The sequence below is a fragment of the Girardinichthys multiradiatus genome, chromosome 1 (genome assembly GCF_021462225.1).
Source record: "Girardinichthys multiradiatus isolate DD_20200921_A chromosome 1, DD_fGirMul_XY1, whole genome shotgun sequence".
NCBI classification, from domain to species: Eukaryota; Metazoa; Chordata; class Actinopteri; order Cyprinodontiformes; family Goodeidae; genus Girardinichthys; species Girardinichthys multiradiatus.
The window spans coordinates 47250003-47321264 of record NC_061794.1 but is presented as its reverse complement, the minus strand read 5'-3'; the positions used below and the strand labels follow the sequence as shown (position 1 = coordinate 47321264).

At 40.8% G+C, this 71262-nt stretch overlaps 4 protein-coding genes and 1 long non-coding RNA gene across 7 annotated transcripts in view; all 5 read left to right on the top strand.

Annotated features, from left to right (window-relative positions):
* Window positions 1–693, top strand: part of LOC124881234 — a 2383-nt gene extending 1690 nt beyond the window's left edge. The window contains exons 3-4 of the long non-coding RNA XR_007041599.1: window positions 130–170; window positions 272–693. This is a non-coding gene — a long non-coding RNA (uncharacterized LOC124881234). The remainder of the gene's footprint in view (window positions 1–129; window positions 171–271) is intronic.
* Window positions 694–4592: 3899 nt separating this feature from the next.
* On the top strand, window positions 4593–13847 carry LOC124873283. Of its 2 annotated transcripts, none has more exons than XM_047373825.1 (8): window positions 4593–4797; window positions 6976–7311; window positions 7900–8046; window positions 8334–8444; window positions 8959–8978; window positions 9070–9231; window positions 11787–12013; window positions 13365–13847. In XM_047373825.1, the coding sequence occupies exons 1-7, from the start codon at window positions 4758–4760 to the stop codon at window positions 11952–11954; spliced, it is 984 nt and encodes a 327-aa protein (XP_047229781.1). In that variant the 5' UTR covers window positions 4593–4757; the 3' UTR covers window positions 11955–12013; window positions 13365–13847. The 2 variants fall into 2 exon arrangements, with proteins under 2 accessions (XP_047229781.1, XP_047229770.1); XM_047373814.1 differs by having other exon boundaries at window positions 8331–8444.
* A 6348-nt stretch (window positions 13848–20195) lies between these two features.
* On the top strand, window positions 20196–29191 carry LOC124873290 (polymeric immunoglobulin receptor-like). Its single transcript, XM_047373839.1, has 7 exons — window positions 20196–20330; window positions 25747–26085; window positions 26542–26862; window positions 26959–27048; window positions 27431–27526; window positions 28584–28624; window positions 28711–29191. The coding sequence occupies exons 1-7, from the start codon at window positions 20294–20296 to the stop codon at window positions 28786–28788; spliced, it is 1002 nt and encodes a 333-aa protein (XP_047229795.1). The 5' UTR covers window positions 20196–20293; the 3' UTR covers window positions 28789–29191.
* A 6020-nt stretch (window positions 29192–35211) lies between these two features.
* Window positions 35212–48191, top strand: LOC124859877 (zinc finger protein OZF-like). Of its 2 annotated transcripts, XM_047352861.1 has the most exons (3): window positions 35212–35716; window positions 41960–42023; window positions 46481–48191. In XM_047352861.1, the coding sequence occupies exons 2-3, from the start codon at window positions 41999–42001 to the stop codon at window positions 47860–47862; spliced, it is 1407 nt and encodes a 468-aa protein (XP_047208817.1). In that variant the 5' UTR covers window positions 35212–35716; window positions 41960–41998; the 3' UTR covers window positions 47863–48191. The 2 variants fall into 2 exon arrangements, with proteins under 2 accessions (XP_047208817.1, XP_047208740.1); XM_047352784.1 differs by lacking the exon at window positions 41960–42023 and having other exon boundaries at window positions 35215–35716.
* Window positions 48192–59888: 11697 nt separating this feature from the next.
* On the top strand, window positions 59889–67802 carry LOC124877213 (zinc finger protein 260-like). The gene is made up of 2 exons (XM_047380280.1): window positions 59889–60144; window positions 64935–67802. The coding sequence occupies exons 1-2, from the start codon at window positions 60102–60104 to the stop codon at window positions 66845–66847; spliced, it is 1956 nt and encodes a 651-aa protein (XP_047236236.1). The 5' UTR covers window positions 59889–60101; the 3' UTR covers window positions 66848–67802.
* The last annotated feature ends 3460 nt before the right edge of the window (window positions 67803–71262 follow it).

Genomic DNA, 71262 nt, shown 5'->3' with positions numbered 1-71262 from the left:
CTTCCTCCAGGTTCCTCCTCTCCGTGCTTCATTTGGACCTGTTTTACTGTCTTAAGTGAATGACCCTTCCAGGCCATCTTGTGTAGAGATAAGTCTTGATTTTTCTCTAAAAGCTGCTGTTTGTTTCAGGTTTGAGGAGCAGAGGACGCTCAGATGGACCAAACATGGAGGTAACCTTTCTCTCGTTGTTTACTGCAGGGATGATTGTTGTAAAAAAGTTAAACAATTAATAATTGAAACAGAAAATGTTTGTTTGTGTTATTATTTACAGCATGTCATCTTGGTAACTTCTCCCTAAAGGAGTTTGGGTCCTGCTACGAGGAACCAGAACCGCATCTACTCTACAGTCACACAGCCAACATGGGATCCTGAATTCAGGCCTGGTTTTAGTTTCTGGACCTCAGGATTAAAGTTTGTTCACTGAAGCTAAAAACTGAGAAATCTGGACGTCTCTCTGCAGTTCCTTTGTTTTTGCTGCATGTGATTTTATACTAGATACATTTTACTGCTGTTTTATTCATGTAATTATTGATTAAAAGGTTAAGATGGAAAAACTCTAAATTTAGATACTGAAAAAAGTTTGTTCAGATCTATTTTTCCTCCAATCACTTTTTTTCTATCTGCAGAGGAAGTTAGTCTATGGTTAATAATTCTTAGCAAATTGAGCTTTTTCTTCCTGTTTTTCTGTCAGTCCTTCACATCTTTAACGTTTTTCAACGTTTATAACAAATGAAACTTTGGTTTTGGACTTCTGACTGTAAGTTATTCTGTTCAGTTTAATTAAATGTTTCATGTTAAATGTCAGACTTATTAATACCACACATAATCATCAACAAATGACTAATATGCTTCACAACTACACCAACAATCATAAAATGGCAAATAGAATAAAACTGTGATACGAATAAATAAAACATAGAAGAGTTAAGATTTCTTAGAACTGTTTATACTCAGGCCAGGGAAAAGAGATGCATTTTTAACAAATATTTGAATAATAAAGTTTCTATGCTCTGAGTGGTGCAGACATGCAGATGTGAGGTCTTTCACAGTTTGAGACGCCATCACCTCTACGTTTCAACCTTGATCTCAGAACATCGAGGTGAAATTGGCTGGTTTATTCTGTGCAAATATAATCTCAAAGAACTTTACAAGAGAAACTGATCATATCCAGAAATATAATATCACATAAATCAATACAATATTATCATCTAGACAGACTCAAATTAAATTCTATATATTGTACTTTGGTCCTAGTAATAATACAGTGCAGTGCAGTGCAGATTATCATGCAGAGTATGGAGACAATTTAACCACACAAATGATCTCATGTTTCCCTGCAACTAGACGCTATAATATCTCAACCTTTATTTATAAATGCTCTTAAAAAACCAGCGGTGATTGTAAACGCTAAACAATGCTGTTCAGCTGATTTCTGATCAGCTCCAGCAGCTGGAAAACTGGAGTTAAACACAGGAAACACAACCTGCTGATGCCAAAACACTGACAGTGTTAAAGAAGTGAGTTGGAAAAAAGTTAATTGATTCAGAGAAAAAAATTCAGCTGTAAGCGGCTCATTCACCTGCTTAGCCTCCGTGAAAGGTGGTTTCAGCAAAAATGCAGGAAAATGGAAAATAAGGTTTGCTGAGTGGGCTCCTCAAGGGCTTCATCTAGGAGAGAAACAGCTATGCGCTCTTAGCCAGTATCAAATACTCAAAAACAGACTACATATAGTTAGTTGCAGCAATGGCTCCTTCAGTTGCTCTGTCTGGGAGAGAGACAGGGTTAAACACAGACAGAGAGAGTGGAGTATATTGTCTATAAGAAGAGAATATGAAGGTATTGCCAGCGATAGATCTCCCCCTTTGTCATTATTCTCATGTTTTTATGTTTTCAGGTGATGCTTCAATGGTTTATGGTTTGATGTATTTAGACCCTGAGTTTTTCTGTAAAATATTTTGAATTACCCTGTTTATGAACGGAGGGCTGCACGGTGGAGCAGCTGGTAGCACTATTGCATTGCAGCAAGAAGGTCACGGGTTCGAATCTCAGCCTGCATGAAATTTGCGTGTTGTCCCTGTGCATGCTTGGGTTCTCTCCAGATACCCATGCTTCTTCCCACAGTTCAGAAACATGACTTTTAGGTTAACTGGTCTCTGTAAATTGCCCTTAGCTGTGAGTGTGTACGTGGCTGTTTGTCCTATGATAGACTGGTGACCAGGATGGACCCCGCCTCTCCCCCAATCACTGCTCAAGAAAGGCACCAGCACCCTCGTAACCCTACAAGGACAAGTGATTAAAGACACTTGTTTTACCACCTGTTTTAGTCAGAAACCTGAATGACTAGAATAAATATTTGTTTTTTCTTTCCTCAGTAAAACAAGTTTTGTGTTCTTGCAGGAAAATGGAACAAAAACGACACTAAGGCCAAAATCTAACCAAAGACCTGCTTAGTTTTCTCTGCTGCTTTTTGTTACGTTCTGAGCCGTGGAGACCTGAAATACTTTGGAGGTGAACATCTGTAAGATAGCTTCTGCGTGCAGTCTTGATTATGTGCATTAAAAACAACAGTTGTTCTTACAGGTCTGTTCAACAGAAACATGCAGAGCATTGGAGCAGCTCGGAGGAGGATTTGCAGAACTTATTGTGTAAAAGAGCTCAGAAACACAGCAGGGCTGATTTGGTTTGCCATTGCTTGGCAACGTGGAAAGTGCCAGAGGTTTTCCCACAGACACTAATTCTGTGTTGAGGCGTGAGTCATTGTTCTGGTGCTTTATGGAATATGTAGCATCATTGATATGAGGGTCATACTGCTGGGCCATTAAAAGTAAGTATATGACATTTTCTCACGGGTCAGATAAATTAGTATTGCATGCTAGATGTGGCCCACAGGCCTTGAGCTATAGATGTCGGATAAAAAGGGTTCAGATCTCAGTCTAGCATGTTCTTCCTGTGCATGTATGTTATTTCAGGGTACTCCAACTCTAGTGGATTGAAACAATGATCATCACCTCTGTAAAGAAACAGGCAGCTCATTCAACTGGTCCTTATGCAGAAGAGAACGTGGACTAAATGTTGTCCAGATCTATGATAACAGAGCTGAGAGGGGCAGGCGCAGCATCGAATTTGAAGAAGGAACATCTCCATTATCGTCTGCAGGTATTCATGTGGGAACAGTCAACTGTTATCTGGAGAGATGTCACTGTCCCAGAGACTGAATTAAACACTCAGTTAAACCATCCAATTTCATTGGTTGCTTACACCGAGTTTTCTTCCTTCCATGGTTGATACGATGGAACAAATGGTGACACAAAATTACTGCCTTCACACCAGCAACCTCAGACACTTTATGCTTCAGTTCAGGAAGTTTAACACCTTCAGTTTCCTCTGAAACCACTGACCAGGCAGTGCTGATCTAGAGAAGAACTAAAACATCTAACAGGACATCCTAACTGTGAAATTATTACCATGATCCACCAGTAGATGTCAGTGTAAACCAACTTGTTAAACCTCTACAGATGTTCCTCTGATTGGTGGTCTGACTCTGCCGTCCTGTTCTCAGAAGCTCTGCTGGTTTCCTGCAGGAGAAGATCTCTGACAGGCAAGAAACCAAGAAACACTCCCAGTGACTCCTATGGGCGCCCAGCAGCAGAAGTAATGATGGAAATGCTTAGTATTTGTGTTTTAACATGGTTTGGAACGTATGCATTTTGAGGTAATTTTGAAAATGATTCTTAGTTTGGCAAAAAAATACAACTTACTAAGTCTGTGTTGGAGAAATGGTGTCCAACAGAATAGAAGAGGTTTTTACATGAATATTCTGTCAGTCTGACCCCTCCACTGAGGCCAGTTTACGTACCTGGGAGAACCAACTGGGACCCAAAGCCCTGAACAACACAACCCTTAGGACCAACGAGGTACACAAACCCCTCCACCACATTAAGGCAGTAGTTTTGTGACTATTAGTTTTTAAACAAGTACAGAAAATAAAGGGGAGATGCTAATGAAAGCACAATGTTGTGTAAACAATAGGAAAAATGTTCTTGACATAAAAGCTGACCTTTTGTTACTTTATTCCTATAATTTTTTAGAAAAGTGATTTGCATATATCTGGCTTCATTGGTGTGAAAAAAAACCTCTTTCAAGGACAAAGTAGGTTTTCTGGTTTATGATCATTTTATTTAGAGGCCCAAATGTGCAAACATGGATCTTTGGACCAAAGAGGTTTCAGTTTCCAGCTTTAGGACACCATGATGCTGTAGCTAGCTCCTCTGATTCTCAGAGAACCAGAGGAGAAACAATTGAATTGTCTAAAGGCCTCTTAAGTCAGGTTGATTTCTTAAACCGTTTGCTCTGGAAAATGTTAACTTTCCACATTTAAGTAAAAATACAAATCAGGTCAATGATGCTGAAACTGACAGGAGCTCGAAGGAACCAACAGATCTACCAACCCTGCTTCACTGTGCCGGTTACAGCCTCTAAATACTTTCATTCCAACATTTTTACCATTTTGGGTTTAATTTTTTAACTATTTCTGCCAGGTTCCGATCCACTTTAGAAAATGTATGCATTTGAGTTTGATGAGATGAGACAATTTTCCTCAGAAAACCTGTAAAGTATCTTGAGCCTCAGTGTTGACGTGGCTGCAGCTGACAGACAGAGGAAGAGTGATGCTCTGCATCATGTCTGGAGGAGGAAGTCATTCGATTCATGAGCAAAAAGTGTGAAAAGTTGCAGCAGCAAATCCTCACAACTTCATCATGAACATCCATCCCAGTTTGGTCTGCTTCTTCTTCTTCTGTGAGTAAATGTTCATATTTCTGTTGCTCTCAGGCTGCCAGGCATGATGATCAGAGTCACTTTAATGCAGGACTTCACCTTTTTAAAGATGTGGCTTTGAACAGAAACCGCTTCTTCGTTCTGAATGTGTCTCAGCTCTGAACGACTGCAGATGTTGTTTTTACATAATAAAACTGCCCTCATCTCATATTTAATACATCTCCTTCACATGTAAATGTGAAAGTTTTGTTAGAAATAAAATAAAACAGGAATGTGCAACAAAGTCCAAACCTTTGCAACTTGCTGAAGAAAACCTGCCGAGTAAGAAAAGTCAAGGAAATGCAGAGACTGTTATTCAGAGGGTGAAATATATGGTGACAGAGGCGTCACGAATGCGAACTTCATGCTTTAGATTATTTTAGTTTTACTTAAACAAAAGCCATCAGAAAAGAACAAATTATCAAATCCAGCAAGTAAATATCCAACAACGGAAGATCTTCATATTGCATGGCATCCAAGGTCGTCATCAGCTATCAAATCATGGTTAACATCAAGAGGAAGATGTTCCCACTATGCAGCAGGTCTAAACAGTTAAGAAAGCCATGGGGCACAATGGTTTAGTTCATTTTAATGCACCAAGTTGCTGCATGATTCTTAACATAAATTTAAATTTAGTTTAAAAGGTATTCCAGTTACTTTCTGTATTAGTTGCTCATAGTTCACTTGGTGTTAAATTTCAGGTGCATCATGTGTTTCTGATCTGCATCTTTAAACCCAAAGAGATTCCACCTGTTTTGGTTGCTAAACGCTGCTGCTGTAGCTGCCAGATGTTGCTCGTTTCGTACCGGTGCTGTTTTGGTCGTTGTGTTCCTGACTTGTTCAAGCAGGAAATGTTGATGACTACTGTGGGATGTTTCTTTCCAACCACACATTAGTTCATACCTGCCAGGATGCCACTGCTGCTGTTGCTCTCCTCTTTCTGCAGACTTTTCAAAACAAGACCTTTTAAAGCTCAGCCATTGAAAGGGGAAGCGATGGGAAACATTACAAAATAAAAGCATACTCACAAAGCAGAAAGAACAAGAAATTTTAAAAAAAATTGCACTTTTTGAAAAAATGTAAATTGAACAAAAAAATTGCAAAGAGCTACAGTTCAGCATGATAATGAACAGAAATCTCTCTAACTGCTTGTTTATAGCAAACTACATTTGGATCTTGTATTCTTACTTTCCTTCATTCAGTCTCAGGTTTTTGAATCTGCAAGTTGTTCTGATTGTTTCTGATTTCTGCCCTTGTCTGCAGAATCATTTTTGTTTCCATACATGATTTATTTACTTTTTTCCAGGGCTAAAACAATTATTGTGATTAATCAATTATTGAAATAATCGTCGACTAATTAAGTAATTGAACCCTGTTAAGTGGAGTATACAAACTCTGAAGCATGTCTTCTGCTAAAAGAACAACCCACTCAGAGCAGTAATTAGGCCACAACTGAATTTAGTTTTTTACGTTTTTGCCATTTACAATAAATGTTTGTTTTTTAAAGTTTAAAACGCTTGTTTATTAAAGTATGATAATTTACTAAGAGCATCTCTTATTAGATTAATCAATTACTGAAATAATTGATGGCTGCAGCCCTAGTTTTCTCCTGCTCTATTAGGACCTCCTATGATCTGGACCCACATCTCTCTATCCTGCAGTACAGGTGGTCTCAGAGAGGTTTAATATCCGGTTCAGTCATTTTCACATCAGGACAACTTAACGTATTCTTTTCTAAATAATGTGTCATTGATGGGCGTCTGGTTCTGAGCTTTCTGCTGATCAGAGAACTGTCTCTATTGTTTCACTTCTTTCTCTGTGGTTTACAGCAACCAGGTAAGGCTCTTCTTCATCTCCTGCAGCGTTTCTTAAGATGTGCTTCATAATTTGCACTCCTTCCTTTGCTAATGGTTCTGATTGAGGTTTGAATCCAGACTGTTCAGATAAAAATATCTAAACCTGATAGTTTAAGTTCATGCTGACATGGCTTTTACAGCTTCACTTTCTCTCATTGTGCTTCTTATTTCTGAGTCTGGGGTCTCATGCTTGTGAATGCATGTACTCTGTATATTGTTTTCTGTCTATCAGTGTGTAGAAATGTAATCACTCTGTGGTTTCTCACAGTAAGAACTTAAAGCAACTTGTCGCTCTTATCTGCAGCTCTGCAGGTCAGTTCTGCCAATTCTCTGAAACACATATATGGAGCTGCTGGAGAAGACATCAGAGTTACATGTGGCATTTTTCTGTTTGACAACTGGAAGATCTTCTGCATGGAAAACTGTTCAGGAGGAAACCTTCTGATTAGTACAAGTGAAAACAAAGCCAAGATTGGAAGGTACAGCATTGAATTTGTTAGAGATACTCCTTTGGGGTTTTTTCTTTTCTATGTGAGCATCTCAGAGCTGATCCAGTCCGACTCAGGGGGGTACAGATGTGGTTTGGGCGCCTCCTTGTCCTCAGCTTTATACCAGGACTTCAGACTTGTAGTTAAAGATGGTGAGTATCTGTTTAACTAAAGCTAATTGTTTAATCTCTCTGAAGGTCTGAGGAACAGTTTTAGTTTTTCCTGTTCAGTTTCTGCTGGATTAACTGTTCCAGCCACAGACTGGTTGAACTGAGCAGCTCCCACTGTGTGAAAGAAACTGGTGATAAATTTAACAGCTCTGCTGGATGGAAACAATGATCATCACTTCTATAAAGAACCTGGTAGCTCACTTGCAGTAGCCTGCTCCTTTGGTTCCTCTGGAAGAACATCCTCCTGCAGAGGAGGATGTGGAGAAGAAGAAGTTCTTGTTCAGAAAGATGGAGACAGAGCTCAGAGAGGCAGATACAGCGTTCAGTGCAGATGGAATTCTGTATGTGACCATCAGACAGCGGCCAAGTCTGACTCAGGATGGTACCGATGTGAGGTGGACATTCAAGTAGTTCATTCAGAGACTTTCATATCACTGTCAGAACTGGTGGGAAGATAAAACCTTCTGAACATCATTGGTTTATGGTATAGAAATTCATTCAGATGAATTTAGCAAACATATCTTCCTCAGCAGCTTTACATCCAAACGTTTCTCTTCTGTCTGCCTGCAGTCCACCCCTCACTCTCCACTCCACCAACCAGAGGCTGTTTGAGCTCCAGTTCAGGAAGCTTCACAGCTTCAGCTTCCTCTGAAACCACAGATCTGCCTGTTCTGACTAAGACGAACACAACAACATCTAAAGGTGCACCAAACCACAGTGAGTGATGAGTAAAATCTTCAGTTCAATCAAAACTGCACTACTCAGAACTCAGAACGGTGTTCAGCTCATCTGAAGATCTAAGATGCACATTTTCTTCAGACACTCAGTCTAATTTTGGAATTGAATCTCCATCAGTTTCTGTAACCACACAGAAACACGCAGTACTGTCCATGTGCTTCAGATGCTTTCAGCAGAAAGACGCAGAGACATGTTGCAGCACCATATAGGAACAGTACCAGCACCATACCTCACCATGAAATATAAACATCTGCGTCTTCCAGCAGGGTCTGCAAATGTTCTGCGGTATGTGGCTCTAACTTTGGTTATCATCATCATCTTGTTATCTGTGGCTCTGCTGGTTTGCTGCCGAAAAAGACCTGAGAAACATCACACAGGTAAGGCAACACATACACACACACACACACACACACACACACAGCATTTAAAATATTTAACATTTATCATGCTGGTGGTCCCATATGACAGAGATCCAAATGTTTCTGGCCCAATTTCCGAGTGTCAGAGATCTGGTGAGCTGAGGACTCCAGCAGCTCTGAAAAAACTGGGAAACATCTTTAATAACAGACCAACACGTTCTGGCTTGATGCCGTCATTGGGGTCCCACATGGTACAAATGTTGGTCATGCACTGGCCCAAAACAAGCTACAGAAACCCACATAAAAAACAAAGACAATGTTATAATTGTAGATTCCTGACAGAGAAATATTTACTTCCACACACTTATTCAAAAGCCTAAAATATTCTATGATCATTGGAAAACAGACATAAGGAAGATTCTAGAACTTAGAGAAGAAAGGAGATGCTAAACATGAATCTGTAGAGAGAAGATCAAGGAAAGAAGCAAAGTTTAACTTCTGAAATGTTTCTTATCTCCTCCTGTGTAAACAGAGAACACTCCTGCCACTGAGGTGAGCATGAAAACATTTTGGATGCATTTTAAATGTTAATGAAACTGAAATGAAAATAGTAATTAAAAAACATCTTCTTCTACCGCTGAAGAACTCCAGAATGAATAAAGACGGCACAGAAGAATATCAAGAGTGGAAATCTGCTAATGTGGAAATCTACTCATCTTACAGAGAAACCACAAACACCAAACCAACAGAAGCTGAAACTAACCAGAGCTGCAGCTCTGTAACTGCAACCACTTCTCAGCACCAAGTAAGCAGGATGGTTAGCAACACAAAGCTCCTTACAGATGATCCACTTGGCCCTTGTCTTTCAGTGTTTAACCCTGTCTCTCCTAGACATAACTACTAGCTGAAGTTCTACTGTGTCTATGTGCTCTCTTTCATCCTCTAAGCTTGAAAACTGGCTCAGGGTTCATCTGCTTCGCTGTCTTTCTCTCCTAGATGAATCCACTAAAGGAGCTACAGCCATTAATGTTTTACTTTTCTTTCCCATAGAAAGTACTCCTGGATCAGTGCTTCTATTTGTGTCTCTGCTCTGTTCTCTCTAACCTCCAGTCGGTCGTGGCAGATGGCCGCTCACACTGAGCCTGGTTCTGGTTCTGCTGGAGGTTTCTTCCTGTTAAAAGGGAGTTTTTCCTCTCCACTGTCGCTACATGCATGCTCAGTATGAAGGATTGCTACAAAGTCAACGCCAGTGACTGTCCACTGTCTCTACATGCTCATCCAGGAGGAGTGAATGCTGCAAGTCACTGACTGGATGCAATCTGCTGGTTTCCTTAGATAGAAAAACCTTTTATCCAATAAATAATAAACTGAATCTGACTGTTTAATGGTTAGGAATAACTGGAATGTATGAACCTGACTTGAAATCTGGATGATTCGACTGAATTGACTTTGTAAAGAGCCTTGAGACAACATGTGTTGTGAATTGCCGCTATATAATTAAAACTGAATTGAAATGAATTGAATTGAATTAAAATGAATTGAATTGAATTGGTTGTAATTTAACCTCAGTCTAACTGCAGATGTGTTTCTGACCTCAGAGGTTTGGTAGAAAACATAAGAGAACAAGCATCTTCATGGAGAACAAGGACCACAGCAGGCAGGCCAGAGAGAAAGTTGTGGAGAAGTTTAAAGCAGGGTTATGTTCTATAACAATCTCCTAAGCTTCGAGTATCTCCCAGAGATTGTCATAGAGCAGTTGGTCCTGACCAACCAAGACATGGACGTCCACCTAAACTGACAGATGGGGCAAGGAGAGCATTAATAAGAGAAGCAGCCAAGAGGCCCATGGCAGCTCTGAAGGAGCTGCAGGGATCCACAGCTCAGGTGGAAGAATTTAACAGAACATTTAGCGGCGAACTCCCCGAATTTGGCTTTAAGTGTTGGAAAAAAAGAATAAGAAGCCACATTTGAACTTTGCCCCCTGCCCAAGGCACAGTAAACATGTGGAAGAAGGTGCTGTGATGAGACGAGTCCCAAACTGAACATTTTGGCCCACAGGCAAACATCTATGTGAGAAGTACCAATTATCACTAGATATCACCTTAAGCACACCAGTATCCTCAGGAAACATGGTGATGGCAGCATCATGCTGTGGGATGCATTTATTCAGCACATACTGAGAATTTGGTCAGAGTTGATGGTAGATGAATGGAGCTAAATCCAGGACAATCCTGGAGGAAAACCTGTTAGAGGCTGCAGACCTGAGGCCGGAGGGTCACCTTCTAGCAGGAAAACCACTCTAAACATACAGCCTGAGATACAATGGATGGTGTAGATCAAAGCAGATGTGTGTGTTAGAATGGCCTAGTCAAAGTCCTGACCTAAATCTAATCAAGTATCCGTGGTAGGAATTGAAAACTGATGTTCACAGACAATCTGACCGAGGTGGACTGTTTTACAAATGAGAGGTTGGTAGAGACATACCCCAAAGACCTGCTGCTGGACCTGCAGTGAAAGGCGGTTCTGCAAAGTGTTACCTCAGATGAACTGAACCCCTCATGTATTACTTTGACTAAAAAATAAATTAACAAAAAATAAAATATATTTTAGTCCAACCCTGAGTCCCCAGCCTCTGCTTCCACCAGGTAATGCATGATGGCAGGATTGAGGAGATCCTCGAAGTACTCCTTCCACCGCCCGATAATGTCCCCAGTCGAGGTCAGCAGCCTCCCACCCCCACTGTAAACACTGTAAAATTATCCAATCAGATCTGGAAACCAGTGGGACAAAAATCCGTCCCAGCAAACAGACTTCAGGTTTATGAAGCACTTTTGTTAATTATTTCCCTGGGTTTGACATTCAGATAACACTGACAAGAAATTCAGGCAGTTCATCAACCTTTAAGATTTCACTGTTGGCAAAATAAATATCACAGTTAGCTATTTCTTTCCACCAATCAAAAATATCATCTGCTTTTATATCATTTAAATATAAACTGATCTTAAAGTCTCTGTTCAGCTGTTATTTGGAGCCAGATTGTATTATTAGATTATATAATTCCAGATTATATTAACATTAGCATCTAAATATTAAACATATTAATGTTATCAGTAAGGTAATAAAACACCTGGACAGAAGATTATGCAGCTCTGTCAAACCAACGGTTTCACAGAAAACTGATTAAAATGATGATGCTGAAGCAAAGATTTACTCTTCATCTCCTCTGTTTGGATCAGATGGAGGGAGGAAGATGGAAGAAAGAGGAAGATGGAGAGGAGGATGGAAGAAGAATTGTCACAGCTTAGTTGGAAACACTGGCTGTCTTTTCCTGCATTTTAAACTTTTACTTTTTTTCTTCAGGCTGAAGATGACTCAACTAAAGTCATCTATGCAAAAGTGAAGTTCTCCAACAGAAAGGTGGTGTCTCCTCCCAGAGCTTCCTGCAGTACCATAAATGATGTTATCTACGCTGAGCCTCGGGTGGATAAAACCAGCCATAATGAGCTGGTTTACTCCAACACAACTTAGCTTCAACTCTGCTGCGGCCATTTTTATCCTCGCAGATCAACAGGAAGCTAGAGGCTGAGGTAATGATCTAAAACCTTTTTACACAACAGAGGTTTCACAGAAACCTTCTACAAACATCAGCACCAATGTTCTTTCCCTGAGGTTCATTTTTATTTTTCAAAAACACAAAGATCTTAAAAACAGGCCCGGGGACCTCATAATAAAAGTTCAACAACTAAACAACAAATAGCATCTAAAAAATCAATAAAACAAACACAGAGGTCCTGCTTCACTAGAGTTGAGAGCCACTGATACGGGAAGTGTTTTAAGCAGAGACTTAAACTGATCAGCGGTTCGAACAGCTCGGATTTTTAAAGGCAAGTTCTTCCACAGCTTAGGGGCCACCATAGTCTGGTTCTGGGGGTCTGTATGAGGAAGGCACCAGTTGGTCTAACAGTCCTAGCCAGATTATAAGAGTGAAGCAGATCAGATAAGTAGTGTTGTGGTGCAAGTGCAAGGTTTTCAGTACAGGGCTGATGTGAGGGCACCTTCTGCTTCTAGGTTGGAGGCAAGCTGCTGCAGCCTGCAGATGCATTAGCAACGCCTAATCAACACCAACAATGAGCTGCAGTAATCCAAGCAAGTTGTAATAAATGCATGGATTACTGTCCCAAACTGCTCAGGAGGGACATGGGTCTTGACTGAGCTGACAGAGTTGAAAGAAGCACATCTTTAAAATAATGCTGATCTGTTTGTCAAATTTAAAAGTGTCTTCAAAATGAACCCAGAGGTTTTTGGCAGATAGATGACAATATGAATCTAAAGGAGCAATGACACCTTTTGAACATCTGTAAGGCAGCTTTGTAAGGTTTGAGTGGCTGTGTGACTGTTAGCTGGACTAGACAGATACATTTGGAGCCTTGCTGCAGCATTCTGAACCAGATGGAGGCGGTCAAGGTCAAACACGCAGAAAAGCTGTTACAATATTCTAGACGAGATGAAATAAAGGCATGGAAAATTATTTGTATTTCAGCTTTTTAACACTAGAGTTCGAAGCTTAGAAATATTTCATAGCTGAAAAAATGGTTTCTGATTAATCCATGAGAATGGCACTCCAAAAACCTGGCAGAATCAGAAATAATACCCAGGTTTCTGAGCTTTGGTTCGAACGAAGAGGCCAATAACAGGCAATAATAGGGTTTCAGTCTTATCAGAGTTCACCTGCAAGCAGTTATCACAGAGCCACAGTTTGATACTAAACCTGTTTATCAAGGACAACTAAACTAAACTAAATCCAAACCTGCTTGCAAAAGGTTGGTTCTGTTCATGAATCAAGTCAATGAATTGATGCATTATGGCATGTAACACTCTGTATGACACAGACAATACATTGATACTATGGTTCTGTTTCTATGAATGTATCTTTTAAAGCGGTGCAAACCTATGCGGGCCGACCTTAGGGATGAATGGAGCAGACCTAAAATGAGTCCAACTCCAGTCCTGCTCCCAGCTGCAGGCCAAGAGTAATCACACACCTGGATCCCAGTCCACTAATCACTCCACCCTGCTTAAACGCTCCTTGGTTTCTATCTGAACTCTTTAGTTTCTAATCACATCTTTGATTTTTTATTTGTATATACTTTAGTTTCTCCCGAGCCTCAGTGTTACTGATTTGGAGTCTGTGTTACAAGGCAAGTTATGTTTTAGTCATGTTTTAAATCACTAGAAATTAAACTTACTAAAGTTACTAAATCACTTTATCACCTTATTTGCAGATTTCAACATGAACATTTTTTAAATGTGTAATAAAAGCTAATTCAGAGCATCAATCTTAGAGCAGGGTGGAAATACCACAGCTAACATCTTATTTACACCATTGTCTTTCTTTCTGATATTTAAAATAAAGTTTTCTCATTAAAACCAGCTTGTGGCTCCTTTCTATTTATGTGTTTTGTTCTATACTTTTACTATCAATGAAACTATCATAACTTCAAGACCCCAGGAAGATGCGGTTCAGGATCTTTGAACTGTGAAAAAGAGATCTGCATGGTTTTGAAGGAAGAGGGAAGGAATCTTGCCCACAAATGTTACTGTAACAACTTCCTTATGAAACTTGCAGACCTCAGTGACATGTTTCTGAAACTCAATGAACTGAATTTGCAGATGCAGGGCATACTCACACACCTCCCACATCTGGTAGATAAAGTCCCATCAGTCATTAGAAAACTTGAGATGTGGCAGCAGCAAGTAAAAGATTCACTCATTTCAGAACTTGAAATCATTGATTCAAGACAACAAGCTGCAGAACATAATAATCTCATGCATGAACACACACCTCTGCCCTTCAGAAACCTTTGTTTTGTGTGTGTGCTTTGGTGTGTGCCGGCTCACTCCCAGTGGCTGGATCTGCTCTGGCATAGACGGCCACAGGCGGGGCCTGGGCCCCCTGGCTCTGTCGGGCCTCTCCTTGGGGAGTGATATGTCCCGGATTCTCGGGTCTCTGGCTCCATGGCCGGATCTGCTCTGGCATAGACGGCCGCAGGCAGGGCCTGTGTGCTCGTCACTGCAGCTCCCTGGGGCTTCTGCACTGTGGCTGGTGGGTGGTTCCACTGGGACTCTCCCCTGCTGTTCTCTGGGGGGTGGGTGGTGGTGGGTGGTGGTGGGTGGGGGGGTTACGGTATTAGCGGCGATGGTGTCTGTCCCGGGTCCAGGAGGGTGGGTCTGTGGCTCCTCACACTTAATTTTGCATATTTTTATGAACAAACCTTGTGTGCACAAGGGCGCTCACACTCAGACCCACAGGTGTTTAGATTCAGGTGTTAACAGACACACGGATGTTCTATATTGAGCCGCAGTTACCACTAAATACATCTTGCATTCATAAGTACCGTGGACGTTTTGGTAACTATGCTGTTGTTATTTATGTTTCAGTGTAGAAGCAGCCTTCTAGTATCTTGTATTCTCTTCATCCTTCTTTCTCTATTCTTTTCTCCTCTCCCTTTTTTCCTTTTTGCCCCACCTCTCTGTCTTTCTTCCTTCTTATATTTTTGTTTCCGTCTCAGTGTCAGTAACAATTAAAATAATCCTAGAGCAGGTTCTAATAAAGTTTGTTTTATACATATCAAGCAGAGAGTTATAGTGTTCGCCGGAATGCTCCACTTGTAAAAGTAAATCTGTTGGGCTTCTTCTTCAACATTTCTGAGTACTACTCTGTCGGACAGGACACGGTAAAAGAAAAAAAACAGAAACTCAAAGACATTTTCACAGTCTCACAACTGCTACCCAGACTTGAGTGTGTGTGTGTGTGTGTGTGTGTGTGTGTGTGTGTGTGTGTGTGTGTGTGTGTGTGTGTGTGTGTGTGTGTGTGTGTGTGTGTGTGTCAGGGGAGGGCAGGAAAACTTTCTGATAAACTAAAAGGGGGCCCAGCAGATAAAGTCTGCATTGGCCCAACATTGTGTTGAGGTGGCCAGACAGGATCCATTTATTCTAATGAGGAGTCCAGGTCTGATTACTGGCTGAGACAATGTGGGATCCCTGGCGTCTTGGTAAGAACATTTATTTCATGGTCCCAATATTCCACTCAGTTCAGTTCAGTTCAGTTCACTTCAATTCAATTCAATTCAATTCAAAAATACTTTATTAATCCCAAAGGGAAATTAAATGTTGTTATAGCTCATAATATGAAGGTTTCCTCAAAGAGCCGTTGTAGATGCTGATGGCTGTGGGCAGGAAGGATCTCCTGTAGAGCTCCGTCTTACAGCAGATCTGAAGAAGCCTCTGACTGAAGACACTCTGTTGTTGTAGGACAGTCTGATGAAGAGGATGCTCAGGGTTCTCCATAATGTTCTTCATTTTATGAAGAATCCGTCTTTCCACAATGATCTCCAGAGGTTCCAGAGGAGTCCCCATAACAGAGCCAGCCTTTTTTATCAGCTTGTTGAGCTTTTTTAAGTCCCTGGTTCTGATGCTGCTTCCCCAGCAGATGATGGTAGAAGAGATCACACTTTCTACAACAGACTTATAGAAGATCTGCAGCATCTTGCTGTAAACACTGAAGGACCTAAACTTCTTTAAGAAGTACAGTCAATACTACTCACCCCCTTCCTTCAGTATTCAGTATTCAAATAGAGGAACATTCACTCTACAGGTGCATATCTCCTAGCTGCATCGTCAACAACCCCACATTCCCTGCAGCAGATGCATTCAGTGCCAGTTCCTCGAGTTAAATGTTGCCTCGTTTTTAGATGTTTTTTTACTGTGACTTGCTGTAAAGTTAATCACCCACACATGAAGAATGATCTGAATCATCTTCTTTACCACCCCTACTACTACTACTACTACTAGTACTACCACTACTACTACTGCCACCACTAGCACTATTACCACAACTACTATTACTACTACTAGCCCTATAAACACCACCTCTACTACCACAACTACTACTACTACTACTACTACTACTATCACTATGACCACTATTACTATTACTATTAACACTGCAAGCACTACCATTGCTACCACAACTACTACTACTACTACTACTACTACTACTACTACTACTACTATTACTATTACTAGCACTACTACCACAACTTTGAGATCCTGATCTGAGAGTGTGTGTGCATGAATGTCTTCTTTGTATTTTTGTGTTGGGCCACAGATGGAAGGGACCAAATCCCTGGGTGCCCCGCCTTACAACCTTTGACCCCGTGAGATAGACACCCAGGTTCCTATCAGCCTGAACAGGATTAAGTGAGAAAAGATGGTCTAAAATAAAGTTTGTCACATTTATAAAATAGGTGCAGTTGGTGGCACTGTTGCCTTGCAGCAAGAAGGTCCTGGGGTCGACTCCCGGCCGGGGGTCTTTCTGGATGGAGTTTGCAAGTTCTCCCCGTGCATGTATAGGTTCTCTCTGGGTACTCCGGGTTCCTCCCACAGCCCAAAAGCATGAGTGTTAGGTTAATTGGTCTCTCTAAATTGCTCTTAGCTGTGTGAATGAGTGTGTGCATGGTTGATTGTCCTGTATGTGTCTGTGTTGCCCTGCGATGGATCGGTGACCCATCCAGGGTGGACCCCGCTTCCTGCCCATAGACTGCTGGAGATAGGCACCATCTCCCCCGTGACCCACTATGGAAGAAGGGTAATGAAAATGACTGACAATGAATATATGGCCATCTACAAAATAACTGATTTAGATATTTTTCATTTAATGTTAACAGGATCCGTTTCTAAATATTAATGTTAACGTTTCAACTGAATGTCAGTATGTCCTCACAGCTCCGATCTTTCTTCTTTAAATTGAAATAGGACATTTTTTCACTTTGCAGCTTCTTAGAGGAAGTGAGAACTACAGTATTTATCTCCTTCTGCAAACATGGTGCACATTATTAGCACCAAGAACCTAGAATAAAAACACAATTTCTTTACTTAAAAAGCAGATCTATTACCAGAAAGATGTTGTCTGGTTGCTGAAAAAAAGTGATAAAAAGTGTAACTGTTGTTGTTAGCATATGTGAAAGGAAAGTTGATGTAAATTGTTCTGAGGAATGAGTCATTTTAAAACAGCATGCTAGACTTGTCAAGAAGAAGTGTAGATAAGGAAATGTTCTTGGCGTGTGTAAAAATGTCGTGCTACATTTGTTCTTGAAAAGTCTTGCATGCTGTTTTGAAATTACTCTTTCCTTTCCAATTTATACCGAATTTCCTTTCACATATGGTAACAACAACAGTTACTAACACAACAGGCGCACACTGACTCTTATTCTCAGTAATTGGGATAATTATGTCTGTAACCTGCTTTAAAAGTCTTTTTAATTCTTCTTTCACCTCAAAATGTTATTCTTCATCAGTGGAAACTTTTACATGGACATATAGTACACTCCCTTGGACTGTTGAGATGTTCTCTTTGTCCTTTCACAGGCTCACTGAACTTTTAATGATTCATTTTTAAAACATTCAAGTTATTCTTTATGAAACTGTAAAGCAAAGATTCAGACCTTGATTTTTTCCCTCTTCTCCCTTTTTTCCATCATACTTTAGAGCAACTAGGCTGAAATAATCCCTCAGAAGAATGAGGATGGATAAAATGAAACATGTAATAAGATGAAGGTTTCCTGTTGTTGTCTCAGCTCTGAGTGCTTGAATAGGACGCCAACAGAGAAGCTGAAAATGTCTGAAATCACAGTTCAAATATCCACAGAACCAACCTGATCACTTTAAAAACTCATTTAATTAATTCATTTTATTTTCCACTTACTAGTTGGTTTACTTTGGACCTCACAGTTACTTCTTTATTAATGTAGCTAACAGTGTTTTAGTGTAAAATGAACCTTTCGTTTGGCCTTTTACGTTTCTGGGCAGGTTTTCGTCTACTCTGTGCCTCAGACGGGTGATACCAGCTGTATTCAACTTAGCTTCAACCTTCAGCTGCCATGTTTAATCCCACAGGACAAAAGGAAGCTGCAGTTTGAGAAAATAATCTAGAACATTTACAACAAGGTGGTTCTATCTGAACAATTATAACATGAGGTTCTGCAGTTAAGGCTTGTTTTAGTTCAAATTTACCGTGATTCTTGCTTGCTGTATTGAGTTTATTTAGACCTTTATTGTTTTCAGACACCTGTTGCCATAGGGGAACCTCAGTCACATGATTTAGGCAACAAAACTGTTCCTGCACCGTGGGTCAACTTCTTCAATGTGTCATCAGGGAATGTTCAAAGGTTTGTTCAGCAGACACCAGCAGCTCCTTATTCTTCTTTGAGGTGTTGTAGGATTTTGTGGCCAGAAGGATGCAGAGTTGATCATAAACTGTGCAGTGACCAGAGAGCAAAGAAATGAAGCTTCCTCCAGGAGAAACAAATTGTTTCTAGATGAACATCTAGACTTCTGGAACAGATGAGATCTGTTCACAGCTTTCACACAATGTAACAGGAAACAACACTCTCCAATTATTTTAACTCCATCTTCCTCCCTCCCTGATGGATGGAGTAAGGGGGAGTCAGGTTTAGCCTAAACCGGCTCAGTTATGGTTGAGGTGCAAACACACCCTCCATTTCTGCTACCTGTATGACCCCTTCTCTTTTCCAATGGTTATAATCAGTCTGACAGAGGGAGGTATCCCAATCCTTGTGGTTTTTAGTATAACAATGACCATCAGTGGGCTCTAGATGGACAAACTTTATCAGTGTATTATTTTACTTAGTACAGCTACACATAGCCCATTCTAAAATGTTCAAACTCTAACACTCAGTAGTTTAATTTAACCTCCCCAACAACCCCGCACCATTCAAACCCTTTGTGAAGAGCCTTGAGACGACATGTGTTGTGAATTGATGCTATACAAATAAAACTGAATTGAATTGAAGTGGTCATAATCTTTAGCACCATGTTGGAAGAAAACCAAACACCACACGTTTGCCCAGAATACCACTTACTGCCGGTAAAGCATGGTGGTGGAGGGCTTGTTTTGCAGGCTCAGTCCCATTCTGAAATGGTTTCTTGTTGCCTTTGTCAGATCCTGGTCATGTGCTTGTTGGTGCAGGTAATTCTGGGAGTTGTGGTTCAGCTGATGCCTGTCTGCTCCCTTTTGATTGTACTTGAGTCCTGCTCTTACCTTCACCATCCAACACTGGACCCACAGAACCTGGGCACCAACTGAGTCACCAACTGGACCAAGAACGTCTCTTTTTCAAGTGTTCTACAGTTTAATGTGAGGCCATCTGTCCCACAGTTGAAGTTTCATCCAAACTGGGTCATTCACAGACTGTTTATCTGCTCGTCCAAGACATCCCTGTTGACCCAAACTGCAGTTAGTGACCGAATGAATGAGATTTTGAGTTTATACAGCTGAAGTGAGCTTATTCTGCAGAGCTGGTGGTGGTGTGCAGCTCAGGGGAGATCTGTTGCTCCGCAGAATTGAAAGAAGTCAGCTAAGAAGATGGGAGTCTCTGCTGGGGAGGCTCTCCTTCCAAAAGAACAGTTTAAGACATGTCCTACCAGGAGAAGGTTGTGGAGCAGAACTGTGACCAAGATTATTCAGTTCTTTTGGAAGAGCTGGAAGAAAATATCTTAAGCTGTCCTGTTATACTAAACCCACAAAGCTGCAGGAGATGGATGGAGACCTTTTAATTTGAATTGTTGCATCAGCCTAACCTTTCACAGCAACATATTTCAGTAAAGTCATGAAGAAATGAGACTGCAGATAATCAGAGAGAGGAGTTATGTGTCAGGTTTTAAGCAGGAATGTATTTATTCATCAAGTCTGGAGAGAAAAAGGAGAGAAGAAGGAACTCCTTCAGTTGGAGAAGTGAAGCAGCTATAGAAGAGGAAGAGAACCAGCAGGAAACCATTTGAGCTTCAACATGATCTGTCACATTTTATTCTGCTTCTTTTTCCTCTGTGAGTACATTTTCTTTTTTATTTCTGTAAATATCAATCCTTGAAATGGTCACGATCCTCTAATATTTGGGTTCTGGTTTTCATTTGTGTTCACCAGATTCACCAGGTTCATGTTGTTGCATTCATTTCTGTACATTTTGAGTTATTTCTGGTAGATCAGGTTTCACGTTCATAACCTGTTTTCATGCCACCGCTCCTCAAACTATTCATCTTTATTCGGTGCCAATCAGTCTCCCTGTGTGCGGGACTAAATATACTCATCAGTTCAGTTTGCTCCTCACTGGTTCTTACTGTTCATGCATTTGCTCATGTCCAGCCTCATTCTCCTCATGCCTGCCTGTAAGTTATTTCCTTTTATTTATGACATTTATTGACTCCCCGTGTTGCTCCTGCTTGCCTGTCAGTGTGTCTGCAATTTGGGTCCAGCTCCAAGACCCTTCCTGACAGAAACATAATGATTAGTCAATTTGATGGAGAACTTCAAAGACCTGTTATCAGTGATAAAATGATCCTGTTTTAGACCAGTATGGTCCATTAGACCATCAACAAACAATGGACGGTTGCTCCTGGCTGCAGGGGTTAATGCCTCACAGCAGAAATGTCCTGGGTTCAGGTAGTGTCCTTGTTTCCATGTCCTCCCAGTAAAATCACTGGTTTTCTTTGGGAACTCTGGGCTCTTTCCTTGGTTAGTTTGAGATCCTGATCTGAGAGTGTGTGTGCATGAATGTCTTCTCTGTATATTTTTGTTGGGCCACAGATGGAACGGACCAAATCCTTGGGTGCCCCGCCTCACAACCTTTGACCCCGTGAGATAGACACCCAGGTTCCCTTCAGCCTGACCAGGATTAAGTGTGGAAAAATGGTCTAAAATAAAGTTTGTCACATCTATAAAATAACTGATTTAATTCAATTTAAATTCAAAAATACTTTATTAATCCCAAAGGTAAATTAAAAGATGTTGTAGCTCATATTCTGCAGGATTCTTTAAAAGAGCCGTTGTAGATGCTGATGGCTGTGGGCAGGAAGGATCTCCTGTAGCTCCGTCTTACAGTAGATCTGAAGATCCTCTGACTGAAGACACTCTGTTGTTGTAGGACAGTCTCATGAAGAGGATGCTCAGGGTTCTCCACAATGTTCTTCATTTTATGAAGAATTTTATCAACATGTTTTATTTATTGTATTATTTTATTTAAAAAGACCGTCTGTCTTCTTTAGACATTTTTCATTTAATGTTAACGGTTTCAATTTCCAAATATTAATGTTCAAGTTTCAGCTGAATGTCAGTATGTCCTCTCAGCTCTGATCTTTGTTCTATGAATTGAAGCAGGACATTTCTTCACTTTGCAGCTTCTTACAGGAAGTGAGAACTATTTATCTCCTTCTGCAAACATGGTGCACATTATTTGAACCAAGAACCTAGAATAAATACGCAATTTATTTGCTTCCTCTAACTAAAAACCAGAAACTCTATTACATGATAGATGTTGTCTGGTAGATGTTTGATATAAAAAGATCAAGCAGCAGGTGAAACATGCAGCGGGAATCATCCTATTTTGGTGTAGTTGGTAATAATGTGTAGAAGATAGCATTTCTGAATCATACAAACTGTGTGTGTGTTTCCACCTGAAATATGGGCAGCTGAACGGTTTGACCCCTCTTCCTCATGTACAACGTGTCTCCTGTCAAACTCTGTTAAGTCTAATGTCTCTGAGGTGAACCCTGTGTTTGCTGACCTTCGCTCACTAAAGGTCAGATGTACATCCGCTTGTCATTCCATGCATGATGTTGCAACTTCCGCCCTCTAGTGGATGTACCAGCTCTGCATAAATCGCTGCTCTGCACCATTTTACAACCACAGATTTTCACCCAGCTGCATGTGGAAGTGCGATGTCCGTTCCGGATGAACTCTGACCTACTGTCGTTTCTAACACGTTAGCATGAGGTGGAACGAAATGTTACTCTGGTCCATAAGAGAGCCTCATGACAGAATCATTAAAAAAAATGTAAATACAATATAAATAACTCACTAATATTAAAAGAAGATAAATTAAGATAAAATAAGTTTCAAATAACAGCATACAGGTCCTTCTCAAAATATTAGCATATTGTGATAAAGTTCATTATTTTTCATAATGTCATGATGAAAATTTAACATTCATATATTTTAGATTCATTGCACACTAACTGAAATATTTCAGGTCTTTTATTGTCTTAATACGGATGATTTTGGCATTCAGCTCATGAAAACCCAAAATTCCTATCTCACAAAATTAGCATATTTCATCCGACCAATAAAAGAAAAGTGTTTTTAATACAAAAAACGTCAACCTTCAAATAATCATGTACAGTTATGCACTCAATACTTGGTCGGGAATCCTTTTGCAGAAATGACTGCTTCAATGCGGCGTGGCATGGAGGCAATCAGCCTGTGGTACTGCTGAGGTCTTATGGAGGCCCAGGATGCTTCGATAGCGGCCTTTAGCTCATCCAGAGTGTTGGGTCTTGTGTCTCTCAACGTTCTCTTCACAATATCCCACAGATTCTCTATGGGGTTCAGGTCAGGAGAGTTGGCAGGCCAATTGAGCACAGTGATACCATGGTCAGTAAACCATTTACCAGTGGTTTTGGCACTGTGAGCAGGTGCCAGGTCGTGCTGAAAAATGAAATCTTCATCTCCATAAAGCTTTTCAGCAGATGGAAGCATGAAGTGCTCCAAAATCTCCTGATAGCTAGCTGCATTGATCCTGCCCTTGATAAAACACAGTGGACCAACACCAGCAGCTGACACGGCACCCCAGACCATCACTGACTGTGGGTACTTGACACTGGACTTCTGGCATTTTGGCATTTCCTTCTCCCCAGTCTTCCTCCAGACTCTGGCACCTTGATTTCTGAATGACATGCAGAATTTGCTTTCATCTGAAAAAAGTACTTTGGACCACTGAGCAACAGTCCAGTGCTGCTTCTCTGTAGCCCAGGTCAGGCGCTTCTGCCGCTGTTTCTGGTTCAAAAGTGGCTTGACCTGGGGAATGCGGCACCTGTAGCCCATTTCCTGCACACGCCTGTGCACGGTGGCTCTGGATGTTTCTACTCCAGACTCAGTCCACTGCTTCCCCAGGTCCCCCAAGGTCTGGAATCGGCCCTTCTCCACAATCTTCCTCAGGGTCCGGTCACCTCTTCTCGTTGTGCAGCGTTTTCTGCCACACTTTTTCCTTCCCACAGACTTCCCACTGAGGTGCCTTGATACAGCACTCTGGGAACAGCCTATTCGTTCAGAAATGTCTTTCTGTGTCTTACCCTCTTGCTTGAGGGTGTCAATAGTGGCCTTCTGGACAGCAGTCAGGTCGGCAGTCTTACCCATGATTGGGGTTTTGAGTGATGAACCAGGCTGGGAGTTTTAAAGGCCTCAGGAATCTTTTGCAGATGTTTAGAGTTAACTCGTTGATTCAGATGATTAGGTTCATAGCTCGTTTAGAGACCCTTTTAATGATATGCTAATTTTGTGAGATAGGAATTTTGGGTTTTCATGAGCTGTATGCCAAAATCATCCGTATTAAGACAATAAAAGACCTGAAATATTTCAGTTAGTGTGCAATGAATCTAAAATATATGAATGTTAAATTTTCATCATGACATTATGGAAAATAATAAACTTCATCACAATATGCTAATATTTTGAGAAGGACCTGTATATCCTGGATCTTAGGTGTTAAACAAATGGAAAATAGAATGGTAAATGTGCAAAACCTGTGCATAAGCCCAGCAGCAATCTGTACAAGTTCGCAGTGTACAAAATGTCATAAAGGAAAGGGATGAATGGGGGATGAAGGGAATAACTGAGGGGGCAGCAGGGGTCCTTCAGAGTTCAACAGTCTCACAGTTTCTGGGTAGAAGGTGTTCCCCAGTTTGGTAGTCCTGCTTTTAATACACTGCAATCTCCTGCCTATAAGGAGGGGAACAAACACTGTGTGAGTGGGGTCCTTTATGATGCAGGAGGCCCATTTCCTGCATCTCATTGTATAAATGTCCACAGTGGTGGGTAGACCCTCTTCTCAGCCGTGTAGCAGCTACCATGCCACACGGTTATGCAGGCAAAGAGGACGTTCTCCACAGTGCATCAATAGAATGATGTCAGGACTGAGTTCCCACGTCCAACCCTGCGTCGACCTCCTGAAGAAGTAGATGTGCTGGTGTGCCTTCCTAATCAGACAGGAAGTGTTACTGCTCCATTGGAGGTTAATAGTGATATATGCACCCAGGTATTTATGGAAACCACTTCCACCACTGTCCCTCCAATGTGCAGGGAGAGAGGTATCTCCCCCTTCTGAAGTCCATGCTCATATCCTCTTTTTCACATTTATGCAGAGGTTATTTTGACAGCTTGTGGGTAGAACCTTTCATTCAGCCTTTCTGTCCTTGCTCTGAGTGTCCTGTAGCTCCACCATCGAGACCCATCTTCACTCTTCCCACTCTTTGCTCCCCTCTGGGACAGGTTGAGGTAGAGGAGTGGGTATCAAGGGTTTGTGGTGTAGGGTGGTTCCAATCACCCGCTGTGTCGCTCTCATTACCAGTTGCAGGTTCTTTGTTTCTTCAGCTGTAGAGCAGCTGAACTTCACTGTATAGCAGTATGTCAGGATGCTATTGATGGTGGAGTGGTAGACGTTGGTAAAGTAAAGTCTTTGCTGTGCGTTTCCCACCTGGTAAGAGATGTTTGTGGACCAGGTGAAATAAGCAGAGATGTGGATTCCAAGAAACCTGGAGCTCTCCACCCTCTCAACCTCCTCTCCACTGATGAAGGGGGCAGTGTATTCAGAGCACTTTGATCTCCTGAAGTCTATGAAGATCTCTGTGGTCCTGGATGTTTTCAGGTCCAGTTTGTTGCCTCAGGTGTCAGACCTTTTCTCTATAGACTGTTTCATTATTATTCAAAATCAGTCCTACAAATTTAACAATGATGTTGCTGGTGGATGGATGGGGCAAAGGTCATGCGAAGAGGGAGTACAGGTGGGGCTGAGTACATACCCCTGCGATGTTCCTGCATTCAGGATGAGAGTGAAGGAGATGTGGTCTCTCATTCTGGGTCAGTTGCTAAGGAAGTTTAGGATCCAGGTGCACAGTGAGCTGCCAAGGCCCAGTTTACTCGGCGTCGTAATCAGTCTGACGGATACTGCAGCACAGAAGGCTGAGCTGAAGTCAACAAACAGCATCCTCACATAGGTGTCAGTTATCCAGGTGTGTGGAGATATGTTATTATGGCATTCTCTGTTGGCCTGTTTGCTCTATATGAAAACTGGTATGGATAGAAGTCAACAATACCAATAAACTCTGCTCCTGTATTTAAATCGGATGCAGAAAATGTTGTGGTTAGATTGTAGTTTGTTGCCGGAAGGTTAATAACTGTTGATCTTTTCTGCAGCTTTCCAGGTCAGGAACAGCAGTTCTGTTGATGAAATGAATCATTTCCATCGAGTAGCTGGAGGAAACCTGAGCATTATATGCTACGGTCTATCATCAGGAACATGGAGGATTTTCTGCAGAGAAAACTGTGAAGGAGAAAACGTTCTTGTTAACACAAAAAGTCAAAAAGCCATAAATGGAAGAAGCAGCGCTGAATATTTTGAAAGAGCTCAGGAGAAGTCTTTTAATTTGTCTGTGGCCGTCTCCAATCTGACCCAGTTTGACTCAGGATTGTACAGATGTGGTCTGGGTGACAATACTGCTACATTCACAAAATTCAAAGTCGTTGTTGCAGAAGGTGAGTTTCTATTAAAGCTGTTTTATTGTCCCTAATGGACTGAAGCACATTTCAGTTTGATCACACAGCTGTTGATGTTTGTCTTATAATAAAGTTGGTTAAAGTAAAAAAAATGAAAATCGAATATTTTATCACTGCTTCTAGGGATAAATTATTCATTGATTATTGATTCTTATCAATTATACACAGATGAACTTGATTATTCTGAGATTATTTTATTTATTCTTACTTTTTAGCAGAAAATGAAATCCAAATTTTTCATACACTGATTCGGTTCAGTCACATAAAGGTGAGATGATGAAGGAAGATTTCTCCTCTAGTTGCTGCTGGATTAACTGTTCCGGCCACGGGCTGATTAACTGGGCAGGTCCCAGTATAACTGTAATGAAACTGGCATTAATGTGATCAGACTGCATCATGTTGAGGACGGAGAGTAACTGATGATTATTTTAACAGCTCAGTTGGATGGAAACAGTGACCATCACTTCTATAAAGAACCTGGCAGCTGGCTCACAGTCGCCTGTTCCTTCAGCTTCTCTGGAACAAAGAAGTATTTCTGCAGAGGCGACTGTGGAGAAGATGTTCTGCTTTACACAGACGGCGTCAGAGCTCAGAGTGGCAGATACAGCATTGGACATGACAAATCCGCAAAATCAAACGTTTTTTATGTGACCATAAAAAATCTGACCCGGTCTGACTCAGGACAATATAGATGTCTTTCATATTTAAACTCTGGAACAATCTCACACGTGGATTTTCACATCAACGTCTCAGATGGTGAGTTTTAATGAAAACGCACACACACACTTAGAAGTGTGTGTGTGTGTGTGTGTGTGTGTGTGTGTGTGTAAAATATGTATTTTTTTCTCACAGTCACGTCTGGAACCACATATCAGTCACGTCTCTATCAGAATAATGGAGCAACATCAGGAGGAACATCAGTAAAAACTTTTCCACCGTGGGGTAAATATCAAGGCTGTCATGAGATTGTTAGCTCGCTTGAAGTCTTTAAAAAGTGTCATCTGAAAAACGCTGGGCATAAAAACCATTTAAAAAAAGGGTGTAAAATGATTCAGTGCTCATCTAAATACCACAATCAGTTGGATGTGCAAACAGGAAAAGTCTTTGACACATGATCCCATACTGATGATAGTGTTTGAACACTGAATTGTTTTGTGCTATTTTTAAATTAGTTTTTCTGTCCAGTGTTTTACAGATTCTCTTCAAGAAGCCTACCACTACCTGTTGGAGTTTTTATAGAAATTAATTTCCTATGACGTGTCTATTATTAATACCCTGATATACCAGTAGGTGTCGGTAAAAACCAGTTTGTTAATCTCTGCAGATCTTCCTCTGATTGTGATTGTTGTGGCTCTGGCAGTCACAGTCATCCTGTTATCAGCAGCTCTTCTAGTTTCCTGCAGGAGGAGATCTCTGCAAGGTGAGAAAACCACCAACACACTGATGCTTTTTTCTCTTTATTAAACAAGTAAAGGTATAATAGTTGTCTATGAATCTGATGTTGAGTTGTGAAACAGGAAAAGGGAGAAAGCCAGACTTCCCTCCAAAGGTCCCTACAGTTCTGGGTCTTTCCCAGGTCCTCCTGCCTGTGGGACAAACCTGGATTGCCTGTTACTTTTTGCCCTATAATTAGACGACAATGGATGGATGAACAATTAAATCATTAAAATGAAAAATTATTCAAATGAAAAACAGATAAATAGCAGCTTAAATCTCTTTATGAATTAAAATAAGCCCAATTTCATCAAAAGATGCAAAACAAATCATTCAGAACATGAGCTTTGATGCACCACCATCAGCCAAACAAACAAAAAACTCCACCACTTTGGGGAAGAAGAAGATTCTTCTTTCATCTAAGGCCCAAAGTGCATCAATGAAGAAATAACAGAAAACCTCAGTGGTCGACCGCCTGACAGTCCAGTCCCAAACCCATGTGAGGATACTTCACACAGCTGCACTCATTTAGAGTGTGCATTCAGTTCACCATCAGAGAGCTCTAGTGCACATTTATAGGAAGAAACTACAGAGACCAGAGTCTCAGCATTTTATACATTTCATTTATTTTGCTCTTCTTTAAATGCAATAAACATTTAGCTGAATCAAACAGTGGACCAGTTAAAGTGATGAGTTTGAGTCGGATTGGTTGGAAATTAACTGAAAGCGGGATTCAAAAATCTGTCCCGTCCATGGTTCTGGTCCACATCTCATGTCCACCAGGAGAAGGATGGAACCAAGACGTAACTGTACATCAAGCGTTTCACTACCGAGGGAACATTACAGCGCCCAAGCAAGAACAGCAGCAGAAGAAGAGATGAACAGGAAGTAAAAGTCCACCATAGTTTTAACTTGGCTCATGTACAATAAGCACCTGTAAAAACTAACATACCTGCAGATTCACTTTTTGTTTTGGAAATATTGACTAGTTGATCTAATCTGATTTTATTAATTCATCACATAAAGAACACTTTATTCCACAGGTTTGGGGATTGCAGACAGCTTCAGCGACAAACAAATGGAGGTAACTTATTGTAATAACACAAGAAAATAATGTTTCATCTGGCTTATGAAGGCTGAGTTTAATGTGTGTTTCATTATTGTTTTTAGAGTGTGGTCTTTGAGCAGAGCACCTCTGGAGACCTGATTTACCAGAACATAAAACCTGACAGCAAGAACCAGAAGTAGAACATCTTAAACAATTGTAAAATGGTTTAATAGTTTTGCTCCTCTCAAGGCTGCAGTTCTCCCTGTTGCTGGTGAACCTTTTTCTACCACACTTCTTCCTTCCACTCAACTTTCTATGATTTATGCTTGGATACAGCTCTCTGTCAACAACCAGCTTCTTCAGCAATGACCTTCTGGGGCTTACTCTCCTTCTGGAGGGTGTCCATCATTGTCTTCTGGACATCTGTCCACTCTTCGCCATGGTTGTGTCACCTATGACCCAGACTGAGACCGTTTAGAGGCTCAGGAAACCTTTGCAGGTGTTTGAGTTAATTAGCTGATTAGGGTGCAACACCAGGAGTTTTGAATTTCTCATTTTAAGAATCTGTAAGCCATACAAAAAATAAAAGAAATAAATATTTCACTTTGTGTCATTAATCTTTATAACATAACTTTCACTTTCTGAAATCTGGGGCAAAAAAGTTTGGCTTTTTCATAATATTCACATTTTTTAATATGTACCTGTATGTGCTCACATAGCCCGCACAAGACCTTGGATTCCCACCTGAATTCTGGTTCTGCTCCTCAAAGATGATAAGTACCTGAAGGAAAAACTAATTCCTCAGATAGGAAACATTTAAACTAATTTGAATAATAAACTTAATTTGACTGCGTTGTTTCATAATTAGGATCAGCTGGAATGTACCTGACTTGGAATCTGTATGATTGGACTGAACTGACTTTGTAAAGAGCCTTGAGGTGGGATGTGTTGTTAATTGATGCTATATAAACCAACTGAAATGAACTTCAGTCCTTCTGTTTTTATGTTTAACGGGAATTATTAAAATAGATTTTTGACTTTCTTTGCTACTAGGTTTACAAGAGAAAAGTGTTTAAATATTAGGGACAGATCAATTTGAGTTCAGGTTTTCACATTCTTTGAAATTTTTTTGTTTAAAATGTAGATTCAAATATAAATCTCCAGCAGGTTAGATGCTGCCAATGAGAGCATTAATTTAACTATAAAAGTTTATTTTAGGGAAAACTACCTAAATCTGAAAATGTACCTGCTGTGTTTTAGGTCTGCGGCCTCCACTTTAACACATGAAGTAGATGCACTGTGTACATGCTTATACTGTTAGTGTGCACGCAGAAAATAATGAGTTAAAGCCATTCACACATTTCATAGTGAGTCCATATTATGTTCTTTGACAACACAATATAAACGGCATCTCAAATAGTGTTGGTGTGACAACAAACCATTTCTGTGTTAAAACAGAACGCACGAGGATGAAGAGTGAACATTTATACATACCTGAGTAATAAACGGTGATTAGAACAAAGTGAAGTCTGACCATCAAGCTCCTGTACAACATCCTGAAAGAGGAGCTGGAGACCATCAGAGAGTTAAACTATATGCAGCTCAGATCCACCACTGCACATGATAACAGCTGCTGGATCTTCTCTTTTAGCCAACACACATACAGACGTTACCTGTTGTAGAGTATAAGGCATTTTCTACATGTATCCTCTGGGCTTTTTATAAAGTCAATATTATTCAGTTGCATTTCAAAATCAGGACACAGCAGACAGTTTTAGCAGCTTCTGTAGATATACACCAGTAAGCCAATATCTATCTAAGGATTTGGATATAATTTTCCAGCCCCACCAAAATCAGTGTAAGAATAATTCCAAGTGTATTCAACTCAAAAGCACAAACAGAAAATGCCTGACAAGCAATCACTCCCTCTTCTGTTCAGTATGTCTTGCAATTGCAAAGCCTCCAGCTTCTGACAACGCATTTGTCAATAGAGGCATGCATGCATGGAAACATGTCGATCAGCAAATACAAGAGCATGAGAAAAGTAATGGTGATAGAGAAAATGCAGAAGCCTTTTTCCTCAGAGACAGCAAATCAGACCTTCATATTCTGTTATGTGACAAGCAAATGTCAGCTCAGCGAGACCAGGTCAGAAAGAGGAGGCAGGCCCTGGAACAGGTTATTGATAGTGTTACAGCTATTAGCTACAGAGGGCGCCACCATGAAGCTGCATATAACTTTGTCAACTATGGCAACTTTATGGAGCTTTTACTGTTGCTAACCAAGTATGGAATATGCTTAGAAGAGGATGTCACAAATTGCATTGAAAAAAGTAAAAAAGCTGATGGGAAGTAAAGGAAGAGGGTAATTTGTAACTGCGTTTTCTAAAACTATAGTAAGGAACAATGATGAAGTCAATTAAAAATTAATTCAGCACAAAATTGCAGCTGAAGTGAGAAATGCAGGGATGTTCTCAGAACAAATGGACACCACACAAGATTTAACATCCACAGATCAGTGTGCGTTGGCTCTGCAATACGTTACTGATGCTGTCCACAAGAGACTCAGTGCTGTCATTGACTGTGAGTCATCAACTAGCCAGTACTTTATAGACCTTGTGAAACAGACACTTGAGAATATGGACACTGTAGCCAGTGAATCTTTTCTCACAGCTAAATGACATTGCAATATTTATTAGAGATTCCAACAAGCGCATGAAGCTATGGGAAGAAACCAATGAAGACAAGAGACACCGACAGCTTGGTAAGTTCTGTGAAACCCGCTGGTGGGGTGAAGACGGGGCCTTGAGAAAAGCCTTACAAAGCCTGACCATGCATTGTACACAGATCCAGTCATCACATTATTAAAGGATTCAGAAGGATGTGACCATAAAACCTCTCATCCCAAGCAAGGCCCACGCTTACAAGGATGTTCCTCTGAAGTATGAAACCATACTTACAGCTGACGTTTTTCTGAGGACATCTTCTCTATCTACAAACCTGCAGACAGGTGGTATGGACCTTACAACTGCACAGAGCTTGATAAAGGAACAGAGGGTTGTTTGAAAAAGTTTCAGACTTTGAAGGTGTCAAAAGGTCGGCAGATACTATTGTTGAGTGGGCTAATTGCTTGCTGGAGAAACGGCAGGACAGTGATGCAGAAGCTCAGACTGTCCTCCCAATGAAGAGAAATAAAAGAGTGAAGAGGAAACCAGAAGATGAAACCATTGCTGATGCTGAAACATTATAAAATCCACGTTCACAGCTTGATTCTGGATACTGTAATTGAAAGTGTTCATCGTTGTTATGCAGCAAATTCAGTGCTGTGTCCAGATGTGTCCTGCATGAATCCACAACGTTTCCCAGAAATCAGGGAGAAAGGCCTTCCTGCCATGAGAGAGCTCAGGAAATGCCTGCTGGAATTTGATGGACTTGCCAGTGCTGCTAGAATCCAGGCTGATCTGATCAGCTTTGCACAGCAGTGGGACAGATTAAACCAGTCACCACTGGATGACTACAACACCAGGACCGCTGCCACCAGCGATGAAACGGGCGAAGACATGGAGGACACTGATGAAAGTGTGGTGTTGTTGAGCAGAAACTAATATGTTGTTACATACTCCATTCACAAGACAGTCTGCTCACCGATGCATATATCATCTGTTGGGGCTACAAGTTCCTCCTCACACTATCCATCACTCAGGTTGCCTTTGAGAGGATTTTCTCTACCCTAAAGATGGTGAAGAACCACCTAAGAACCTCCCTTAGCCAAGAAAATATTGAAGCATTTTGTTTGATGGCAACAGAGAAAGAGATTCTGGTGGGAATGGACAAGGAGGATATTAGTGATAGAATAGCTGAAAGCAGTGAACGACTGCGCCACCTGCTGGTGTACTAGTAGCAGTGCTGACAATTCATTACTGGTTCTAAGTTTTTTTTTACACAACTTGAGAAAATATTGTTTTGTTTAATGTTAATGTTAAATGTTGTTTCATGTGAAAATGTGTTTGTCATAGAGAACTAACAGACACATCTGCAGTGCACCACCTGCACCTCCCATTTGTTGTATGATACTACGATTAACTGTTATTTATTGAGGTTTATACATGGCATGATGTAGGTGAACATTTTAGTTTATGTGATTTGAATACATAATATTGCACCACAGCAGAAACGTTCATTTTGTAGGTATTCAGTTGAAAAAGCGTGCAGACTTTGTGCATACAGAGTGTGCTCAATTTAACTCAGTCTTGGTGGTTTGCCTTAATTCACTGATGGTGGCCTGGGATGATATCAAATTCCCGGCCTGGATTAATGTCCCGTCTGTCCCTGGACACAAGCTCAGAGACCCTCATCTCTCTGAGCTTTATGAGTTGAATAGTGGTCTTCAGCAGGTGCTTTACTGCCATCTTGTGGAAGCTGTTTTCATCATTTCCTTTTTTGTATTTCTATTTTCAAACTATTTTAAAATGTACATGCCTACCTGGTCAATTTCTACACCTGTTTCTGTATTTTGTTCTCTGTCAGATTATTTTTACACTTTATTCTGTATTGACATGTTTTAACTGTCTAGTTTTATTATGAATAAGCCTGCTTTCTGCAGTTTTTTCTTTCTGTTTAGTTTAGTTTAGTTTAGTTTAAGTTAGTTTAGTTTAGTTTAGGTTAAGTTAGTTAGTTTAGCTAAATATAATCCTCTATGATATAGAAATGATGAATAAACAGGAACATGTTACTTAGATGTCTGTTTGATTTTATTAGCATAATAATAGAGCCAGTGTTGACATTAACTACCTAAAGTAGGTTTGTGATTTGAAATGAAAGGCAGATCTTAAGTAGATGGAAGTGTGGTGAGTTATATTGATATTAGTGATGGTTTATTATTAGTGTAATGTTTCAACCCTGTCAGAGTTGATTAACCAATGACCATCACTGATTGATGATGTCGAGTTTGACAAACACTAATAAACAAACTACTAACTAGTTAGATTTACTTGAGTAACATTTTGAAAAAAACATACTTCTAGGATTAGTTTTACTGCACCATACTTTTTACTTCTAATTCAGTAATATTGTTATGAACTATCACTACTCTTACTTGAGTACAATTTCTGGCTACCCTACATGTTTAACTGCAAATGCACCAGAAACAAACACACAGTTTATGTTAAAGTGAAACTTCTAAGTTGTAAACAGGGTTTATGTTTCTATCTATTTATGATAGAATTTGGAAATGCGTGTTTCTTCTGCTTGACTTTATTGTGTTGTAATTATGTTATTGGTCTGTACTTATATCTTTCTTTTATCCTTTAAATTACCAGAATTCACAGATAACTTAAAATTGTTGTCTGATTACATAATTTTTGCAAATTTAATCAGATGTTATGATAAAAACTCTAGTCAGAGGTTGAATAGCCTTTTTTCCAAATTCTTTTTACTCTTACTTGAGTACAAATTTTGACTGCCCACCTCTGAAAACAAATAACCACACACACACACACACACCTGAGGGAAATTTAGAGCTATCAGCTAAACCAACCTGGGTGTTTTAGACTACATGATGGCGCTGGAGCACCAAAAGAGAACCATGTTTTCTTCGTTTACCTTCATAATAAGAGTATCTGTTTTAATTCAGCTTTTTAGCATCACTGACACCTCCTTGTAAGAACAATGGCAGCTTGAAGACTTGAAAGTCAGAGAGGAGCATTCATTTTATAATCACGCTTTAGGCTCTCTTAAATATTCTTATTTCAATATATTTTACTGCTTAAAGATGCAGATAACAACATACATATGTTTATCGCTGTACTAATATTGATGGAAAATCCCCTGCAGATGAAAAACACACAAATGGATTTCAGATCATAATTTATCATCGTCATCTTCATTTGTTTTCAATGTTTTCTCACACAGTTTGAACTTAATATAATAAAGAGCTTCGCAGAAATAAATCAACCAATAAATGATGACTTTCTGTTCTCAGTAGGGGGATTTCATAATATAGCCCTTTACTCCTGTTAACCACCAGACTTACAATAATCAGTGTTTTTGGGGCTCAGATGTTCTCTACTTCTGGTTTTATGGCGAGAACACAAACTTGGAGGTCCAGCCGCGCCCACAAACTTCAACATGAAACTCTGGATTCTTGCTGGCAGTTTGTAGATTGATATTAGTTTGAGAAACATTAATGCACAGCAGGATGTTATGTCACAATGGTAATTCTGACAACGAGGAACACAGTAATGAGAAAGTAGCTCGATCAGTTTTGATGCGTTAAGACCAAGTTGGGCTGGATCTGTGTCTGACCTGCATGATGAGTCCAGGGCAGCATCTAGGCTGATGCAGGAAACCCAAAAACTGGAATAAGAGCACCAGAACATTAATACAACGTTTAAGGACGCCGTACGTTGCAATAAAAAGAACAAGCAGCGCAAAACGGAAAATGTACTGGCATGAAAGCTGCAGCAAAATAATGTGTATTAAGATTAATTTTCAGCTAAGTGAGTTCAATGGAAACACAAATAATAATGAAATGTGGAAAAAAAGAGTAAAAGGTTCTGTATCGGTGAAATTTTAGGTGAAATTGGATCATTTGACCCAAAGTGCAGCTTGTTATTGAGAAAATGTCTAAATAAAAGCATGTGGCTGAGCTCAAATATCAGCAGAACCTGTTCAATGCTGAGATCAGAGGACATTAGTGAGTTAAAATACATTTGAAACATTTAAGATGCGTTTCTAAAAAAGTATTGAACAAGATCAGCTGATCATACATTTTGCTACTTTTATTTTAGTACTATGATTGGTGCCCTGTGTAGGCGGGATTTCCGGGTCTTTCGGCCTGCAGGTCTCATGAATCCCTAGTGCGCAGACTCCATCTCATCAGCACAGTCAGAACCTCGTCCGTCTGTTTTGTTCGGTTCTGGAAGCGTTAATAAAGCTGAAAGAGAGGAACATCGGTGGCTGGTGGACTCTGGAAGAAGTCCGGCGGTTCGCAGCTGAGTTGAGAGTTTGGAGAAAGAAAAGCTACCAGAAATGTGGAGACAGCAGGTCCAGCAGCCTCAGGATGCAGCAGAGCGGAGACACAGAAACATGGATCCTGTTCTCAGTCCTGATTCCCCAGCGCACACGTTAGGTTGGTGTGTTTTCATTCTTCCCACCAGCTGTGGAGCTTCATTATAGTTTGACCTTTCAGACCATTGGTTGTGTTAGTAGCTCAAGTCAGCCCGGCTTCTGCAGGTGTTGGTGCTGGTCATTTCGCACCTTCGCCCTCTCGTAGCCGTTTTAACTCCCAACTGTTGGGGGTACGAAATGGACCATTTTCCGCGGGACATGTCGACCCTACCATGCGTCATTTCGAACCCGTCAGTAGGACGTTTCGTACCCGCTTTCACATCCGACGATTCACAGCAATCTGTCTATATTCTACTGCAAGGAAATGTGGTTATCTGAGTCTAGGAAACAATATCTTACATCAGGTGGCACTTCAGGTTACACACACACACACACACACACACACATATATCATCACATCTATATATAAACATACAAAAATCAGAGCTATACGATTCAGTGTAATCTACATGTAACTGTGTGTGTGTAAGAATTATAAACTGAAAAATGATAATTAACACACTTAATAATACTTACCTGCAGCCTTGTGAAGCAACCAGCTCCTCATAGAAGATTATGGAGCAAACCTGACAGCTTATAGAACAGATCTGAAATGATACTAAACGATACAATATATGAATTATCACATTTCAAAAGTATTTTATTTTCACTGATCTTACCAACAAATAAAAACGTTAACATACTAAAATGTGTAAACCTACACAAACCTCTGAATGAGCAATGTTCTTGTTAACAGAACGTTTCCCCAGACCAGCCAGTTCTAGCTTGAGTTCCTCGTCCCTCTCAGGTGTAGTAGAACATGCTTTATAAAGCAAATACAAGTTTATTAAAAAGCTTAACAGATTTCGGCCATAACGTCTTTTCCCCTTTGCTTTCAGTCCAGAAAAAAGATGTGGAGATATAGAAATTTCATTAAATGTCAACAACAAACAAATGATACATTGCCTTAATTAAAACCTTTATCAGATTTGAGATTGAGATAAATGAGCCCGTCCACAGGTGACGACAGTTTAAAAGAAAGAAAGGTCTTCCTCTAGCACTGTAGTGCAGCTGTCCCATTTCTTGATGCAAGGCCTGTCCAGATTGGTGGAGAAACATTCCTGTTGTCTCATCTGCTGGACAGCGTCTGTCTGCTGTCCCTCAACGTGTTAAATTTAAAGAATTCACTCCTATCAAATAACATTTATAGTCTCTTCTGTTCTTATGGGAGATTAGGTATAAAATGAATGTGTTCATGAAAGTGAATCCTATAGACTGAAATGAAAGCATTTCTGGAGAAGGTTAAAATAACAGAAGTTTTTTGTCTTCTGCTGGTGTCTGTGAGAAAAGCCTGTTTCTGTAAAACTGAATACAACACAAACTCTGACATAGTTCAAGTTTTTCTGAATGCCTGATTCAATTCAGTTCAAAAAATATTATTATTATTGTCATTAACATATTCACCAGGAAAGGAAATTAAATGTATCTGATACTAAATATTTAATAGCTTCAGCCCTACAGAGACAGAGCAGATGTCAAACAAATTTTTTCAAATTGAGTCAAACTAAGTTCAGTCAGTAATCAATAAGATCATCTTTATAGAAAGATTTTAACCGATTGGTCGGTCCTTTTTTATTTATCAGCCATGTTTCCATTACAGATGAGGGTGGTGGTTGTTAAGGTCTCCCACTCTGAAACCATTGTAATAAGGTCATATTTACTGAAGAGAAATTGTTCTGTACTCCTTATATTGGATTTAATCTCAGCCTTTGATATAGTTCACCAGATCTTGCTTGACAGGTTGAGGTATTGGGCCGGAGTATCAGGGTCTGCCTTACAGGGGTTTTCTTCATATCTTTCTGATTTTTCATTCTGTGTGACTCCTTCAAATTTTTAGGTCTTCACTTAGTCTTCTTTATTTTGGTGTACCTCAGGGTTCTGTTTTAGGGCCCTTAATATTTCCCCCCTCCAGCACATTCTGAGCACTTTAAAGATGTTTCATATCATTTCTATGCAGATGATATTCTGATTTACCAAAGAAACAACTGAAATTTATGAATGTGCTCCAGAAAAGCATACAACTCAAGTCAAGTCAAGTTTATTTATATAGCGTTTTTCAGCAACAAGGCACTCAAGGCGCTGTACATAAGGAAAAACATTACAATGATTCAGAAAATCAAACAACAGAGGTAATTTAATCAAATAAAGAGAATAGAATGATAAGAAAACAAAAGGAAAATTGGACTGAAAACTTAACTAATAATGTTTAGATAATACATTCAAAGGCCACTCTAAACAAATAAGTTTTTAGTCTTGATTTAAAGCAACTTAGGGTTTTGGCGCTTTTCCAGTTTTCTGTGAGTTTATTCCAGATTAGTGGAGCATAAGAACTAAAAGCTGATTCTCCGTGTTTGGTTCTGGTTCTGCAGAGTAGATTTGAGCCAGAAGACCTGAGAGGTCTGGGTGGTTGATACACTGACAACAAGTCTGTAATGTATTTTGGTGCTAAGCCATTCAGTGATTTATAGACTAACAGAAGTATTTTAAAGTCTATTCTCTGAGCTACAGGGAACCAGTGTAGGGACTTTAGAACCGGGCCGATGTGCTCCACTTTCTTAGTTCTAGTGAGGACGTGGGCAGCAGTGTTCTGGATCAACTGCATCTGTCTGATCCACTTTTTAGGCAGACCTGTGAAGACACCGTTGCAGTAATCAATTCTACTAAAGATGAACGCATGAATTAGTTTTTCAAGGTCCTGCTGAGACATTAGTCCTTTAATCCTGGAGATGTTCTTTAGGTGATAGAAGGCCGACCTTGTTACTGTCTTTATGTTCCTCTGAAGGTTCAGGTCTGAGTCCATCACTACACCCAGGTTTCCAGCCTGACTGGTGGTTTCTAGCTGTATTAAATGAAGCTGTGTGCTAACTTTTAAACGCTCTTCCTTTGGTCCAAAGATTATTACTTCAGTTTTGTTTTGATTCAGCTGAAGAAAATTTTGGCCCATCCATGCATTGATTTATTTTCAATTCAATTCAGTTTTATTTATATAGCGCCAATTCACAACACATGTTGTCTCAAGGCTCTTCACAACAGTCAGGTTCATACATTCCAATTAATCCTAACAATTGAACAATGCAGTCGGAGTTAGTTATTTATTCAAATTGGATAAAATGTTTTTCTATCTAAGGAAACCCAGCAGATTGCATCCAGTCAGTGACTTGCAGCATGTAGAGACAGTGGAGAGGAAAAACTCCCTTTTAACAGGAAGAAACCTCCAGCAGAACCAGAACCAGGCTCAGTGTGAGCGGCCATCTGCCACGACCGACTGGAGGTTAGAGAGAACAGAGCAGAGACACAAAGAGAACACAGAAGCACTGATCCAGGAGTACTTTCTATGGGAAGGAAAAGTAAATGTTAATGGATGTAGCTCCTTTAGTTGTTTCATCTAGAAAGAAAGAACAGATAAACTCTGAGCCAGTTTTCAAGGTTAGAGTCTGAAAGAGAGAACATAGAGTTAGTCACAATAGAAGCTCACTCAGTAGCCATGTCTAGGAGAGAGAAAGGGTTAAACACTAAAAGACAGGGCCATGTGGATCATCTGTAGAAGGTGAGCATTAAGTTGTTGCCAGCAGCAGCTCGGACGATTCCCCTCTCCAGAAAGGTGTCACAGGTAGACACAGAGTCAGGCCAGGTGTAGCTTCTAGGAAGAGAAAAGAGAGAACAAGGTTAAAAACTGAAATAACAGCAAACAATGCAAAATTGGAGAGTAGTGTGAGAATGTAGCGAAGAGGGTGAAAGTGGTCGTTATGTCCTCCAGCAGCTTTTACCCAGCGTTTGAATGGGTTCATGGTCACCTGGTGACATCGTATCGTATAGCTGTGTGTCGTCTGCATAGTTATAATAACTTACGTAGTTGTTTATTATAATCTGAGTTAGGGGAGCATGTAGATATTGAATAGGAGGGGCCTTAAGATGGACCCTTGGGGAACGCCACATGTGATTTTTGTGGTCTCTGATGTAAAGTTACCTACTGACACAAAAAAGTCCCTGTCCTTCAAGTAGGATTTAAACCAGTTGAGTGCTGTACCAGAAAGGCCGACCCGGTTTTCCAGGCGCTCTAATAAAATGGAGTGATCAACAGTGTTGAATGCTGCACTAAGGTCCAATAATACCAGCACTGTGGTTCTTCCACAGTCTGCATTTATACGGATGTCATTGAACACCTTGACAAGAGCAGTCTCTGTACTGTGGTGAACAGGAAGCCTGACTGGAAGACATCGAAGCGGTTGGTCGTTGTTAGGAAGTTGTTTAACTGTTGAAATACAGATTTTTCAATAATCTTACTGATGAAGAGGAGGTTTGATATAGGCCTGTAGTTCTGTAGTAGCAGCTTGTCCAAGTTGCTCTTTTTCAATAGAGGTTTGATAATTGCTGTTTTTAGGGCCTGGAGGAAAACACCTGACAAAAGGGACGTGTTTATTATTTGTGTTAAATCAGATGTTATTACAGGCAAAGCTTTCTGAAGGAAAGCTGTAGGTAAAACATCGAGACAGCAGGAAGAAGAGCTTAGTTGCTGCACGATTTCTTCTAAGTTTTTATAGTTTATTTGGTGAAATTGGGAAATTTTGTCAAAATCAGTTCTAGTTGGAGACAACATTGGTCCTGGAGTTGATGTGGATGTTCTGACTGCCCCTCTGATCTATTGGATTTTTTCAGTGAAGAAGTTAACAAATTCATTACAGGTCCTGGTAGAGTGGAGTTCAGATGCTACAGTTACAGGAGGGTTTGTTAACCGGTCGACCGTGGCAAATAATGGACCAGTATTGTTAATGTTTTTACTGATGATCTCAGAAAAGAAAAATTATCTTGCATTTTTCAGTTGTAGGTTATATCTGTATAATCTCTCTTTATAGATAATATAGTGAACCTGGAGTCCAGTCTTTCTCCACCTGCCTTCAGCTTTTCAACACTCCTTTTTTCCACTTCTGACTGGTGGAGCACTTCTCCATGGAGAAGTGCGTGGAGAAGTCATAATCAACACTTTTTACAGATAAAAGTTCATTAAAATCATTGATAAAGTTTGTTTTGGACTTAGGAGGCCTGTAAATATTCAAGAACATGGTTCGGACCGGGCTCTTTACCCGGAGACCCAAATATTCAAAAGAGTCAAATTTGCCCAGAAATACTTTTTTACACTCTAATAAATCTTTAAACAAAGTCACCCCTCCACCTTTTCTTTGCTGTCTGCTCTCACAAATAAAATAGTAGTTTGGAGGCGTCGCCTCTATCAGAATGGGAGCTTCATTAAATTCATGTAACCATGTTTCTGTTAAAAACATAACATCAAGATCGTGGTCAGTAATGAAGTCAATGATTAAAAATGATTTTCCTGACAGAGATCTAATGTTCAATAAAGTCAGTTTATATGACTTAGTTGTTTATATTAACTCTGTGTCTGGTTGTACCTGACAGTTTATGGCTTTTTTTGATTGTTTATTACTGTCTCTTATCCTTTTAGCTTTCTTCTTTCTGTCACGTATAAACACAGAGATTTTACAACTATCTCCTATTAGGGGCCCAAGTTTTTCCTGGACATGATCATTTCTGATAGAGTTACCACTGGGGCCCAGACTGTATCACAGAGAAGTGATTTGAAGGTCCTGATTAGGAGGAGATAGATTAGGAGCAGCGCCGTAGAAAGAGAGAGTTACGACACTCCCATTGACCTCTATAGAAAGAAGGGAAGTCACGTGGTTCATGGAGCTGCTAATAGGTCCAAACACCAGCAGCTCCAGCATTGGACGTAGTTCATTCTCGGTGCTTCGTAAGGATTTTTTACGGTAAGTTGATGAAAATACAACATTATATTGATATTGTGAGGCTTTAATTTACTGTTCTGAATCGCAGTTTAGCAATAATATTTTATATCGCCAGGTTTAGTTAATTAAGCATGTTAACTCACTTGTTGTATTTTAACTGCAGCTAGTTCATTGTAAGCATGGCGGGTTTTAGACGAGTTTATCTCATTGTGTCTGATTCAGCATTTTAAAATGTCCATTACAGGTTACATTCTTAACGTTGATAATTTTCTAATTTTTATTGTATTTCCAGCTACTGAACTAGCACATCTTGAAAAATACTGTGATATTGGGATGGTTAATTTAGTTAAAGTTATAGATTGTTTGTCAACGACGGCAACATAAATAGGGACATTATCATTAAACGTGATTGTGAAGATGAGTCATTTTTTATTATTCTTTTCCAGGTAAACCACACGAGAATGGCTTAAAGGAACTGCTGAACCATGTTGCAAACAAAGCACCAGAAAGGTAACAAAATTTCTGTCCTTAAAAATAATAAGAGCTGAATCAAGATGTCTGAACAAAATGATTTTAACATTTTAAGACCTTCACAAAGTTGGTATTTACAGTCATGGATGAAGTTGAAGTAGATATTAGAATCTATCTCAAGACAGAAAAATAAATTAAGAATTATTACTGGAACATATCAGCATCAATACACAGTAGAACAGTAACAAAAAATACCTTTAAACAATCAAAGGTCCGTGGTAACAGTCAAGGTGTTTGCTTAGGGCTTGTTTGTTGGGGTGCAAGATGAGGTTTGACATTGTTTTTTCTTTGTGTTTTTCGCCTGGCTTTTACTTCCAAGATGTCCAGCATTGGCCAGAATTTTTTTTCTTTCATTAAAGAAATGTTTTGCTGCTATTCTTAGTCTCAGCCTGATGAATCTGGTGGTTATTTAATAATGTGTTTTTGCTCCATCTAATGCCTCTCTTACTCTTCATACCAATAGCTTTCATTTGATCTTTTGTGAAAATGCTGCCAAAGTTCTTTTCCATTGTTAATTTTTTCTTTCGTAGGACTGCATTAATTTTCTTCTGTCTGTGAAGTTCTCCTTCTATTGTTCTTATGTGAATTATTTGGTTTTCTAATTCCTCCCTTAGCTTTTTCACCTCGGTTTCCTGATTGTATTCCCTGTTGATGCATACGTCTTGCCCTGTTGACCCTGGCGCATCAGTTCCTGGCATGTCCCTGTCCTCTTCATATTCTTTTTCCCCTTCACTTTCCCTCATCTCACTTGCCTCATTTCTGTTTCTTCCTTCCTTCATCTCTGAAATTATAATGGCACTGTTAGCATAAAGATTAGGTAAAAAATTTGAAACGTAAAAGTTTACTTTAGAACTATATGTGTAATCACTAGTCAGTGGATCAACATGCAGTGGAAGTTCTGCTGGACTTCTCATTGCAGGATCCTTCCTCGTCTTTGGTTCTGGTTGATGAAGAAAAAGGGTTGGAACGGCATCAGCCCTCAGTCTCACTTGGCCTGACTGTACCCTCACAAACTGTCCTTTTTCAAAGTGTGCCTGTAAAGTGATTTATTTATTTATTTTCTTGCACATTTCATTAGGCCCTTGTGCATTTTCCAGTGCAGTGTGCAGATTGAACGTACAGCACATAATTTCCTGTTGTTGTGACCTCTGGTGATGGTGAGGTTGCTTCTACTGACTTGAACCAACCATTTTTTCCTTCTTTCAGGATCTTTTGGGAAGCCGTACATATGGATTCCTTTCTCTGATCGATTGGTGCATCCAAATGCAGCACACCCAACCATGGTAACCTGCTGAACCTACAGAGGAACACATTTACTTTTTTTTTGCCTTCTAGCTATGATATTGATTGTTTCTGTATTGTTTTCTGGGAGGTCAGCAGATGTGGTGACTGACTTCAAAAGGAGCTGCTGCCAATGATGCCAAGAAGGATGAACCCTCATTCGGACTTGGGCACATTTCTACCTTGTCCAGATTTGATCAGATACAGTTTATTGGTGCAGATGTAATCAATAAACTGTATAAATGGTAGTGCAAGTACTTATTTATTAAAGCTAGTTTTGCATTTTACATATCTTACAATAAATTGTTTGGTCATTTATTTTTGCACAATTCAGTTGTTTTGTCATCTAATATGATTTTAACTACATTTTGAATTAAATGAACATTTTAGTCAATGAATTACAATTTTACAACAGTTGTCAGACTACGGTCACAATCAACTCTGTTATAGATACAAGTACTCAGTTCACATGACAGCCAAAAATAGTATAATTATGTCTTCTTCAAAAATTAAGAATTCATCCCAGGTCTTCAGTCATATTTTCATACAGCTACATATTTTCCTCATTCATTTAAAAATTATAAAATTTTAATTCTGCTCATTTTCCATCTGTAATATTTGGATTTTTTTTTTTTTTTTAAATACATAAGCAATAGATCTTTCCACGTAGTATAGGATGTAGATCCGAAGGTAAGTTTGATCGGAGCTCTTAACCGCTGGCACAGAATACAGTTATAGCATCCCATGCTAGCACATGCTAGCATGGGATGCTATAACTGTATTCGGCTAGCATGTGCTAGCATGCGGAGGAGATCAGAAAGAGCATTTATATTAGGTATTGTTACTTCTGTTTGGATTTTCAAATTATGATTTAGTAGCCAGTAATCAGTTCATTATTATTTAATTACCAAAAGTCACAGGAAAGAGTGAAAAAATCCGCTTTTTGCGTTATGTCGCGCCTGAAGCCGTTCAACCTGACTGACACCGCTGAGATGTTTGGAACTATTGAGAGCTACATGAACCACGTGACCGCCTATTGGCGAGTTCAAAGAGTGTCGTAACTCTCTCTTTCTACGGCGCTGATTAGGAGGTGGTCGAGGTCTGCGGTATTTGGAAGATGTTGGTTTAGTAGCAGGGCCTCGGCCACGGGGGGTGTTGAATGGAGAAGATGTCAGAGCCATTTGGGTCCCGATCTTAAGAGCTCCTTTCATGTTATCAGAATCCAGTAAAGCAAAAAGCGGGCTCAGTGGGGAGATGGGAGAGTTCTATTATGGTCTGGGTCTGGGTGAGGGGGGTTTACCGGCGGTGTCGGTCAGGTCGGGGTCTGGGATGAGGTGGGTATAATGGGGGGGTCCACTTCTCCTGTGGATTTCGACGGGGAGACCTTTTGTGATGACCCCTCTTTCTCAGCCAACTGGCCGGTTGTCTCTGCTGGAGCTGTTAGAGGCAGCGTTATCATTGTTGTTGATACTCCATGTTCTCTGCTGAAGGTCGAAGCTGCTGGTGGATTATTTACTGAATAGAAGAGATTAGATGTGAGACGTCTGGCTCCTGGCTTGTTCAAACAGAAACCATCTTGCTTGAAGAGTTGTCTTTTTTCCCAAAAAATATTAAAGTTGTGGATGAAGTTCACAGATGTAGTGGCACATGTTTTTTTCAACCACTTATTAATCATCAGAAGTCTTGAAAAAATCTCATCTCCACAGAAAAGTGGTGCAAAGGGTGCACTGAGAAACACCTTGATATTGAGACCTCCAACAATATTCAGCCACGTCATCCATGGCTCCACAGTGTATAATAAGGTTTTCTAGAGACGGGCGCTTTTCTGTAATTGCAAGAATATTCTCTTAGATATCTGACACCGCGTTACTGGTACCAATCATAACTTCTATGTTTTTCTTGTTGCAGAAGTTTTTAATCCCATCCACAGCTGTGTTGCCCACTATTAGGGTTCTTGGTCCGGTTGGGGCGCTTTTTCTCTGGCAGCTTAAGAGAAAACTGTTTTGGTAGGTTTATTCTCAATGTTCTGATTGCCGGCTGAGTTGTTGAGCTGGCTGTCACTGTTTGGGATCACAGGCAGAGTTGAATCATCGTTGTACCTCATATTCACCTCCACATTCACTTCTAGTCCATGGAGTTTCATCTCCAAAACAGCCAATTTCTGTAAAAGTTTGTTGAAGTCCTCTGTGGTGAAGGGAGGCATTTTGTGCTGATTAGCTGGCGTCAACTTGTCCTGCTTTCGAGTTCGATTATGAAAACATCAAAACCCTTTAGAAAAAAATAAAATAAAAATAATCCTTGGGAGTCGCTGGTAAGAAGTAGTTTTAGTCCCAATATTTCCGTCATTTTGGCTAAGAGATAAAAAGTTAGGAGTAAAAGAATGTAAGCAAGCTGGGAGCTCAGGAGAAAAGCGTCTGAGCAGGCAGAGAGGCGGAAGTAACTCTAGAGATGAAAACTCCTGATCCCTTGTGCCAGGTCATTAGATGGTCATGTTCAGTCTCTGGTTCGCTCATATTTTTATACCTTAAGAAATATTGCTACGGTAAGTGTCAATATCTCACAAACAGAACAGGAAATTGTTATTCATGTATTTATTTCTTAGAAAGTGGAATATTGCAACTCATTGTTTACCTGCTAAAGCAGACCATCACTGGATCCTCTGCTGGTTCTACAGAACGCTGCTGCTCCTGTAGCTCCATTGGCTCCGCAGCCAGCCCAGAGTACACTTAAACATCTTGATTCTCTCTTGTAGGGCTTTGAATGATCCAGAACCAGCACACATCCCAGAACTTCTGTATGTCCCTACCAGGTCCCTAAGGTTTTGTGATCAAGGTCTGCTGGTTCTGCCACGTACGAGGCTCAGACCTAAAGGTGACAGAACCTTCTCAGCAGCACCAGGACTCTTTAATTTGAGGTCTATGGACTCTGTTTAGCCTTTTAAAAAGCAGCTAAACACAGCTTTTTACAGATGCTTCTGATTAACGATCTGGATGCGTTGATGTTTAATGTTTCTAGATGTCTTCTGTGCAGCACCTTGTGATGTGTGTCTTAGAAGGTGCTTTATAAATAAGGTTCTACTTACTGATGTTGGTTTGAAGCCTGACAGCTGAGTTCTTCAGTTTTTTTGACTGAAGTTGTCTTTGTGTCATCTGCAGATGTTCAGAAGAGCCTTTTGGTTAAAGAAGAAGCTCCTGCAGAACAGAGTCTTGGTGTGGACCAGCAGGACCCAGAGCTTCTTCACTTCAAGAAGGAACAGGAGGAAATCTGGAGCCTGGAGGAAGAGCAGCTCAATGTGAAGGAGGAGACGGATCCCACCAGGTTTCCACTGACCATAGTTCTTGTGAAGAAAGAGGATGAGGAAGATAAACCTCTGTTCTCACAACTTCATGAACACCAAACAGAAGATGGATATCTTCCAAATAGCAGCTCAGCTGAGCAGATGAAAGCAGAAACTGATGAAGAGGACTGTAGAAGAGCAGAGTCCAGCAGGAACCCAGATCTAAATACTCACAGAGACACTTCTAACTCGTCAGAAACTGATGTCAGTGATGATGAAGAGGAGGATGATGTGAACCTTCCGGACTCTCAGCTGAAACAGCTTTCAGATTCTGGGTCTGAAACTGAGGACAGTGAGAATGACTGGAAGGAGAGCAGAGCTGCCGAGTCAGGAGGACATGCTGTCACCAAGTCTTTGGGCTGCTCTGAGTGTGGTCAACAGTTTAACAGGTGCTCCCAACAGAGACACGTCATGGCATGTCACTCAACAGCAAGGTCTGTCGGCTGTTTGCTTAACAAGAAAAGTGTTAGAGAAAAGAAAAATCTTGAGTCGCTGAGGAAAGTCCAAACAAGTGTTAAATGTTTTACCTGTGATGACTGTGGAAAAAGCTTTAACTGGAAAAATAATATAAATGTTCACATGAGAATCCACTCAGGTGAGAAACCGTTCAGTTGTGATGTTTGTGGCCGAAGATTCAGCCAGAAGTCACATTTAAACATTCACACCAGAATTCACACAGGAGAGAAACCGTTTGGTTGTGATGTTTGTGAACAAAGATTTAGTGATAAGTCCCATTTAAACAAACACGTAAGAATCCACACAGGAGACAAACCTTTAGGTTGTGATGTCTGTGGGCAAAGGTTTGGGGAAAAGACAAGTTTGAACAGACACATGAGAATCCACACAGGTGATAAACCGTTTGGTTGTGATGTTTGTGGACAAAGGTTCAGTGATAAGTCAACCCTAAAAAAACATGCTAGGATCCACACAGGAGAAAAGCCTTTTAGTTGTTATGCTTGCGGGAAGAAATTTAGCCTGAAAGGAAGTTTAAAAACACACTTGAGAATCCACACGGGAGAAAAACCCTTCGGTTGTGATGTTTGTGGGCAGACGTTTCGCCAACTGTCTAATTTAAACGCACACACCAGAATTCACACAGGAGAGAAACCATTTGGCTGCGCTGTTTGTGGAGAAACATTTACCCAAACGTCACATTTTAACAGACATATGAGAATCCACACAGGAGGGGAAAATGCTTAGAGGAGAATATTAAAGCAACTGTTTAAGTAACACAGAAGAGTTCCAACCTAAATTACAGGTTTTTTGTAAATGTTTTACTTTACACTGTTTAAAATGTATATTCCTCATGTGATAAGCTCTGTGTTTTAATTCAGTTTATTTATGATGCACCAAATCCAAGCAAATGTTATCTTAAGACACTTTACAAAAAAATGATTTCAAGCAGGTTGGTCCAGGTTTCCATCTGAAAGACTGTATAAACAGGCTTCAAATCATTAAAAATGGTTCAGTTTTATTGTGGTGTTTTTTATTCTAATAAGTAAATTTTCAATAAAGCGATTGAAGCTTAAGCAGAGTGGGTTCATGTTGTAGAGGTTTAGCTCTTTCTTTTAGGTTGCAGTCAGTATAATTTCTGTTTAGATTATTGCAGATTAGTCCTTTGAAGCACCCATAGCTATTGAGTTACACATGATATTCACAGCAGCATTAAAATAAAGCACCTAAGAAAAACAGTAATTTAACTTCAGATTGAAATATTATTTCCAGTTAAAGTTCAGTTTCACTCTTTCCCAGTTTTGTTTGATCCAGTTCTTATGCAGGAATCAAAGGCAAATGAAAACTCCATTCTGGGTTTAACCACAGACTCATTCAATCACCACCAGGGCCCATTTTCACAAAGAACCCTAAATCCTAGCGCCTGGTGACGTCATTCAAGTTTCCTGACTTGAATGACGTCACCAGGAGCTCCTAACATGAAGAGATGTTCAGAGCAGTGAGGAGGACTTTTAGTGAGCCTAAGAGTGTCTGAAGCAGAGAAGATGGAGGAAAGACAGAGAGAAAGGAGAGATCTTCTCCTCCAATGAACAACAGTGAATGAATAAAACGCTACCAGCTCCATGGCGCGGAGATCCACCTCCTAAACAGTCGAGTCAATGAGAACAGAAACTTCTAAAACAATTATACAATTATTAATATAGAGAGAAGATTAACTTTATCATCCCCCTAGGAGAAAATTACACCTTTTGAATCCATGTGGCTCAGAAATACAGGATTTCTGCTCAGACAATCATTATGACGTTGACAGATCTCCAAAACGGAGATTTTCTGTTTGCTGCATCTGCCAAAGAAGAGCTGGGTACGTCCGGTGAGTAGCAGATTCCCACGGATGCTGGACATGTGAACCGGGATGGATGAGTTGTTTGATGTTTTGGTCATTTATTACTACCACAGTGCTATTCCCAGAATATCAAAGACTGATAGTTGTGATGGACATCTACACAGATGTTATTGATTATCAGAAATAATAATCTTCTAATATGAAATTTGTTATTTTTATGAGTTATTTTTTATCTGCAGCTCGTATTTGTACTCGTCGTCTTCCGCTTTATCCGGGACCGGGACGCGGGGGCAGCAGACTCAGCAGAGACGCCCAGACGTCCCTCTCCCCAGACACCTCTTCCAGCTCCTCCGGGGGGAGCCCAAGGCGTTCCCAGGCCATCCGAGAGATATAGTCCCTCCAGCGTGTCCTGGGCCTCCTCCCGGTGAGACATGCCTGGAACACCTCCCGAGGAAGGCGTCCAGGAGGCATCCGGTGTAGATGCCCAAGCCACCTCAACTGGCTCCTTTCGATGTAGAGAAGCAGCAGCTCTACTCCAAGCCCCTCCCGGATGGCCGAGCTCCTCACCCTATCTCTAAGGGAGCGCCCGGCCACCCTACAGAGGAAGCTCATTTCAGCCGCTTGTATCCGGGATCTCGTTCTTTCGGTCATGACCCAAAGTTCATGGCCATAGGTGAGGGTAGGAACGTAGACCGACCAGTAAATCGAGAGCGTAGCTTTTCAGCTCAGCTCTCTCTTCACCACAACGGACCGGCACAGCGCCCCCATTACTGCGGCAGCCGCACCGATCCGTCTGTTGATCTCCCGCTCCATTCTTCCCTCACTCGTGAACAAGACCCCGAGATACTCCTCCACTTGAGGCAGGAACTCCCCTCCAACCTGAAGAGGACAAGCCACCCTTTTCTGGTCGAGAACCATGGCCTCGGACTTGGAGGAGCTGATCTTCATCCCAGCCGCTTCACACTCGGCTGCGAACCGCCCCAGTGCATGCTGTAGGTCTTGGCTAGATGGGGCCAGCAGGATCAGGTCATCTGCAAAAAGAAGAGACGAAATCCTCTGGTCCCCAAACCAGACCCCCTCCGGCCCTTGGCGGCGCCTAGAAATCCTGTCCATAAAAGTTATGAACAGGACCGGTGACAAAGGACAGCCCTGCCGGAGTCCAACATGCACTGGGAACAGGTCCGACTTAGTGCCGGCAATGCGAACCAAACTCCTGCTCCGCTTGTACAGAGATCGGATGGCCCCTAGTAAAGAGCCACCGATTCCATACTCCTGGAGCACCACCCACAAGGCATCACGAGGGACACAGTCGAATGCTTTCTCCAGGTCCACAAAACACATGTGGACCGGTTGGGCAAACTCCCATGAACCCTCGAGTACCCTGTAGAGGGTATAGAGCTGGTCCAGTGTTCCACGGCCGGGACGAAAACCACACTGTTCCTCCTGAAGCCGAGGTTCGACTATCGGCCGGACTCTCCTCTCCAATTCCGTGGCGTAGGCCTTACCAGGGAGGCTGAGGAGTGTGATCCCCCTGTCGTTGGAACACACCCTCCGGTCACCCTTCTTATAAAGGGGGACCACCACCCCAGTCTGCCAGTCCAGAGGCACTGTCCCCGACCGCCACGCAATGTTGAAGAGGCGTGTCAACCATGACAGCCCCACAACATCCAAAGACTTGAGGTACTCAGGGCGGATCTCATCCAACCCGAAGCCTTGCCACCGCGGAGCCTTTTAACCACCTCGGTGACTTCAGCCTGGGTGATGAAAGAGTCCAACCCCGAGTCCCCAGACTCTGTTTCCACCAGGGAATGCGTGATGGCAGGATTGAGGAGATCCTCGAAGTACTCCTTCCACCGGCCGATAATGTCCCCAGTCGAGGTCAGCAGCTCCCCACCCCCACTGTAAACAGTGTTGGCGAAGCGCTGCTTCCCCCTTCTGAGGCGCCGGACGGTTTGCCAGAATCGCTGGCAAACAGAATCAACCGGTAGTCCTTCTCCATGGCCTCACCGAACTCCTCCCAGGCCCGAGCTTTTGCCTATGCCACCGCCCGGGCCGCGGCACGCTTGGCCCCACGGTACCCGTCAGCTGCCTCAGGAGTCCCACAAGCCAACCACAGCCGATAGGACTCCTTCGTCAGCTTGACAGCGTCCCTTACTGCCGGTGTCCACCACCGGGTTCGGGGATTGCCGCCGCGACAGGCACCGCAGACCTTACGGCCGCAGCTACGGGCAGCAGCATTGACAATAGATGTGGAGAACATGGTCCATTCGGACTCTATGTCTCCAACATCCCTCGGAATCTGGTCAAAGCTCTCCCGGAGGTGAGAGTTGAATACATCCCTGGCCAATGGGTCCGCCAGACGCTCCCAGCAGACCCTCACTATGCGCTTGGGCCTGCCAAGTCTGTCCGGCTTTCTCCTCCTCCAGTGGATCCAACTCACCACCAGGTGATGATCAGTGGACAGCTCAGCCCCTCTCTTCACTCGAGTGTCCAAAACATGCGGCCGAAGGTCTGATGATACGACAACAAAGTCGATCATCGACCTCCTGCCTAGGGTGTCCTGGTGCCAAGTGCACTGATGGACACCCTTATGTTTGAACATGGTGTTCGTTATGGACAATCCGTGACTAGCACAGAAGTCCAATAACAAAACACCGCTCGGATTCAGATCGGGGAGGCCATTCCTCCCAATCACGCCTCTCCAGGTGTCATTGTCGTTTCCCACGTGGGCGTTAAAGTCCCCCAGCAGAATAATGGAGTCCCCGAGAGGGGCACTATCCAGCACCCCCGACAGGGACGCCAAGAAGGCCGGGTACACCGCACTACCACTTGGCCCATAGGCCGAAATGATAGTCAGAGACCTCTCCCCAACCCCAAGGCGCAGGGATACGACCCTCTCATCCACTGGGGTAAACCCCAACACGAGACAGCTGAGCTGGGGGGCAACAAGCAAACCCACCCCAGCCCGCCGCCTCTCCCCGTGGGCCACTCCAGAGTAGAAGAGAGTCCAGCCCCTCTCGAGGAGATGGGTTCCAGAGCCCACGCTGTGCGTGGAGGTGGGCTCAATATCTCTCGACCTCCTGCACCAGCTCAGGCTCCTTCCCCCCCAGCGAGGTGACATTCCACATCCCTAGAGCCAGCCTAAGCATCCGGGGATCGGGCCGCTGAGGTCTCCACCTTCGTCTGCCGCCCAATACTCTTTGCACCGGTCCCTCACGGTTCCCCTGCAGGTGGTGGGCCCACTGGGTGATGGTCTCGCGTCTCTTGTTCGGGCTTGTCCCGGCCGGGTACCGCAAGGAGCAACCCGGCCACCAGGCGCTCTCCGACAAGTCCCGACCCCAGGCCTGGCTCCAGGGTGGGACCCCGGCTCCGCCGTACCGGGCGACGTCACGTGCCTCGATTCTGTAGTCGTCATGAGGGATTCTCAAACCGCTCTTTGTCTGACCCGTCACCTAGAGCCTGTTTTCCATGGGAGACCCTACCAGGGGCATTTATGCCCCAGACAACATAGCCTCTAGGATCATTTGAGCACTCAAACCCCTCCACCAAGTTAAGGTGGCGGTTCAAGGAGGGTTTATCTGCAGCATTAAAATCAAATTTCCAACTTGAGCTCTTGAAGATTTGTAGTAAAATATGAGATCACAGGCCTTGTATGTGTGTTTTTCCCTCACATGGGTTGGGCACTTCTGATACCATCACAAATGATATGTAACTCTGTTTTTAACTCATCTTAAAAGGTAGAATAATTTAGTGATACTTTAGTAGTGGTAGTAATCAACAGTATGATTATGTACTATTATTTTAATGGATCGGTTCATTATTGAGTCAAATAAATTGAAACATGTAGTTGTGGCACATAATATGTGATGTCAATGACTTGATGGACATTATATTATATTTTTTCCTGCTGATGTCCTTCCAGAGATTTCTCAAGAAGCTGCAGCATGAAAATCCAGTGGTGCATTTACTGCATGTTGAGATGTTGGCTGTGGTCAAGGAGCTACTCCAAAAGTCTAAGACTCTATTGGACTGAGTGCAACGGAGATCTTGAAAACAGATGTGCATTGTAGAGACTTGCACTGGACAAGAGGTTGTGTGTTGGATAATACTGTTTTTATAAAATAAACAAAGAACACTCGGAAAGAAGGTATTGGGTCTTGACTGTCTACAATAGCGTCACAGGAGGATATATAAAAGCAGTAGAATTTCTGTTAAAAAACCTTCCACTGAACAACAGTACAATCACATCACTGTCTGCACTCAGTCCATATCTAAAGGACACAGAAAACATGAGTAAAAAACTGACTTCAACTAAAGTCTCACTTGGTCAGACTCTTACTCCTTCTGCAGCCTCTGAAGCTCCTGCTTCAGCCAAAGATCAAGGCTCAGGATCATCATTAGATGACCCTCTGGGCTCTACTCACTTTTTACTCTTTCCATACTACTTTTAGTACATGCTTGCTTGTGGTTCCAACCCACGGGTTCTAGCCCACCCGTGCCAAAAACACACCGTGTGTCATTAGTCATCATTATAATGACACACGGTGTCATTAGTCACAAAATATTAATAACTAATATCTTTAATCGTTAAATCGTTGTAGGCAAGGCTTATTGTGTAAATGAATAGAACAGCAAGCTAGCATTAGGTATCAATAGCTTCCCTTCTTATGTTCTCTAGCTCGTAACTTTCAGTTTGATATCGCTACATGGCTTCCCTCTCTCTCCTGTACTGATCCAGAGTGCTTTGTCTTGCCGCCCGCAGCCTTCTCTGGCTCTTCTTTAACTCTGAGTCTCACTGCAGGTATAAACTAAGCATGCAGTCTTAGCTGTTTTTCTGTTTTTGCCACAACAAATCACACCTCGTTACACTTTAGACTGTTGGGCCGCCTTGCTATTGACAGACCCGGCCACATTGACATGGTATTCAAACCGTGAAGGACCAACCCGACCTAAGTTGAGTATAATAATTACTAATGGAAAAGGGGCATAAGACACATAAGCAGAACAGTACCACCACAGTCTCCTCCTCTGCAACCACAGTCTCCTCCTCTGCAACCACAGTCTCCTCCTCTGCAACCACAGTCTCCTCCTCTGCAGCTAACGCTTGCAATAACCTCTCTTGGACCACCCATTTTCCATCAAAACTACTGGATCAACCAGACGTTCCCCTGCACCACCCACAGTGTTATTTTGAGTGTTTGGTTGTTTCTTCTCCCCTCGTTCGTAGCTCCTTTAGTTACTGTTGTTTTTCTTATGACTTAGTATGGTTTTCTCTTTGTTGTCATTGTTGTCATTATTATTATGATTGTTCTCTGTTTTCCTTGGGTTCTTTAATAAGTTCTCCATCTGGTTTCTCTGTTTTTTAATTGTGGTTAGGTATTTGTTTCTTCCCCTTTGCACTCTTCTGCTTATTAGTTTCTTTTTCTGTTACTCTTCAGTTATACTGTATTTGGTCCTTGTTTCCTAGTCCTCCCAGTCTGGTTCTCTTTATCTTAATTCTCCAGTCCCTCTTTATAGGTTAGCTTTTATTATTGTTTACTTTTATTCTTGTCCTCGCTTCCTCTGCCTCATTCACAGTTTGTTCTTTCAGTTTTGGTTTATAGTTTCTTTTAGGGTCTGCTCATTATCTTGTCTTTAGTCCTTTTCCTCAGTTAGTTCTATTAGGTTCATCTACTCCCTCTGCCTTCCTGCCTCCTTGTCTCACCTGTTCTTAGTTCCTTTGATTACCTGCCTTTGTTCTCCCTCAGTATATTAGTTGGTTTTGTTTCTTTGTCCTTTGCTGGTTCCTCCGATCACATTACCTAATTTTGCTCAGTGTTTGCTACGTTCCTGCAGTACAACGCAGACGTTTCGATTGTGCTCATGCCTTGCACCTGCAGTGAGTTCTGCTATGTTTTGCTTGTTCATGACTTGTGAATAAAGCTTAAGATCATGATGAAAATGCTGCTGCCAAGCTCTTGCCTACGCTTCAGTCCACCCTAAAACCACAACGTGACACTTAGAGGAATTTGTTTATAATCGGAAACATTTAAAGAGGCAGATGAAAACCATGGCGTCCTTAAACGAGCTCAGTGTAAATTTTTGTATTAGATTGTGATATTGAATTTTCTATATTTCTTGCATATTAATTGGCTTAAATGTGTTCAATGTGGTGTGGAGTCTTTGTTTTTTAGTTCTTTTAGCTCTGGGGCTGTACTCTGGAGCAGAGATATTTTACAGGTCCTTCTCAAAACATTAGCATATTATGATAAAGTTCATTATTTTCCATAATGTCATGATGAAAATGTAACATTCATATATTTTAGATTCATTGCACACTAACTGAAATATTTCAGGTCTTTTATTGTCTTAATACAGATGATTTTGGCATACAGCTCATGAAAACCCAAAATTCCTATCTCACAAAATTAGCATATCATTAAAAGGGTCTCTAAACGAGCTATGAACCTAATCATCTGAATCAACGAGTTAACTCTAAACACCTGCAAAAGATTCCTGAGGCCTTTAAAACTCCCAGCCTGGTTCATCACTCAAAACCCCAATCATGGGTAAGACTGCCGACCTGACTGCTGTCCAGAAGGCCACTATTGACACCCTCAAGCAAGAGGGTAAGACACAGAAAGACATTTCTGAACGAATAGGCTGTTCCCAGAGTGCTGTATCAAGGCACCTCAGTGGGAAGTCTGTGGGAAGGAAAATGTGTGGCAGAAAACGCTGCACAACGAGAAGAGGTGACCGGACCCTGAGGAAGATTGTGGAGAAGGGCCGATTCCAGACCTTGGGGGACCTGCGGAAGCAGTGGACTGAGTCTGGAGTAGAAACATCCAGAGCCACCGTGCACAGGCGTGTGCAGGAAATGGGCTACAGGTGCCGCATTCCCCAGACCTGGGCTACAGAGAAGCAGCACTGGACTGTTGCTCAGTGGTCCAAAGTACTTTTTTCGGATGAAAGCAAATTCTGCATGTCATTCGGAAATCAAGGTGCCAGAGTCTGGAGGAAGACTGGGGAGAAGGAAATGCCAAAATGCCAGAAGTCCAGTGTCAAGTACCCACAGTCAGTGATGGTCTGGGGTGCCGTGTCAGCTGCTGGTGTTGGTCCACTGTGTTTTATCAAGGGCAGGGTCAATGCAGCTAGCTATCAGGAGATTTTGGAGCACTTCATGCTTCCATCTGCTGAAAAGCTTTATGGAGATTAAGATTTCCTTTTTCAGCACGACCTGGCACCTGCTCACAGTGCCAAAACCACTGGTAAATGGTTTACTGACCATGGTATCACTGTGCTCAATTGGCCTGCCAACTCTCCTGACCTGAACCCCATAGAGAATCTGTGCGATATTGTGAAGAGAACGTTGAGAGACTCAAGACCCAACACTCTGGATGAGCTAAAGGCCGCTATCGAAGCATCCTGGGCCTCCATAAGACCTCAGCAGTGCCACAGGCTGATTGCCTCCATGCCACGCCGCATTGAAGCAGTCATTTCTGCAAAAGGATTCCCGACCAAGTATTGAGTGCATAACTGTACATGATTATTTGAAGGTTGACGTTTTTTGTATTAAAAACACTTTTATTTTATTGGTCGGATGAAATATGCTAATTTTGTGAGATAGGAATTTTGGGTTTTCATGAGCTGTATGCCAAAATCATCCGTATTAAGACAATAAAAGACCTGAAATATTTCAGTTAGTGTGCAATGAATCTAAAATATATGAATGTTAAATTTTCATCATTACATTATAGAAAATAATGAACTTTATCACAATATGCTAATTTTTTGAGAAGGACCTGTACATGTTGTCTTAAAATTCAAATACTCTGGAACCTCATTGTGGTGGAAATTAAAACCTTTAGATAATCCTCCGAGACAACCAGTCGGTTATAGTAAGATTAAATATTTAATCTCTGTTGCAACAGGAGAGTGATAGACCAAAACCATCAGCTGTACAATGGCACTCTGAAAAGACAGTTACCACTCAGGCCTTACATACATCCCCAGGACAGGTTAAACGATGATTTATCTCAGGTCATAAGAGATACACAGTCTGGTTTTCTTAAAGAAAGATCAATCACAACAATCTGAGACTGATTCTTTTGGACTACAAACATTTGGTGGAGGATGATGGAGTTATTTTCTTTTTAGATCTTTATAAAGCTTTCAAAATGGTCGAACACCCCTTTATTCTAAAAGCATTGGAGTATTTTGGTTTTTTCAGATTTAAAATGATTCAGTTGCTTCACGCAGACATGTCTTCAGGAACTTCTAAACATTTTGATGTTAAAAGAGGAATCCGTCAAGGTTGTCCTACTTTGCCTTTGTTGTTTATTACTGTGGCAGAACTTTCAGCAATTTTTATAAAAAATAATTCAAGTATCAAAACGTTAAATGTGATGGGAAACTCCCTGATAATTATTCAACTAGCATATGACACGACCCTTCTCTCAAAGATAGAACACACATTTCAAAGTGCTCTGGTCTGCATTTTAATATTAAAAAATATGAAATAATGACTATTCACAATCATCCCCTTGATGCTGTTTGTAATGTCCCAATTAGAAAAGAGGTGAAGTATTTAGGTATTAATATTTCAAAAGATAGAAAATTAAGAGAGTCATCCAACATAGAAAAGTAAAGTTATTCTCAGCGGTTGGCTCCAGAAAAATGTATCTAATTTTGTTCAGATTTTTCTCACTAAAATGGAAAGTTTATCTCGGTTTATTTACCCAGTGTCTTCTGGGTATTTCTGATAAAATGATTAAAAAATTCAACCAAGACGACTTTAATTTCATTTGGAGAAACAGATGCCATTACATCAGGTGAAGTGGTGTAGTTAAATCTTTAGAGGAAGAAAGTTTGAAAATGATAAATTTTGATCCAATGAATGGCACCATCAAACTCAAATGGATACAAAACTGGGTTTACATTCTTGAAGAGATTTGACTTTGAAATCTCTAAATTACCGATAAAACTATCAGACTTTCATAAACAGGTTTTGTGATATTGGAAACTTATTTCTGAACACTTTTCGCCATACTCTGTCTCGATTTGGAATAACAGATGCATCCTGATAAAACAAAATTCATTCTTTTACACTGACTGGTTGGAGAAAGGTATTTGGTCAGTCCTACACCTTATGGAGGAAGACGGAAACCTTTTATTGTATGATGTTTTTATCAACATATACACATTAACATGTACTAGCAATCAGTTCAATAAAGTTTAAGGCAATCCCTCCTGCTATGATGGAACTAATTAAAGGCATGATAATTCAGAAATTACTCCAATAGAATAATCTTTTATTGTAAATGTGTGTGACTTAGACAGAAAATGTAATAATATGTTTATAAGACTAACAACATAATGACTTTTTGTAAAATGAATTTACAATTAATCCCAACTTCTGTGTGTTTTGTGACTCAGATATTGAGGCAGCAGAACACTTTTTTTTTATTATTGCAATGTCGTAAATGTTTTTGGAAAGATTTAAAAAATTGGATCTTGTGTAAAAAGTTGATTCCGCTTTTAAATTTTCATAAAAAAATTATTCTAATGGGATGAAGTATTACTCTATGCTGATAACAATTTAGGCTAAATTTTGTATTCATAAGTGTCGTTTCTTAAAATTTTGGGGTAAGAACGCTGTCAAAAACAACGTGTCTGTAAAGATGGAAATGTGTGCATATTAGTCAATAGTTGTGCATAAGTAAAATCCAAAAGAGGTTTGTATATTTTCGCTATAAGAATACAAAATAAAATGTTACAGATTCAAGAAATTACAAATATAAGGTTCAAGTTTACAGTTGTGGTTTATTCTTTATGAATACAATATGCTATAACAGTTTGTGAATACGATTTATTTTCTATGAGAATACGAATTTACATCAACGACTTAGTGTCACGTGATCTCAGGCTCAGGATATAGTGGGTGGAGTTATACAATGATGTACAGTAGGTGGCGCTATGCACCTCTGAATTTGTTGCGATCCGCCAGCAGAAGAGACGAAGAAGAAGCAGCAGCACTAGCGCCAAAAGAACGGACCAAGAAACTACGGTACAAAGTCAGGTAATGTTAAAAAATTTATATATGTCTTAATGTCGTTAATATATGCTCTTGGTCCGTCATATTGGCGCTAGTGCTGCTGCTTCTTCTTCTCTTCTTCTGGTGGCGGTTCGCAACAAATTCAGAGGTGCATACCGCCACCTACTGTACATCATTGTATAACTCCACCCACTATATTCTGAGCCTGAGATCACGTGACACCAAGTCGTTGATGTAAATTCATATTCTCATAGAAAATAAATCGTATTCACAAACTGTTATAGCATATTGTATTCATAAAGAATAAACCACAACTGTAAACTTGAACTTTGTGTTTGTAATTTCTTGAAGCTGTAACATTTTATTTTGTATTCTTATAGAAAAAATATACAATACCTCTTTTGGATTTTACTTATGCACAACTATTGACTAATATGCACACATTTCCGTCTTTACCTACACGTTGTTTTTGACAGCGTTCTTACCCCATATAAAATTCACTCCCCTTTTCAACAGTTTTAATTTATTTTATTTAAGAAAGTGCTAAGTCGTGGTAACAACATAAAAGCCCAATTATTATGTTAATGTGTCAATGATTTAATATGAGAATTTTCTGCCCTGTTGTAATGGAAATGTTTTTATTTTTCATTTTTACACAATATGTTGTTGTATTTTATTTAAGACCTGTATTTGTACTTTTTGCTCAGGCTATCGTATTAATTCTGCACATCGTTTTGCTGTGAAATGTGCCTTGTTTTATTGTATATTAATCTTTAAACAAAAAAATGCCACTTGAAATATGGCGTCGAAGATGACGTAAGTCCCCGACGCGCATGCGATCAGCTCCCTCAGAGCAGGGATCCTGGGCGGGACTTCCGGGTTCAGCCTAATCGCCAGTGCGCAGACGCCTGCTTCTGTTTAGCACAGAGGGGGTATTTGAAGCCTCGTTCGTCGTGTTTTCTTTAGGTTTTGTTGGTGGAAACAGCTAAAACTGAGCTCTAACTGTTCAGTAAGGGCTAAAGGAAGGTTTGGAGAAAGAAAAGCCAACAGAGATGTAGAGATAGCGTTTCCAACAGCGACTGGACTCAGCAGAGGAGAGGAGACAGAAACATGGATGCTGTTTTCAGCCCCGATGTTCAGATGGACAGATTAGGTTCGTATGTTTCTATTCTTTATATCAGCTGCAGTTTAGGAACAGCTTAGGTAGGATTTGTAAAACTATTGTCTGATTTTGTAGCTTAGCCTAGCTTCTAGGGTTGTACGTTTTGATCCAAATATCGCAATTTGTTTAAACCAGAAGCTGGACTCTAGCTCCACCCAAACACAGTTTATTACAATAAAGTTCGGAAAACTCCTTCTTATTCCTCAAGTTAGTATTTCAGTGTTGGTCGTTTATTTAAAAAGCTCCAAAAAGAGACGAAATCTCCATGGTTTCTTACTAAATGTGTTAACTATTTACAACATTTATAACATGTGAGGGTTGTTATTAATAAAAGAGGACAAGGACAGAATGATCAGACTTTACAAATAAATGGACAGAAATTAAAATAAATACATGTATTGTAGAACAATGTGATTACAGATTACCTAGTGTGGTCTGTCCATCTGATTCATTCAATGTACAATTGTGATAAAAAGAGTTCTATATAAAATGCATAATTAAATAACATAATTAAATGGTTAGTCAAAAATCCATGCTCTTTCTGCTCATAGCACCACCTCCTCCATAACACCAAATGCTATTGCCAACATGACCACCACCACTATCTATATTAATAGTTTTGATAATCTGGCCGATCATTACTGAAGTGAAGAGGACTCAGGAAAAATGCTGTCATGCTGTAGGTGAGTTCCGATTTAGGCTTGTAATGATACATAAGATCAATTAAAAATGATATATTTGAACAGAAATGTCAGGCTTCTGAAATGCAGGTTCATTTTTATGTTCTCAATACTGGTCTGGGCTCCTTTGGCTTGAATTACTGCAGTGTGGCGAAAAATGTTATTTGCTGTTGGAGAAAGGAGGTCTGCGCTGCACCTCCAGTAAAACTACGAGGGGAACCCTGACGTTTCTTCATGTTCTCCCCCTCCCTGCAGCCTTACATCAAGACTTAAATAGGCGTGTTCCTCCACCATAAGTTGGAAACAATATAGTTCCTCTCCTGCTGCAGGGAATTGGTAACTTGTGAACACATGTAGGCGTTAAATAATTTATTACTTGTCATGATTTTTTTGAGGGGGTAGGCGGTCTTGTTGGCGGGGCGGCGCACCCCCCTGGGATTAGGTAGAAGAAATGCTGATGTTTCTTAAAGGAGAAGAAATGAATGAGGGTGGCAATAGAGGAGCAGACAGAGTAGTTTTAATATGAACTGTTTTGAAGAATATTTCTTTAGTAACAATCATAATATTGAGAAATTCTGTGGGAAAATAATCTATAATTTTGCATTCACTGATTGAATAGTTTCCAGACTTTTTCGTTTAGTTTATTTAGTTTGTGCAGAACATTTTCAAAAGTTGTATTAAATTAACACATTCTTCCAAAGTTTGACAGGGACTGAGTTTTTTGGTGATGACTATGGAAACATAAAGACTATTATGGGATGTGTTATGTAGGATATTATTTGATAAGCTGTAAACAGTTGGGGTGACGGTGAGATGTGGCAGACCAGCACTAAGGACGGGTACCAGGAGTTTATTATAGGTCTGCAGTTCTAACTGGCCATAATCCTTTCTGTGCAGGAACAGCGACTTTTTGAAACCCTTTTTAAATCTTCTTACCCTAGTAAGGAGTGGATTGTGGTTTTATTTTTTTGAGTTGTCAACCCTGAATTTTTTACACTGCAGCAGATTTAGGTTTAAATAATCCTGATTTGAATCTGACCTATTTACTGTAATCCCAATAAAGATTTTTCTATTTATTAATAGAGTTTAAATATTTTTTAACATGCGGTTTTTATTTTAATATAAATTAAAACATTCTTTATTTTATTTATTTATTCATTTTACATTGTTTTACTATTATCTTGAGGGATGTCCGTTTCATATCCTATCAAAAGCAAACTTATTGGTTGAGAAAAATAGCTGAACTGCCAGATAAATAATTTAGGTCTTTACTGGTTTTCTTCAGAGCTGGGTTGTAGAGTTGCTGTTGTAGGTAGCTGGAAATTTTGATCCCATTTTGTAGACGGGTAATTGTGGTCAAAAATGTTACGGTTAGTCTATGAATTAGAGGAAACATGAAAACTTACATCACAATCTATACATAGGAGGAAAAAAACGAGTAAAAAAACTGAAAGAACTAGAATATCAGATTGTCTGCCACCATACCCACCGATGGTAGCAGATATGTTAACGGATAAGAGTAAATACAGTACAATTGTTATTCACAAGGACATTCAGTCACACCAATCAAATGTCACAAAATAAGTATTGCTTTGCTTTATAACTTTGCAGAAACGATGTCGGACCCTAAACAGCGTGGGCTGCATTGAGAGATGGCATTCATCCTACTTTGGATGGAACAGCTCTTCTTTCTAGGAATCTGGCTGAATTTATTAGTGCTCCATACAACCCAGGGTCCAGAGCAGAAGGCAAAATAAACACCACCTTGAATGACCAAAAAGTGTAGCTCATTGAACATGAAATCTCTCTCTTCAAGCACTTTGTTAGTTTAAGATGTATTTTGCCTTATTGGTTATTTTAGTATAAATTAACTAAATATTTTAATTTTTTACATTCCTGGAAGTATTGACTGATGAGGAGTAGCAGCAACCATCTTGAAATCCGATTTATCGATTATCGTAAGCCACGGGAGGGCAACACCTGTTTTAGATCTGCTTCATGTATGCCTTTTTACCAGGCCTGTGCAGAACGTGACTGCATACTGAGGAGGAGAGCAATTCAATTTCTCTTTCACTAGTAGATTCTCTTGTTCATAGTGTTATTTCCTCATTGCAATAGACAATGTAGCGCCTTGGAAAAAAAGGTAATTCATAGGAGGCTGGCTCCCTGGTTTAATTCAGAGCTGTATACTTTACAACAGACCTCAAGAAAATTAGGGAGGAAAACATGCTCTGCACATCTAGAGGAGTCCTACTTAATGTGGAAAAAACAGTCCATTCCCTTAGCTCTCAGCAGTCATGGCTTTATGGGATTCTTCTTAAATAAAATCGTTGACATACTCCTGAAGATGATTACTTCATCCTCAGCAAGTGAGACAACGTTGGAAATAACTGCAGAACCTGATCTGTGTTTGGACTGTTCTGATCCTGTGGAGCTTCCTGAGTTATCAGAAATATTAGCTTCATCTAAACCTTCAACTTGTATGTTAGACCCAATCCCAACCAAAGTATTTAAGGAAGTGTTCCCTCTGATTTCCAGCCCCATTTTAGATATGATTAATCTATCCTTAGTAAATGGATATGTACCACAGGCTTTTAAGGTAGCTGTAATTAAACCTTTACTTAAGAAACCTTCGCTTGATCGAGATGACTTGAAAAATTACAGACCTATATCCAATCTTCCATTCTTATCTAAAATTCTTGAGAAAATAGTTGCTAATCAAATGTGTGAACATTTATACAGCAATGACCTGTTTGAAGAGTTTCAGTCAGGTTTCAGAGCTCATCATAGCACTAAAACAGCTCTGCTGAAAGTCACTAATGATATTCTTATGGCTTCAGATAATGGACTTGTGTCTGTTCTGGTTCTGTTAGATCTCAGTGCTGCATTTGATACAGTCGATCATAATATTCTCTTAGAAAGGCTGGAATATGCTGTAGGGATCAGGGGAACAGCAGGTACCGAATTGGGTACTTTTATAGGTACCAACTGAATTCCATCGGTACTACCGAGTACCGATTCACATAAAATCATACTTTGTTTTGGTACCTATACACATTATTGTGACGCTCAGGGAGTGGAAGAGTGGGACGATTTTCCACGCCGTACATCAACACAGCATTGCACGGACAAGAGCGTAATGATGTCAGTAGCCGCTGGTATTGTCAACAAAGCATTGCTAATAGAAAGTGCTCGAAGGTACGGCTCCACTTTTCAAAATACCAGGCAGGTTACGCTCGCTGCAATATTTGTGATGCAAAGTGCAAGGCCAGTCTGAGGAAGCACCAGGTTCAGCACCTGATTTTCTCAAGGTTGAAGAGACACAATTTTTTCCTGCCGCAGATCCACGGCTACAACTCCTGCATTTGGCACCGTTAGCATGCCTGCATCCGTTAGCACGTCTGCATCCGTTAGCATGTCTGCATCCATTAGCACGCCTGCATCCGTTAGCACGCCTGCATCCGTTAGCACGTCTGCATCCATTAGCACGCCTGCATCCGTTAGCACGCCTGCATCCGTTAGCACGTCTGCATCCGTTAGCACGTCTACATCCATTAGCACGCCTGCATCCGTTAGCACGTCTGCATCCGTTAGCACGTCTGCATCCGTTAGCGACATCTATTGTTGTTTTGGTATATTCATTAAAGATTATATATTGATAAATAAATTTGTAAAAAATATGAGATTTTATTATAAACGAATTAGCATTTATTACCGCATAAACACACACAAAAGTACTGAAAATTAGTCCCGTTGAATACCGATACTGATTCCCAGGTACCGGGCATTGATGCCGTATTGGTTCAAATGTGACAGATACCCATCCCTATTTTTCTGACAGATTCCAGTTTATTTATGTAAATGATAAATCACCTTCAAACTCCAGGGTTACTTGTGGAGTACCACAGGGTTCAGTGCTTGGGACTATTCTCTTTACTATATATTTGCTTCTAACAGGTTTGGCATAGAAAGATTTCCTGGACCAGTCTGCTGTGTCTTCTCAAAGCCAGAATCAGTCATGACTATATTAATAAGCTGAATTGTAATGAACTGAGATATTGACATGTTACAGTTGTCTATAATGTACATATTGTGTTTCAGTGTTACCCGAAGATTTTCAGCAGATTCTGGTGGTTAAAGAAGAGGCTCTTGAAGAGCAGAGTTTTCGTGTGGACCACCACGAGCCAGAGGCGCTTCACATCAAGGAGGACCCGGACAAACCGCTCAATGTGAAGAAGGAGACTGATGCCATTAGGTTTCCACTAACTGTGGCTCTTATAAAGAGTGGTGATAAAGATAAACCTCTGTTCTCAGTGCTTCATCAGCACCAAACAGAAGACAGAGATCTTCCACCCAGCAGCTCAGCTGACCAGATGAAAACAAAAACTGATGAGGAGGACTTTAGAGGAGCAGAATCCAGCGAGAACACAGATCTTAATACTCATAAAGACATTCAAAAAGAAGATGCTCCTAAAGAAAAGAATCCTGGTGGTGACCAGCAGGATCTAGAGCTCCTCCAAATCAAGCAGGAAGAAGAGGAACCTTGGACCAGTCTGGAGGGAGAGCAGCTCAATGTGAAGGAGGAGACCGATCCCACCAAGTTTCCACTAACTGTAGTTCTTGTGAAAAGTGAGGATGATGACGAAAAACCACTGTTCTCACAGCTTCATCAGCTCCAAAAAAGAGACAGAGATCTTCCACCCATCAGCTCAGCTGACCAGATGAAAGCGGAAACTAAAGAAGAGGAGTGTGGAGGAGCAGAGTCCAGCAGGAACCCGGATCTAAATACTGTTGAAGACACTTCCAACTCTTCAGAGACTGATGTCAGTGATGATGATGATGATGATGACGACGACGACGATGATAATGATGATTTTGATAATGTGAACCATCCGGACTCTCAGCTGAAACAGCTTTCAGACTCTGGGTCTGAAACTGAGGACAGTGAGAATGGCTGGAAGGAGAGCAGAGCTGCCGAGTCAGGAGGACACGCTGTCACCAAGTCTTTGAGCTGCTTTGAGTGTGGTCAACAGTTTGTTAACAAGCGCTCTCTTCAGAGACACATGACATGTCATTCCACTGCAAGGTCTTCACGCAGGCCTGTTAATAAGAAGAGAGGGAAGAAAAATATCCGTGTACTGAAGAAAGTCCAGGCTGGTGTTAAATGTTTTACCTGTGATGACTGTGGTAAAACGTTCCATTGGAAAAATCATCTAAGCAGGCACATGAGAATCCACACAGGCGAGAAACCGTTTAGCTGTGAAGTTTGTGGACAAAGGTTTAACCAAAATTCAAATTTAAACAAACACATGAGAATTCACACAGGGGGAAAACCCTTTGGTTGTGATGTTTGTGGTCAAAGATTTAATCTGAAGTCATATTTACACATACATATGCGAATTCACACAGGAGAGAAACCATTTGGTTGTGATGTTTGTGGGCAAAGATTTAACCAAAAATCAAATCTAAACAAACATGCCAAAATCCACACAGGAGGAAAACCATTTAGTTGTGATTTCTGTGGGCAAAGATTTAATCTAAAGTCATATTTAAACAAACATGTAAGAGTCCACACAGGGGAGAAACCTTTTAGATGTGATGTTTGTGAGCAAAGATTTAACCTAAAGTCACATTTAAACTTGCACAAGATAATCCATTCAGGAGAGAAACCATTTGCTTGTGATGTTTGTGGACAACGGTTAATGCAAAAGTCAGCTTTAAAGAAACACATGAAAATCCACTCTGAAATAAAATCGTTTGACTGTGACGTTTGTGGACGACGATTTAACCAGAAGTCGGCTTTAAAAAGACACCTGAGAATCCACACAGGTGACAAACCCTTTGGTTGTGATGTTTGTGGGCAAAAATTTAACCAAAAAGCACACCTAAATAAACACATGACAATTCACACTGGAGCCAAACCATTTGGGTGTGATGTTTGTGGGCTAGGATTCAACCTAAAGTCACATTTAATGAGACACACAAAAATTCACACAGATGGAGAAAGAGTTTAGCTTTAAATGTTAGGACAACTGTTAAAGCAGGGAACATTAGAAAATTCACCATAGAAGTAATCATGCTTGTTTTAAATCATGCTTGTTTTACCTTAAAATATTTAAAATGTATTTTATGTGTTGTGGTGATCTCCCTGTTTGCATAGAAATACACTTTTGGTTTCTAAAACCACCTCATAAGTTACAGTACACATCTCTTCATTAATCGATCAGGTTATGGCTCCCTTTACACTTGAAATAAAACTGTATGACTGCTGCAGCCAGTCAAAGGCTGTTATAAAAAAATACAAATGCATTTTGTGTATACATCTGTTCCTACTGAAATACCATCCTTGAGCGTTTTGCATTTCTGTAACGTTTGTATTTGTTGGTGTGTTGTAACGAACAAAGATTTGTTTTCTCTGTCAGATGGTAAACAAATGTTGGCAAAGATATAGTGACACGTTTCACCCAAAAAACTTTATATTGATTGCAGTTTAGGCCATTGTGAGTATTGTCTGCAAAATGTGGCCGCCCCACAGTCGCAGTCTGTCATCTATCATTTCCACCATCCATACATGATTACCATGCAAGTCTTCGAAGCAAATTTTAGATTGCTTATTCAACACAATGAAGACGGCGTTAATTTGTTAATGTCCCTCTCCCTTCTGCACTTAGCAGCCGTGCTTCTTTTAAAAACTTGCCTTTGTTATACCCTCTCTGGAGCACCCCCTTGTGGTCTGGACACAAACACTTTCTCATTTTGACCTGCTGCACATTTGGTATAGCTGTCACAGACTCTCCGTTTTCATCAATAACGAAATACTTTAATGAATTTTACCTCCTTCGTTGGCCCCTTGGTGAATATTATGAAACACAGAGAAGAATCCATTCCAGTGGCTAAAATCTGATGTTTGTATACACTGTATACTATATAAAGATATGTTTTAATTAATAAATCCACATTTAAAGCTTTTATTTTTACTTCTAAATAGTAAAGATGTTGAAATTTGAGGTATAAATTACAACATTATGAATGAGATGAACAGAACAGGAAGTGCTTTTATTTTGATATTTCCAGCAGGAAGTGTCTTTGTAATGTAGCAGCTAGATTAAAAGTGAAAGAATGTCAGAGGTCAGTTATGTTTAATTTGTTCTGAAATGATCCAAAGTAACTTAATTCAGCGTCTAGATGGAGAAACATTCATGTGGTCATCATTATGAAGCTACAACTAACATGAACAGATTATCATCCATTAACATCCCATAATAATCCACCAAAGTCACTGGCCAATAATCAAGCTCATCCTTTCACAGTAAAACCTGCTGGAGCTGCAGTCTGGAGCTCACATCCTGCTTCTTTTTACTCTTCAATACAGGAGATAAAAACTGGTACAAAGCCTTGAGTCTTTAGAGCACAAGTCTAAGTCAAGTCAGAAGTCTTCTTTTTGAAACTCAAGTTGGAGTCTCTTACTCGAGTTTCCATCTCTAGTAAAAGGTCGAGGAAAAGCACCCAGACATCCTTCTCCCCTGGAACACTCTTCAGGCTAATCGGGGGTGTCAGAAGGGAAATGCGACGGTCCTTGCCCGTGTGTCCTGTCAGTAGGACATTCACTGAACATCCCAAAGTGAGATGCCCAGGAAGGATCCTTATCGGTTTTCTTAAAACATCTCAACTGACTGCTTTTGATGCGTGGGTTCCCCCCAGATGATAGAGCTCCTCATCCTATTTCTAAGGCTGAACTTTGTCAGCCTATGGAGGACGTTTATTTAGGCTGCCTGTATCCAGCATCTAGTTCCTTGTTCACTGTGATAAACAGGAGTAACACCCACATTATAGCAGACATGGGCCAAATGAATCGACCAATATATCCTTTCTCCAACTATAACTCACCAAAGCACTTGAACTGCTGCTAAACCTGATGAAGAAATTTGTTTCAGGTGTGTTGGAGCAGGGATGCGTCTAAACGTTGGTGTTAGCTGTAGAGGCCCGGAGTTGCCCACCATCAGGGAGGGTGTATGAGGAAGCAGAATGAGCACCAATGTTTCCAACTGAAACAACAAAAGCTTTCCTTTTAGATGCAGTATCAGGAAGTTTGCTCTGGCGAGCTTCAGGTATCTGGGTGACAGATACCAGACCTGCTGGTGGTGCAAGCTGTGTCACTTCCTTCCTTCCAGCAAAAGGACTTTTCTGTCTGCTACCTTCTGGCAGGCGGTACACATGCCTGCCAGCGTGTACAAAAAGACTTAAAGTCAGTTATTATCCACAAGCTATCAGACTACTGAACTCTGGACAATAATACTGCACCAAACCACATTTGTGACAGTTTATTAGTTATTGCTGATGCACAATGTGTACTTTTTTATTGCACACCATTAGTACTTTTATTTTTATAGTGAGTTGAACGGTTCTTCTTATCCCATTGCATTGTTGACTGTGTGTTAACCTGCATATGACAAATAAACCAACACAATACAATAAAATTCCTGTTTGACATGGATGTATTAAAGAAGAAACTGCCTGCTGAAAAGAAGGGAGATGTTATCACTTTTATTTTGTTGCACTGTGTTCACCACATGGTTATCTAGTAATTATCTGTGATCCTCTAGTGCAGGGGTGTCAAACTTCAGTCCTTGAGGACCGATATGCTGCAACCTTTGAATGTTTTCCAAGTTCAACACACCAGAATCAAAAAGACTAATGACCTAAATAGGTGATTAAGGTGTGTTCAGGATGTGGGACACCGGCTCTCTGGGACTGGAGTTTGACACCTGTGTTCGAGTGGCTCCCCTAAGTCAGAGGTCCCTAACCCTGCTCCTCGGGACTCACTGTCCTTCATCTTTTAGGTGTTTTCCTGCTGCCACACATAATGATGAAGCATTGAAGCTTTCTTGTTGGTCCACTGAGCCGAAGTTTCATGATGCTTCATTTGCTCTACTTTGCCATCAAGTGGACAATAAATGTAAAACTGGCAGAGTGATTATGAGATGACATCGGTGTGTGAAGCTTTAAATTGAACAAATACATGAATGATAGTTTTGACGCTCATACTTACAGGGGTTGGACAATGAAACAGAAACACCTGTCATTTTAGTGTGGGAGGTTTCATGGCTAAATTGGACCAGCCTGGTAGCCAGTCTTCATTGATTGCACATTGCACCAGTAAGAGCAGAGTGTGAAGGTTCAATTAGCAGGGTAAGAGCACAGTTTTGCTCAAAATATTGAAATGCACACAACATTATGGGTGACATACCAGAGTTCAAAAGAGGACAAATTGTTGGTGCACGTCTTGCTGGCGCATCTGTGACCAAGACAGCAAGTCTTTGTGATGTATCAAGAGCCACGGTATCCAGGGTAATGTCAGCATACCACCAAGAAGGACCAACCACATCCAACAGGATTAACTGTGGACGCAAGAGGAAGCTGTCTGAAAGGGATGTTCGGGTGCTAACCCGAATTGTATCCAAAAAACATAAAACCACGGCTGCCCAAATCACGGCAGAATTAAATGTGCACCTCAACTCTCCTGTTTCCACCAGAACTGTCCGTCGGGAGCTCCACAGGGTCAATATACACGGCCGGGCTGCTATAACCAAACCTTTGGTCACTCATGCCAATGCCAAACGTTGGTTTCAATGGTGCAAGGAACGCAAATCTTGGGCTGTGGACAATGTGAAACATGTATTGTTCTCTGATGAGTCCACCTTTACTGTTTTCCCCACATCCAGGAGAGTTACGGTGTGGAGAAGCCCCAAAGAAGCGTACCACCCAGACTGTTGCATGCCCAGAGTGAAGCATGGGGGTGGATCAGTGATGGTTTGGGCTGCCATATCATGGCATTCCCTTGGCCCAATACTTTTGCTAGATGGGCGCGTCACTGCCAAGGACTACCGAACCATTCTTGAGGACCATGTGCATCCAATGGTTCAAACATTGTATCCTGAAGGCGGTGCCGTGTATCAGGATGACAATGCACCAATACACACAGCAAGACTGGTGAAAGATTGGTTTGATGAACATGAAAGTGAAGTTGAACATCTCCCATGGCCTGCACAGTCACCAGATCTAAATATTATTGAGCCACTTTGGGGTGTTTTGGAGGAGCGAGTCAGGAAACGTTTTCCTCCACCAGTATCACGTAGTGACCTGGCCACTATCCTGCAAGAAGAATGGCTTAAAATCCCTCTGACCACTGTGCAGGACTTGTATATGTCATTCCCAAGACGAATTGATGCTGTATTGGCCGCAAAAGGAGGCCCTACACCAGGTAAAACCAGGTGTTTGTTTCATTGTCCAACCCCTGTACATTCTGAATATGGTCAATATATAATCTCTATTTATGATACAGAGCCTGGATCAAAGTGGAAACAAATAGCAGAGAGGGTTGGAGTGTGAATGTTTGTGTTACTTTGTATGTTACCAGGGACAAGATTTT

Coding starts and splice junctions, on each gene's coding strand:
- LOC124873290 (XM_047373839.1), top strand. CDS start 20,294: ATGATCTGTCACATTTTATTCTGCTTCTTTTTCCTCT. Junction 20,331..25,746: donor ATTCTGCTTCTTTTTCCTCT/GTGAGTACATTT, acceptor TCTTTTCTGCAG/CTTTCCAGGTCAGGAACAGC. Junction 27,049..27,430: donor AAAAACTTTTCCACCGTGGG/GTAAATATCAAG, acceptor TAATCTCTGCAG/ATCTTCCTCTGATTGTGATT.
- LOC124877213 (XM_047380280.1), top strand. CDS start 60,102: ATGGATGCTGTTTTCAGCCCCGATGTTCAGATGGACAGATTAG. Junction 60,145..64,934: donor TGTTCAGATGGACAGATTAG/GTTCGTATGTTT, acceptor ATTGTGTTTCAG/TGTTACCCGAAGATTTTCAG.
- LOC124859877 (XM_047352784.1), top strand. CDS start 35,617: ATGTGGAGACAGCAGGTCCAGCAGCCTCAGGATGCAGCAGAGCGGAGA. Junction 35,717..46,480: donor TTCCCCAGCGCACACGTTAG/GTTGGTGTGTTT, acceptor TGTCATCTGCAG/ATGTTCAGAAGAGCCTTTTG.
- LOC124873283 (XM_047373814.1), top strand. CDS start 4,758: ATGAACATCCATCCCAGTTTGGTCTGCTTCTTCTTCTTCT. Junction 7,312..7,899: donor CAGACTTGTAGTTAAAGATG/GTGAGTATCTGT, acceptor GTCTGCCTGCAG/TCCACCCCTCACTCTCCACT. Junction 8,979..9,069: donor AGAACACTCCTGCCACTGAG/GTGAGCATGAAA, acceptor CTACCGCTGAAG/AACTCCAGAATGAATAAAGA.